At 43.4% G+C, this 72,089-nt stretch overlaps 11 non-coding genes across 11 annotated transcripts; 7 read left to right on the top strand and 4 right to left on the bottom strand.

Annotated features, from left to right (window-relative positions):
- Positions 1-2,350: 2,350 nt before the first annotated feature.
- Positions 2,351-2,440, top strand: trnap-ugg (transfer RNA proline (anticodon UGG)). Its single transcript is given in 2 exon segments — positions 2,351-2,386; positions 2,405-2,440. It is a non-coding gene; the product is annotated as a tRNA-Pro (tRNA).
- A 3,775-nt stretch (positions 2,441-6,215) lies between these two features.
- Positions 6,216-6,288, bottom strand: trnat-cgu (transfer RNA threonine (anticodon CGU)). The gene has a single exon. It is a non-coding gene; the product is annotated as a tRNA-Thr (tRNA).
- Positions 6,289-21,194: 14,906 nt separating this feature from the next.
- trnap-ugg (transfer RNA proline (anticodon UGG)) lies at positions 21,195-21,284 on the bottom strand. The gene is given in 2 exon segments: positions 21,195-21,230; positions 21,249-21,284. It is a non-coding gene; the product is annotated as a tRNA-Pro (tRNA).
- An 8,276-nt stretch (positions 21,285-29,560) lies between these two features.
- trnat-ugu (transfer RNA threonine (anticodon UGU)) lies at positions 29,561-29,633 on the top strand. The gene has a single exon. It is a non-coding gene; the product is annotated as a tRNA-Thr (tRNA).
- Positions 29,634-36,006: 6,373 nt separating this feature from the next.
- On the top strand, positions 36,007-36,080 carry trnan-guu (transfer RNA asparagine (anticodon GUU)). Its single transcript has one exon. It is a non-coding gene; the product is annotated as a tRNA-Asn (tRNA).
- A 6,857-nt stretch (positions 36,081-42,937) lies between these two features.
- Positions 42,938-43,009, bottom strand: trnac-gca (transfer RNA cysteine (anticodon GCA)). Its single transcript has one exon. It is a non-coding gene; the product is annotated as a tRNA-Cys (tRNA).
- A 2,756-nt stretch (positions 43,010-45,765) lies between these two features.
- Positions 45,766-45,838, bottom strand: trnak-cuu (transfer RNA lysine (anticodon CUU)). Its single transcript has one exon. It is a non-coding gene; the product is annotated as a tRNA-Lys (tRNA).
- Positions 45,839-49,761: 3,923 nt separating this feature from the next.
- On the top strand, positions 49,762-49,834 carry trnat-ugu (transfer RNA threonine (anticodon UGU)). The gene has a single exon. It is a non-coding gene; the product is annotated as a tRNA-Thr (tRNA).
- A 2,819-nt stretch (positions 49,835-52,653) lies between these two features.
- On the top strand, positions 52,654-52,727 carry trnan-guu (transfer RNA asparagine (anticodon GUU)). Its single transcript has one exon. It is a non-coding gene; the product is annotated as a tRNA-Asn (tRNA).
- A 16,357-nt stretch (positions 52,728-69,084) lies between these two features.
- Positions 69,085-69,157, top strand: trnav-aac (transfer RNA valine (anticodon AAC)). The gene has a single exon. It is a non-coding gene; the product is annotated as a tRNA-Val (tRNA).
- A 1,156-nt stretch (positions 69,158-70,313) lies between these two features.
- Positions 70,314-70,386, top strand: trnav-aac (transfer RNA valine (anticodon AAC)). The gene has a single exon. It is a non-coding gene; the product is annotated as a tRNA-Val (tRNA).
- Positions 70,387-72,089: the final 1,703 nt, after the last annotated feature.

The following is a 72,089-nucleotide window of genomic DNA, read 5'->3' as shown; positions in this document are numbered from 1 at the left end:
TTTTCAACAGAATTATAATTCTACAAAGCAAGGATTTAAATTGCAATCAGACTGCACTGTTTGATATTCTAGGCCGGTCACATTGGTCATGAGCAGAGCTTCTGGATTGAAGGAGTTAGCATGTTCATTTCATATACGAAAGGCTCCCCGATTTAAAATAAGGTCGAAACATAATTGAAATTAACATTTCTTTAAATTTTCCCCGATTCTAGATCGTTGTTGCATATGAATTGAATTGGAGCAAACAAAATGTTAGTTTGTACTTCATCATTGATTGCAAAAATGCCCTGAGGGGGTATAGCTCATTGATATTAAGGGAATATAGCTTAGGGGTTGGGCATTTGACTGCAAGTCAAGACGTTTCTGCATTCAAATCAGATGCCTCTTTCCGCGCTTAATAGATTTTGTTTTCAATCTAAACTGTCCTTCATTGGCTGGAAAGCAGGAAAATGGAAACCCAAGGTCAAACATGGGTTGAAGTTTCGAGTTCAGTTATTTAGTTTAATAATATTTGAAATATATAAATTGTTACAAATAATATTTGAGAGATAAATGTTCAATAAACTAACGTCGGCTAACAGTAGAGGCAGAAACACACGATAAGTTTTTCTTAGTGTTGCCCAAGGACTCAGTGACACTCAAAAACTGAGAGACAATTAAAGTAGATGGAGAGAAAAAAAAGTGGAAGCGCCGTCCCTGGATGGTCTCGAACCACCAACTTTTCAATTAACAGCCGAACGCGCTGGTCAATTGCGCCACAGAGACTGACACATCGGTAGCCCACGTGGCATCTTAAATCATAGTGTTAAAGTGTTGGCTGCAAATTCGATGCCAATTCAATTTTCACCAAACCTGACACAGAAAGACCAAATGATGGCATCGTTTACAAATCTAAACATGTATGTTTTACTATTTTACCCCACAGTGTTGTTGTGGTGTAATGGTTCATCCCTTCTAACATGGAAAACGGCCGTTTGATAGAGCAGGGAGGGACAGACTGTTCCCACTGACTGGGCTCAGTAACAGAGGACTGGGATTGAAGGTCATGAAATGTTTGCATTGATATAGAACCTCTCCCGACCAGTGGACGTCACAAAGCGCTTTCCAGCCAATGAAGGGCAGTTTAGATTGAAAACAAAATCTATTAAGCGCGGAAGGAGGCATCCGATTTGAATGCAGAAGCGTCTTGACTTGCAGTCAAATGCCCGACCCCTAAGCTATATTCCCTTAACGTCTAACCTCCGTTTTGTCGCTCCATAGTCCTCTGTCTCGCGTGGTCTATGGTTATGTTTGTTCCTCTGTGTCCGTCACTATGCTTACGTACCTCATGGGCGTGGACATTTTTTTTACCATCACAAACTCTATTCACTTACTTTATTAAACTTCATGGTAAATGTACGGAACATAGCAAGAAGTTTAAAGTTGTGAGATGAAATTGACCCTTTCTGTTATTTGTGAGTGGAGGGTGCTTATTGACTGAGTTACCGTACGTTCCATTGTGCAAGGTGATTAACATTTTTCTTTGATCAACATTTAAACAGACAGCGGATTCACTCGGTGTGATGGTGGGTTCCAGTTCTATATCTGCGATCACAGCATCAATTCATGCCACTTACTGTCAACCCAATATTTCCAGTAGTTTGGATGACCCAATATTTCTAATACGTTGGATGTTTCATCAAATTTACTTCGTTTTCTATTTCATTATTTTCATCTCAGATCTATCTCCACCAGAGGCAAGTCTCTCTTTCAAAATGTTCTGTTCAGGTAGAACACAAGTTAGTCCTTCATCCAATGGCAACAAGGATTACTTTTCGCGGCAGCATGAAAGCGGCAATGAGATGAAATAGTCAGACAAGCGACTCATGTGTTCTTCTCAATTTCCCAAATCCACCAACTCATCACTGCAGCTCCTGTGAAATCGCTGTACAGTACACCCACCGGCTCCCTATTATCCACAGCACACGTGGCTTTTTCAAAGATTTTGTGAATGGTCTCATTCTGCGGTGCAAACATTCTATGATACTCTGCTTTCGTCACGCTCAGACCATGGACTGTAAACAAGTTGTTCATTTATCTCTCTTGAATTGTACCCGGTCAGGGCCCTTTCCTGTTGTTATGTTTCCTCGCTCCTGGATTTCACTTGTTTAAAACTTCCTACATTTCCAAACTTTACAAGCTTAAAGGGTAAAATGAAAGGTTATGAAGGTGTAAGAAGAGAGTCCTTTCCCTGTGCGCACTTGCTGCCTGACTTCCTGAGTTTTTCCAGCGCTTCCAGCTTTCAGTGCAGCTGTCTGATCAGATTTGTGTGACAATATAATATCCGTATTTGAGCAACTCCCGCAACAGCGGCTCGTTGGTCTAGGGGTATGATTCTCGCTTTGGGTGTTATGATGTGCAAGGCTGCGAGAGGTCCCGGGTTCAAATCCCGGACGAGTCCCATTGCTGTTGTTTGCAATGGCAAAGTCTTGTGCATTTCTTTGCCGTGCACACGGGAGGATTAGTTTTCCCGCGGTTTGATTTGGGAAACTGACAACACAAGGAATCTAACAACACAACGCACTCACAGGCAATTCAAGATGGTTTCAAAAGTTGTCGATTCTTTTGGACATTCTCTTTACCCCTAGTCAACAATTCATAGGACACAATGCTTGTGGGTTCCGGCCGCTGGCTTTGTGTACATTGTTATTCATTCATACGATGTGGCTGACTCCCCCACGCACTGTCTATATCTGTCTCTCTTTGTTTCTGTGTAACGACCTCATTATTTTTCACTTTCTCAGTCTCTCACTGTGCCTCTATCCACTTTCCATCGTGTGTTCTTATTTCCCTCTATTCTCGCACTGTCTGTGTAACGAAGGTTCAATGGATTGATTGCTCTGATGAGACAGTTGCCCTTGGAGGAGAGATTCATTGTGGTTATCCCTTTCTCTCTAATAAAAAGTGATCCCATTGACAAGTCTGCAACGGCGAGACTGTTTGATAGTGTACATGCTGAGGGATTGTTTCCCCGCTCCCCCCAGTTCTCCTCCTCCCCACCCCCACCACCGCCCGCTGGGGTAAGCACAGTACGAAGTCTCACAACACCAGGTTAAAGTCCAACAGGTTTATTTGGTAGCACAAGCCACAAGCTTTCGGAGCACTGCCCCTTGATCAGGTGAGTGGGAGTTGTGTTCACAAACAAGGCATATATAGACACAAACTCAATTTACAAAACAATGGTTGGAATGCGAGTCTTTACAGGTAATCAGGTCTTAAAGGTACAGACAATTTGAGTGGAGAGAGGGTTAAGCACAGGTTAAAGAGATGTGTATTGTCTCCAGCCAGGACAGTTAGTGAGATTTTGCAAGCCCAGGCAAGTCGTTGACTATCTCTAATAAGTCATTCCGTCTCAAAATGCCTGTAGATCCTGTCTCTTAAAATACCTTCCAACAACTTACCCATCACAGATGTGAGGCTCACTGGCCTGTAGTTCCCAGGCTTTTCCCTGCAGCCCTTTTTAAACAAGCACAACATTTACCACCCTCCAATCTTCAGGCACCTCACCTGCGACTACCAATGATTCGAATATCTCTGCTAAGGGACCCTCAATTTCCTCCTTAGCCTCCCACAATGTCCTGGGATATACTTCATCAGGTCCCGGGATTTATCCGCCTCGATGCGCGTTAAGACTTCCAGCACCTCCTTATCTGTAATATGTACACTCCTCAAGACATCACAATTTATTTCCTGAAGTTCCCGAACATCCATGCTTTTCTCTACAGCAAATACTGATGAGAAATATTCATTTAGGATCCCACCCATCTCTTGTGGATCCGCACATAGATGATCTTGTTGATCCTTAAGAGGCCCTACTCTCTCCCTTCCTACTCTTTTGCCCTTTCTGTCTTTGTCGAAGCTCTTTGGATTCTCCTTTGCCTTATCTGCCAAAACAAGTATTTTGGCAGATAGGTTGCGCATCTGCCTCATTGATGTGGTTGGTGGGTTCTGAAGATTGAAAGTTACACTTAGGAACATAGGAATTAAGATCAGCAGTGGGCAAATTCAGCGCTTCGAGCCTGCTCCAGCATTCAATCAGTTCATGGCTGATCTTTCCCTGGTCTCAAATCCACTGCCCCTTATCTGTTAATTCATTTTGTGTTGGAAATATATCTGTCTCCTTCTTTAAACCTTTTTAATGATTCAGACTCCACCCTTCTATGGAGCAGCGAGTTCCACAACTCGACGACCATTAGCAATAAGTAGTTCCCCAACATCTCCGTTTTAAATCTACCGCCTCTCTACCTATCCATGTGACAGTAGGTTGGTTCTATTCCTTCCCCACAGATGCTGTCAGATCAGTTGAGATTTCCAAGCATTTTCTGTTTTTTGCACAGATTCCAGCATTCATCGTATTTTGTTTTTTTATGTAATTGTGACCTCTTGATCTCGACTGCCCAATAAGAAGAAACATTTTGTCTACGTATACTCTATCAATCCCTCTTAAAATTATATACAATTCGATCACTTCAGCATATTGTGGGACGATTTCGCCTCAGTGTCAATTTCATGCCCCAGCGAACTCCCAGCGACTGTATACCACTGTGCCGCCACCTAGCAGCGATGGCAGCGCAGTGGGATACAATCGGGAGTGAGTTGCCCTGGGAGTTCTTAACATCGACTCTCTAGTCTCATGGCCTCAGGTTAAACATGTGGAAGGAAACCTCTTACTGGATACCAGGTGCCGCCCTCCTTCGGCTCATGAATCAGTGATCCTCCATGTTGAAATACACTTGGAGGAAGCACTGAGGGTGGCAAGGGCGCAGAATGTACTCTGGATGGGGGATTTCAATGTCCACCACCGAGAATGGCTCATTCGCAGCAATACTGATCGAGCTGGTCGGGTCCTAAAAGATGTAACTGTTAGACTTGATCTGCAGCAGCTGGTGAAGGAACCAACAAGAGGAAATAACATACTTGACCTCATCCTTACCAATCTGCCGGCTGCAGATGCAACTGTTCACGACGGTATCCGCAAGAGTGATCACTGCATAATCCGTATGGAGACGAAGTCCCGCCTTTGCATTGAGAATAGCCTCCATTGTGTTATGTGGCACTATCACCGTGTTTAATGGGACAGACTTTGAACCGATCTAGCAACTCAAGACTAGTTATGCATGGGGCGTTGTGGGCCACCAACAGCAGGGGAACTGTACTCCAGCACAATCTGCAATCTCATGGCCCAGAATAGACCCCAAATAACCATTACCATCAAGTCAGGGAATCAACTCGGGTTCAATGGAGAGTGCAAGGGTGTGTGTGTGTGTGGGGGGGGGGGGTGGGGGGGGGGGCGGATGTGTGTGTGTGTGGGGGGAAGGGGGGTATGCCTGGTGCAGGAGTAGCACCAGGCATACCAAAATGTGAGGTGTCAACCTGGAGAAACTACCAAACAGGACTCTGGACATGCCAAATGGCAAAAACAACAAGTGATAGACAGAGGTAAGCGATCCCACAACCAACAGATCAGATCTAACCTCTTCAGTCCTTTCACATCCAGTCGTGAATGGTGGTGGACAATTAAACAACTCACTGGAGGAAGAAGATCCACAAATATACTCATCCTCACTGATGGTGCAGCCCAGCACCTCGATGCAAGAGATAAACCTGAAGAATTCGAAGCAATCTCCAGCCAGGAGTGTCGACTGGATGATCCATCTCGGCCTCCTCCAGTGGTCCCCAGCATCTCAAATGCTAGTCTCCAGCCAATTCGATTCACTCCATTTGATACCAAGAACCGGTTGGAGGCACTGGATACTGGAAAGGCAATGGAGCCTGATAACATTCCGGCAATAGTACTTGTGCTGTAGAACTTACCGCTCCCCCAGCCAAGTTCTTCTCGGACAATTACAACACTGGCATCTTCGCAACAATGTGGAAAATTGCCCAGGTATGTCCTGCACAAAAAAAGGCACTGCAAATCCAACCAGCCAATTACCGCCAAATTAGGCGACTCTCGATCATCTGTAAAGCGATGGCAGGGTCATCAACAGACCTCCTCAGCAAAGCCCAGTTTGAGTTTCGCCAGGATGACTCAGCTGCTGTCCTCATTTGAGCTTTTGTTCAAACATGGACAAAGGAGCTGAATTCCCGAGGTGAGCTGAGAGTGATAGGCCGCATTCGACTGAGTGTTTAAATTACCACGTGTAACTTGGAGCTATAAACTAAAGTTGAAAATAAGGCTCCAGCGAGGATTGAACTCGCGACCTCTGATTTACGAGACCAGTGCTCTAACCACTGAGCTATGGAGCCATTCGTTTGCAATAAACGTATAATAATCACTGGAACAGACTGCATTTTCAGATGGAAATAGATATGTTTGAGCGGGAGAGCAGGGAGTTTAAATATGTGGCGAGAAAGGGGCAGAATTTGACATATGCCAGTTACTTCAAACGATCAATGTTTGCCGTGTGCCTGCCGTTAAATTCTTCTTCGGAGCTTATACTTGTTGATACATCTCTGACCTTTCCACGTCTGAGACAATTCATCCAGTTTGAAGATTAACCCTTGTTTCTCCCTTCACAGACGATGTGAGGCCTAATTTGATTTAATGAAGAGTTAAACAAAAAAACGTTCGTCCCCTGAGTGGGAATCAATCCCGGGCACGGCGCCTAATCCTGACCACTAGAAAAGGTCATATGAGAGATTTGCAATTCGACCATAATCATCTATTTTCCCATTGCCTCATTTCATGTCATTGCCAGATAGTCACACAGTCAATCTATCATTTATAAGCAATTACAGCAAATACGAGGCCAATCCACCTAACATGCACACCTGGACACTGTGGGAGGAAACTGGAAGACCCGCAGGAAACTCAGGCACACACGGGGAGAACGTGCAAACGCCGCACAATTACCGAAGGCTGGACTTGAAGCCGGGTCCCTGGCGCTGCGAAGCCACCGCGGCGCCCACTGTTCGACAATCACTTCCACTGAAGCGTTGATTGGAAGACAAAGATGTGTGTGGATACATTGGAAACAACGAGAGCTCCCGGCACTGGCAATCTTCCAGCAATTTTACTAAAGCGTTGTGCTCCGAGCCAAGCAGTTTCAGTACAACTGCATTTCTGTCATCTACCTGGCAAACTGCAAATCAAATCAAGACAATTACCACCAGTCTGCTCTCGGTCATCAGGAATGTGATAGAAGGGGTCAACAAACATGGTGTGAAAAGTACTGACTTCGCAGTAACCAGCTAACAGTTAATCAGCGAAGTCTGAACTATGCAAAAAAGAGAAATCTTCTCCAGTCAGAAACACAATGAGATTCAGTGAAGGGCCTGTACGATTTAAACTGTCCTTCACCTCGTCTGGTTCCTAATCTCCCGCCAGAAATGACAAGAAAACTTCCTGTTGAATTTGGTCAGGGTCTTCACTTCAATAAGGGCAGGACATGAGGCGAGACCAGGATTCCTGCATTCTACAGGGAAATAACTGAAATGTGTTTCATGGTTTGGACACGAGCAATAAATCTTCATATCATGACCTGTAATCAAAACAGCAGTGAAAGTGTCAAACTCTATCCATCAGACCAGCAGGTTGCAGCATGTTTTAAAATTTGCTTTATCCATGCTCCTTTTGTTATTTTTAAGCTCGCTGAAAGCACACTTGAACCAAAGGGATTCTCCTGAAAAATGACACAATCTGCTTCAATACCAGTAATATGTTCAGCCATTGACAACATACAACAAACTCGCCACGTCAATTATTACATTCTTTTTGAGGGTTTGAAACCGGACAGCAATATTTCTGCATGCTTTTCAATACAGAGTCAGGGAAACGTTTCATAATTTGTGTTTTTGCTAAATGTCAACTGATATGCTGAGTATTTCCAGCATTTTCTGATTGCAAAGTCAGGAGTCACTCGGTAAAAACAACAAAAGTGAAGGTCTGTGGTAGAGAGCAAGGCAAGGTGGATTAACTGACACAAGGAATGATAGACAAGGCAACATTGAGCAGGTGATGCTGGAGAGCGGGTGGTCTCGTGGTTCAGATTCAAGGCTTTAACCGCCAAGGCTCAGGCTCAATGACAGGTGACAAATTGTGAAAATAGAATTTCGTTTGAAACAACTTGTCTCTTTCTTATTCCTGATCAACTAATCACAACTGTTGCTTCAAAGCAATATGCCAAGACTAATAAGCTGTTCCTCTACTGTAACTTTCTATAATTGTTTCATTTTCATCCCCACTGCTGCTACCTTCACAGTATTTCTTTCATCCTACAACCCATTACTGCAAAATCCATCGTCTTCACTTGTGTTCAGCTCCTGTGACCTCATGGGACTGAGTAGATTCAATACGAAGATTATCATTTAGTCCGAGATTTGGAGCGAGATCTAGGCGATATTTGTGTCAGCGTAAAAGGTAAAGTCTGACCCATTACCACCCAAATATACTTTGCAACACCATCTCTATCGTCAGTGCGTTGCAGCCTATCGCTCTCCTTTGCTTATTAAAACAAATTATTGCTTATGCTGGAAACTGAAACAAAAACAGAAAATGCTCGATAATGTCAACAGTTTTAACAGTATCAGTGGATAGAGAATAGAGACAACGTTTCGAGTCCTGATGACCCGCCGTCAGAGCTCTGAACCTCTGACAAGGTGATTTCGAAACGTTGGCTCCAATCCCATTGAGTCATAGAGTCACAGAGGTTTACAGTTTGGAAAAAGGCCCTTCTGCAAGACTTGTCCATGCCACCCTTTTTTAACGACCAAGCCAGTTCCAATTGACCGCGTTTGGCCCATATCCCTCGATAGCAATCTTGCTCATGTAACTTTCTAAACGCTTGATAAAAAACAAAATTTTACCCCCTCTACTACTATCTCTGGCAGATTGTTACAGACACTCACCACCCTCAGTGTGAAATAAAAACTCCTCTGGATCCTTTTGTATCTCTCCCCTCTCATCTTAAACCTATGCCTTCCAGTTTTAGACTCCCCTACCACTGGGAAATGATATTGACTATCTAGCTGATCTATGTCTCTCAGTATTTCATAGACCTCTATAAGATCGTCCTGAGCCTCCTACATTCCAGAGAAAAAAGTCCCAGGCTATCCAACCACTCCTTGTAACTCAATCCATCAAGTTCTCGGAGCATCCTAGTAAATCGTTTCTGCATTCTTTCTAGTTTAATAATATCCTTTCTATAATAGAATGACCAGAACAGTACACAGTATTCCAAGTGTGGCCTTACCAATGATTGCACAACTTCAACAAGACGTCCCAGTTTCTGTGTTCACTGTTCTGACCAATGAAACCAAGCATACCGAATGCCGTATTCACCACCCTATCCACCTGTGACTCCACTTTCAATGAGCTATGAACATGTGCCCCTAGATCTCTTTGCTCTATAACTCTCGCCACGCCCCACCATTAACTGAGCAAGTCCTGCCCTTGTTCGATCTACCAAAATGCATCACCTCGCATTTATCTAAATTAAACTCCATCTGCCATTCGTCAGCCCACTGGCTTAATTGATCAAGATCCCGTTGAAATCCGAGATAACGTTCTTCACTGTCCACTATGCCATCACTCTTGGTGTCATGTGCAAACGTACTAACCATGCCTCCTAAATTCTCATCCATATCATTAATATAAATTGCAAGTGACAGTGGACCCAACATCGATCACTATGGCACACCGCTGCTCACAGCTTTCCAGTTTGAAAAACAAGCCTCTACACCACCCTCTGTGTTCTGTCATCAAGTTAATTTTATATCCAGTTGGCTACCTCGCTGGATCCCGTGAGTTTTAAACTCATGCAACAACCTACCATGCGGTACCTTGTCAAAGGCCTTGCTAAAGTTCATATAGACAACAGCGACGGCACTGCCCTCATCTACCTTCTTGGTTACCCCTTCAAAAAAACTCAATCAAATTTGTGAGACATGATTTTTCACTTGCAAAGCGATGCTGACTGTGCCTAATCAGTCTTTGACTCTCCAAATGCCTGCCGATCCTATCTCTCAGAATTCTTTCGATAAACTTAGTTGGGCGGGGCGGCGGGGTGGGGGGGGGAGGGGTGGAGGGGCGAGGGAGGGGGGCTATAGCCTCGTGGTATTAACGCTAGACTATTCATCCAGAAACTCAACTAAGTTCTGCGGACCCGAGTTCGAACTCGGTCATGACAGCCGGTGGAATTTGAATTCAATAAAAAAATTCTGGAATTAAGAATCTACTGATGACCATGAAACCATTGTTGATTGTTGGAAAGACTTATCTGGTTTCACTAATGCTCTTTAGGGGAGGACATTTGCTGTCATTACACGGTCTGGCCTATATGTGACTCCAGAGCCACAGCAATGTGATTGCCTCTCAACTGCTTTCGGGCAACTGTGGATGGGCAATAAATGCTGACCAGCCAGGGACGCCCATGTCCCACGAACACATAAAAAAGCGACAGATGTGAGGCCCACCGGCCCGTAGTTCCCAGGCTTTTCGCTTTTAAACAAAGACACAACATTTGCCACCCTCCAATCTTCGGGCACCTCACCTATGGCTATCGATGTTTAAAATATCTCTGCGAGAGGATACACATTTTCCTCCCTAGCCTCCTACAACGTCCTAGGATACACTTCATCAGGTGCTGAGGATTTATCTACCGGGATGCGCTTTAAGACTCCAGCATATCCTTCTCTGTAAAACCTAAACTCCTCAAGATATTGCTATTTATTTTCCCAAGTTCCATCACATCCATGTCTTTCTGATGGTCTCTCTGCAAAAATGCCTTCAGACCTGATGAGATATTCTAGTCCACTTCTGGCCTCCCCGATCATTAGGAACATTCTCTCTGAATCTACCCTTTCTCACTCTGTTAGAATTTTGTCGGTTGCTATGACTCCTCCCTGAATCTTCTAAACTCGAGTGAATGTATTGCTAACCGACTTAGTCCCTCCTCATTTGACAGACCTGCCATCCCAGATATAAGCCTAGTAAACCTTCGCTGTACTCCCTGTAGGGCAATTAAATCCTTCCCCAGATAAGGACTCCAAAACTGCACACAATACTCACGGTGTGGTCTCACTAACACCCTATACAATCGCATTAATGACTGAAGAGGCTCGAAAGGCTGAGCGGCCTGCACTGGTCCCTATTCCTTATGGCATTTTTGGTCCTCATGTTTTGGAACTCTCTTTCTCAATAAGCGGTGGCAACAGAGCTTTCATTATTTTTAATGTAGATGTGGATAAGTTTTTGATGAGTCATACGTGATTGGTGATCAGGTGTAGGTGGACTGCAAATTTGATGTTAGAATTAAGTTATGAAATGGTGGAGCGGGCTCGAGGGGCTCAATGTCCTACGTATCTTTCTCTTTTGATTGTTCATACGACGATCTGAGAGACAACACATTCCTCATCGTTGTCTTTAATGAGCGACCCCTTATTTGAAACATTCCCACCGGGTGTTGGATTCTCTCCGAAATGGCAACATTCTGTGCACATCCACAATGTCAACATCCCTCAAGATCTTAAACTCTTCCATTAAGTCGCCTCTCACTATTCGAATTTTCAGTGTGTATATGTCTACTCTCTCCAACCATCTCCATGAGACAACCCGCTCATTACTGGAAATCGTTCAGTAAACCTTCTCAGGAGTGTCTCAAATACATTTTCATTTCCCTTTATATAGCGATAGCCAAAGGTATACACGTTATTTCTAATATGGGCTCACTATCTGAAGGGCTTGAACCTGCAAGGCCACGGAGCAGATGATAGAATGTGGGATTCGACGGAGCCACGAGTTCCATTTGTCTCTGTTGTATCCAGAGTATGCATGATGGGCTGAATGGCCCGTTTCGGCATCATTACCTTTCTATTCTTCTAGTTATCACCAGAGTTTTGTGCAACTGAATGGGTATGTATAAATAATATTGGGTGTAATTCATGTAAAATAATGTCCTTTTTTGTCAGGTTTATAATTAGGCTGGACTGACATTTGTTTTAAATTCGGGCAAAAAATAAGAGAAGGAATTAAATATTACTAAGTAGAGTGAATTGAAGGTGAAAGATATTTCGAGAAGATAAAACGTGCAGATCGATGGAATTGCATCCACACAGTCTGAAAGCAGCACGGCATGCAGAGGAAGATGTAAGGTTGGGTGAAGGGCACAGGACACATCCTCACTTATCATCAAAAGTACAGGAAATTTTACATGTGTTTCGGAACGCAGGTTGGACACCTGATTTACCTCTTGCACGGGTTAATCTCCATAAAATAATATCTGTGAACAATACAAGGGTAGATGGTTGTTTTATCAGATTAAGACCTGTTTCTTGCTGAATACCAGCAGTGTAATATTTCTAATCATCCTGCTTTTGACACCTCTCTTTTATTAGCAGAAGCATCAACATTATTCCCCGAATCTGCACCAATTTCACTATTACAGTTTCATTGAAATTCTGAAATTGTAGATTGACATTATGAGATAGAAATATTCTTTACTGCCTTCATTCACTTCAGTTCAGTGACATAGTCTTAATCAGTAATCCTATTTTCACCAAACTGCTTGGACCAATTTGTTTGTCTTCAGTCAGATCATTTTCTATGATTGCAAAGGACTTTCAATAAACATGTATTTTGCAAGAAACGCTGAATTCATCTTGTTTGTTCAGCGATTGTGAATAATCGTGTCGGCACAAAGTTCAATTGTTTCACCGGTGACTTTCCTCACTCCATAAATAGGCAATGCTTTCATTGTGCCCACCGGTGTTAAAAATAAGAGTGGTCTCCAGTACAACCAGAAATCATTGAATCTCAGCGTGGATAAACCATGTTCTGGATTATTCCACTTGAGCTTCGTACTATTTGGGTACGTCACGATGTCCAAAGGATTTACTACCCACTCCGTTGGTGTGACTGGTGAGTCTAATTTCACTATATTTATTACCTTCTCCATGAGATCCAGTTAATAATATTATTATATGCAAACGTCATGTTCCTTATGTGTTAATGCAGTGGGAAAAATTCTCTCTCTTCTCAGCAGCGATTCTCCCTACTGTCGCCTGGTGGTTGCTCTTTATTTCCCTCTCCCTCCCCTCCCCGCTACCACGCCCCACCCCCAACTCCTCGCTCCACCCACTCCGTCCCCACCTCCACCAGCCACTTTCACTGTTGCTGCCTTAGTATCTAAAGGGTCCTGACCTCAGTAAAAGTATATATATAATTTCCAATACTGTGGTTCACAGCCAATTCCAAATCAACTGATGCAATATCTACCAATGTACAGTCTACAGCAGAGTCACAGCAGAGTGACCCGGACCAGGGACATTTGGTCCAAACCCATTGGCATCATTGTGTTTCCCAAATACAAATATGGAGAAGGCCGGAAAATGAAGATCTTATCTGTTGGTGAATCTGCTTTCTTGCTACGTCAATGTCGTGCCTTCCAACTATGAACTCAGTCTCAGCGGAACCAGTGAATCCATATTATTCTGAGGCTGGATTATGTGAAAACAAATACTTCAGCTGTTCCCCAGAATCCTGACAGACCGCTGCTCCCGTTCTCAATCTGAAATATGAATTAATTGTGTCTCTCTTCGTAACAGTGAACTTATCGACGATTCTTATCCTGTCTCGCGGAAGGTATGGACTTTCCAGATATGTCACACGTTACCTAATTTCCATGGTAGCAGCGTGTGTACTGGTCGTCATCATCGACCTCATATTGAGGCAAATTCCTATCAGATTTAATGATGAATTTATCTTCATGCATCATACTCAAGTGTGCAACATCCATGCCGTCCTGCTGTACGCAGTCACCGATTGTTCTGTCTTGTTCACTGTCACTTTCACCTTTGATCGATTCGTGGCCATTACTTGTCAGAAACAGAAAATACAATACAACATTGAGAAAACGGCAGTTGTGGTTATTGGAACAGTGAGTGTGCTGCTCAGTGCAAAGAACACGTTCTGGTACTATATGTCTGAGGATATATGTGTGTGCTTTCCAATGATCTCTACTTCTGTTCTGTAGATTCTGATGAATTGTTTTCACCAGCGTGAGTAGAAGTTGAAAGTCTGCATTATATTTTAGCCAAAAGACCAGAAGACCTTAAGACATAGGAGCAGCATTAGACCACTTGGCCCATCGAGTCTGTTCCGCCATTCAATCATGTTTGATATTTTTTCTCATCTCCATTCTTCTGCCCTTTCCCCATAACCCCGATCCCCTTATCAATCAAGAACCTATATCCCTCTGTCTTAAAGACACTCAATGAACTGGCCTCCACAGCCTTCTCCTCCACACGTCATCTGTTCCTTTATTGCTGTTCAATATTTCAACCGTTAAACACATTTTATTGTCGAGCACGGTTCGCCGTAGACCTCGGACGCAAAAAAGTGGGGCAAGTTCAAATGGCCAAGAGATAGAGAAGTGAAGAAAATCTACCATCTTACTCTTTGCGATGTAGGGAAACTTTATTCTGTTATGATCAGGGTTCCTGTTGTTTTGCCTTCATCAGCGATTGTACAAGTTGCATTTATTTCTGTTATTTTGCCATTATTTGTTCAGGAACTGGGATTTATGCTTCAACTCTTGAGTTGCTGCACCAACACATGCATTCATGCCGTGACCCAGACGCAATTCAGAGCGGATCTGAAGAATGTGGTGAAATTTCCATTGACTGGAATTGTGAAATTTATTAAACAGTGATCAGATAGTTTACCATAACAGTGTGTTTTTCTGGTGTACTGTACAAAACCCCATCTCAGTCAGACACGAACAGTGAGACCGTTTTTGTTTTATTATTCCGATCAATCCATGAACAGCAAGCGCAGAAATAGAAAAAGAATCGAATTTACTTCCCAAGGGCTCTGGGTTTGGGTCATTTCAATGCTGACATTCAACATGGCCTGGGCAAAATGAGCTCCAGAGTAAAGTATCCACATGGCAAAGTGGGAGGGAGATTGGTGACTGTGACATATTGCATCTTCTCCAACACACCTCCAACAACAAAAGGAGATGCCAGCCCTACAGTCCCTTAAACCTCACCGCACCATAAAACTTTATTATTTAATAAGTCTGGATGAGAAAAGTACACATCACTTTAAATTAATAAAATAGGTCATAAAATAATTAGCTGTTAATGGACATATTTATTCGTGAGAAGATGAATGCCAATGTCAGTATTAAATTCACTATCCTTCGGCCAGATTTCCCTGTGAATATCACTGACACAGATACTAATGTCGTTGCTTTACTCGTTGGTTCCTTTCTGGGGAAACAAGGAAATAAATTTAACCGAAACATCGCCTCAAACCTGTTTTGCTATCTTGTCATTAAAGTGATACAACACCACCATCTGCTGGCTCCGCACAGCAACTGCAGATTTGTGAGTCTCAAAGTTCAGTCTGTGGATGGCTGCATCTGCGAACCGGTTGCGGAAGTGTGAGTATTGAACGATATTGTCCGAGATTTGAGTTTACAGAAGGAACTCGGCTGGCGCATTCGCCCTTTTATATAACTAGACACCGCACAGGAACTGTGTTCTTCATTACCCATTGGAGACATGGTCTGGATATTGAAGTTGGTGTTATTTCAGACTGCAATGCGTGCATTCGATGCAGTTATCAGATGTTAAATCACATTCAGAATGGGAGTGGGCAAACGTTTCTTCCCTCTGTAATTCACTGTCAGACATTTTCAAGGTTTAATCCTATAGGGGCACGCGCACACAGACATTTACAGCAGCGCGCACATACACACATAGAGATACAGGGGCGCGCACTCGTACACAGAAATACAGAGGCACAAACACACACAGACATTTACAGGGGCGCGCACACGCATAAACTCACACAAACACACAGATCCTTATAAAGAATGTTCACAGTAACTTCATTGCAATGTTAATGTAAGCCTAATTGTGACACTAATAAACGTCAATGTTTCCAATATAATCCACTAAATTTCACACAATGATTCTTTGAAGATTGAAAACGAAATCATTTTAAGGCGCAGATTTTATTTCTTTGATTGCATTTGATTTATTTTTGTCACGTATATTACATACAGAGAAAAGTACAGTGAAAAGACAAAGCATATCGTTCATAGAGAAGGAAACGAGACATTGAAGAATGTACTGTTACAGTCATAGCTTGGGTGGAGTGAAAGATCAGCGTAATGCAAAGTAAGTCCATTCAAAAGTCAGACGGCAGCAGGAAAGAAGCTGTTCTTGAGTCGGTTGGTACGTGTCCTCAGACTTTTGTATATTTTTCCCGCGGAAGAAGGTGGAAGATAGAATGCCCGGGGTGCGTGGGATCCTTAATTATGCTGGCTGGTTTGCCATGGCAGCGGCAGTCAATGGATGGGAGACTGGTTTGCGTGATGGATTGGGCTCTATTCATGACTTATCCCTTAAGCAGAGCAGGAGCCATACCAAGCTGTGATACAACCAGAAAGAATGATTTCTATGGTGCATCTGTAAAAGTTGGTGAGAGTCGTTGCTGACATGCCAAATTTCCTTCGTCTTGTGAGAAAGTAGAGGCGTTGGTGAGCTTTCATAACTTTCGTGTCGGCATGGGGGGACAAGGACAGGTTGTTGGTGATCTGGACACATAAAAACTTGAAGCTTTCGACCATTTCTACTTCGTCCCAGTTGATGTAGACAGGGGCATGTTCTCCTTTTCGCTTCCTGAAGTCGATGACAATCTCCTTCGTTTTATTGACATTGAAGCAGAGATTATTGTTCACCATATTCTTCATGTCATTCCTGTACTCTGTCTCGTCATTGTTTGAGATCCAACCCACTACAGTGATGTCGTCGGCAAACTTGAAATTATTTTGTACCTTCACAGCCTTTATTCACACGGTATCCGTGCTCGATAAATAAGCTTGTCCCATTTTGAAGCTCTTGGCCTACATTATAAAAGTTACCGTGATGCAGAAAAAAACCCATCTGTGTTGGAATGGAACGTTCAACCTCAATTCTTGTTCCGATTTGGCCTGCCAGTTATATACCTCAACAAGTATCGTACATATTCATCAGGGAAGGTTTCGGTGTTGGCTCTTGTGAAACTGGTGGGCCATTCCCTAACACACAATAAACACAGAGGCTAAATGTTGCTTCAATTGTTTCTGGAACTGATAGCCTCCAGAATGGAGAGTTTGGTTAATGTCATTTTCTTTCAAATTTGAAGTATGTTTCTGTTTTACAATGTCTCAATGTCGCACTGACACTCACTCAACACAAACATGTACTCACACACGCACAGTTACGCATTCAGAAACTTTCTCATAAACACATGCTGCCATATACACACTCTCTCACCCAAACAAACACACAGGCTTATATATAGACACAAACTTAAAAAACATACTCAAAAGCACACGCTCACACACAGGGGAACAGACAGAGAGAAACTGAAAACCTCACAGACACAGAGGCTCACACACACAGTTACAGGGACACACAGATACTGGGGCACACACAGTTGCATGGGCACATTCAGATACCTGCGCATATTTAGATACATGGGCACACAGACACAGATACAGGGGCACACACACAGATAGAGGGACACACATACAAGTAGAGGGACACAGAAAGACAGATACATGGACACACACACACACACACAAACAGACACACCGACACACACACACACACACGCGTGCCCGCACATACACGCATACACACACGGAGAGACACAAAGACACTGCGGCAAACACGCATATACAGTGACACACATGAAGGTAGATACAGGGACGCACACTCACACAGATACCAGGGTTCACACAGATACAGGGAGACGCACAGATTGAGGGGCACTCAGAGATAGAGGGGCACACACACACACATAAACAGAGATACCGGAGCACACAAACAGAGACACTGGGGCATACAGAGAGCCAGGGGCACACGCAGACTCTGCGGCACACACACACACACACACACACACACACAGAATGGTGCACACACAGATACAGGGACAGACACAGAGAGGTAATGGGGCGTACACAAATTCAGGGGCACACACAGACTCAGCGGCACACACAGAGATATTGGGCATACACAGACCCGGGGCACAGGCATAGAGATTGGGCATACACAGATTTGGGGGCACACACACAGAGATAGCGGTGTATACACAGATACAGGGGAATGCACAGAATAAGGGGCGCACACGCAGATATAGATGCACACACACAGCGATGCAAGGACTTAAACAGAGATACAGGAGCACAAACCTACTGAGAACTTACAACTTCTCCTGTTTTTATTATCAATACAGGTTTTATTATAAGTTAAAACACAGCAAGTCGGCAAAGGTCAATAGAATGAGCTGCATCTCCTCGTAACAACGGGATGTGACGCTCGACTCATTGATCGACAGTTCCGCCGCGCCTCAGCGAAAAACCGCACTGACCTCCTCAGAAGGCAAACACAGGACATGACTGACAGGGTGACCTTCGTCGTCCAGTACTTCCCCGGAGCGGGGAAATTACGACATCTTCTTCGGAGCCTTCAACATGTCATCGATGAAGATGAGCATCTCGCCGAGGCCATCCCCAGACCCCCACCACTTGCCTTCAAAAACCGCGCAAACTGAAACAGACCATTGGTAGCAGCAAACTACCCACCCTTCAGGAGAACAGCGACCACGACACCAAACAACTCTGCCACGGCAATCTCTGCAAGACGTGCCGGACCATCGTCATGGATGCCATAATCACACATGAGAATTCTCTCCACCAGGTACACGGTACATACTCATGCAACTCGGCCAACGTTGTCTACCTCATACATAGAAAACGATGTCCAGAGGCGTCGTACATCGGCGAATCCATGCAGATGCTGCAACAGCTGAACTGACACTGCGCAACTGTCACCAGTTCCCTTCCTTGGGGGGAGCATTTAAGCAGTCAAGGGCATTCAGCCTCGGACGTCCGGCTAAGCGCTCTCCAAGGTGGCCTTCAAGATATATGACAACGCAGAATCGCCGAGCAGAAACTGATAGCCAAGTTCCGCATGCATGAGCACGGCCTCAACCGGGATCTTGGATTCATGCCACACTACATGTAACCAATTGGCGTGGAAGTGCAAAATCCTACTAACTGTCCTGGTTTGAGACAATTCACACCTCCTTAACTTGTGATTGTCCCTCTCGCCACTTGCATTGTCTGTACCTGTAAAGACTTGATTGCCGGAAAAGACTCTCATTCCAAACATTATCTTACAATTGTGTCTTTGTGTATATATGCCGTGTTTGTGAAACCTGCCTCTACACTTACCTGATGAAGGAGTAGCTCTCCGAATGCTCATGATTCCAAATAAGCCTGTTGGACTTTAACCTGCTGTTGTGAGACTTCTTACTGTGGAACGAGGGAAAGGTAAACTTTCACCTGGATGGTATTTTTAGTACGGCAAAATTCTGCGATGGAAAGAATGGAGTTCAAACTAATTGCGTGTCAGTTCCTTATTACAAGGCTGCTATGTTTGCGTTGTTTGTTTCATTGGAGCCATAATGATGAGGTTGGTGGACTTTGGAAACTGAAAGACACACAAGAGCAACCTGTGGGACTATTTCACCTCACTGTCGATTTCATGTTCCAGGTTACAGCAAACAGTGATGTCACTGGCTGAAGGAGTTACTCATGTTCCATCTAAACATGGCATTTTGCCCATCGCAGGTATAAAACAAAAACTGAAATGAAAATAAAGCCCAAATTTAATATAACTGGGTGAGGTTAAAGTGCAGTCAGACACCTTTCCTGCTGGCCTAGTGGTTCGGACTCGGAGGATTCGGAGCTTTCAGTACCGCGGCCTGGGTTTAATTCCAGGTCAGTGAATGCAACTCTATTGCTGTCGTGCAGCACATGAATGAAGAGGAGTTGAAATTACTTCCTACTTGAAAACAGGAGTGGTACTTGTGCCACTTCGAAAAATAAGGATTAAATTTCCATCCCATTCCACAATCCTGCCAATTGTCCCGAACAACTTACATCGTCTCTGCTGGCTCCTTTTGCCCAAGTGAATAAGATGCTTTCTGCTGCATTAAATCTGAGCCATGGCATGATCGACCAAAAGTATTTCATGAAATTTAAAATAAATCAATTGAAATATTAAAAACAGTGGAATACGATCCCACGCCTCCACAAAACATCAGTTCAGTGCCTTGGACCAAAGATCAAATTTACCAGTAGAAAAGGAATGCTGTCACGGTTGCTGTTGCCATGGACAGAATCGATGGAGAAGGAGTGGGTCATATTTCCCTTCGACTCTCCTCCACCATGGAATAAGATCACGGTGGATCCAATGTTCAACACCAATTTGCCAACAAATCCCGAATCTCTTAATTCCTTTCGAGTTCAAAAAAATTCTCCTTCTCAGTATTCAATATCCTCACTGGTTGAGGATCCGCAGACCGTTGGGCTACAGAATTCCAAGCATTCACAAGCCTCTGATTGAAGAATTCTCTCCTCACCTCGGTCCTAAATGGTTGCCGTACTATCCGGATATTGTGAGCCCAGTTTAAAACATTCCAGACTCCAGCAAGAGGCGGGGGAGGAGGAGGGGTGTAGGGGGGAGGGGCGGGGTGCGGTGGAGGGGTGTAGGGAGGCGAGGGGGTGAGGCGGGGGGGGGGGGGTGGAAACAATCTCTCAGCATGTACACTGTCAAACAGTCTCGCCGTTCCAGACTTTTCACTGGGATCACTTTTCATTATTCCAAACTCTAGAGAGAACAGGGTAATCACAATGAATCTCTCCTCCAAGGGCAATTGTCTCATCACAGCAATCAATCCAGTGAATCTTGGTTACACAGACAGCGCGAGAAGAGAGGGAAATAAGAGCATAATATGGAAAGTTGATAGAGGTACAGAGAGAGTCTGAGAGAGTGAAAAAGACAGATCGATACACAGAAACAAAGAGAGACAGTGCGTGGGGGAGTCAACCACATCGTATGAATGAATAACAGTGCACACAAAGCCAGCGGCCGGAACCCACAAGCATTGGGTCCTCTGAATCGTTGACGAGGGATAAAGAGAATGTCCAAAAGAAGCGTCAACTTTTGAAAACATCTTGAATTACTTGTGAGCGCGTTGTGTAATTAGATCCCCTGTATTGTCAGTTTCTCAAACGAAACCGCAGGTAAACTCATCCAGCAGAGCACACGGTAAAGAAATGAACAAGACTTTGCCATCGCAAACAACAACGGGGCTCGTCCGGGATTTGAACCCGGGACCTCTCGCAGTTTTGCGAATCACAACACCCAAAGCGAGAATCATACCCCTAGACCAACGAGCCGCTGTTGACAGAGGTGCTCAAATACGGATATTATATTGTCACACAAATCTGATCAGACAGCTGCAGTGAAAGTTGGAAGCGCTGGAAACACTCAGGAAGTCAGGCAGCAAGTGCGCACAGGGAAAGGACTCTCTTCTTACACCTCCACAACCTTTCATTTAAGCTGGTAAAGTTTGGAAATGTAGGAAGTTTTAAACAAGTGAAACCCAGGAGCTAGGAAACACAACAACAGGAAACGGCCCTGATCGGGTACAATTCAAGAGAGATAAATGAGCAAGTACTTTGTGGTCCATGGCCTGAGCGTCAGGAAAGCAGAGTATTAGAGAATGTTTGCACCGCAGAATGAGATCATGCACAAGACCTTTGAAGCAGTCACGTGTGCTGCGGATAATAGGTAACCGGTGAGTGGACTGCACAACGATTACAGAGGAACTGCAGTGATGAAGTTGGTGGATTTTGGGAATTGAGAGGAACACATGAGCAGCTTGTGTGACTATTTCACGTCATTGCCGCTTTCATACTGCAGCGAAAAGTCATCGTTGTTGCCACTGAATAAAGAACTAACTTATGTTCTACCTGAACAGACCATTTTGAAAGAGAGACTTGCCTCTGGTGGAAATAGATCTGAGGTGAAATAATGAAATATAAAATGAAGTAAATTAGATTAAACATCCAACGTATTAAAAATATTGGAGCATCCAACCTATTAGAAATATTGGTTCACAGCAAGTGACAAGAATTGATGCTGTATTCAGAGATATAGAATTGGAACCCACCGTCACACCGAGTGAATCCGCTGTCTGGTTAAATGTTGATCAAAGAAAATGTTTGACCATCTTTCACAATGGAACGTACAGGAACTCAGTCAATAAGCTGTCTCCACTTACAAATAACGGAAAGGGTAAATTTCATCTCGCAACTTTAAGCCTTTGCCATCTTATGTACATTCATTATGAAGATTTATAAAGTAAGTGAATAGAATGTGTGATGGTAAAAAAAACGTGTTCACGCCCTTGGCGTAAGCACAGTCACGCACACAGAGGAGCAAACATAAGCATACACCACGCGAGACAGAGCACTAAGGAGCGACAAAACGGAGGGTTTGTATTAAGGCAATGTAGCTTCGGGGGAGAGCATTTGACTACAGGTCAAGACGTTTCTGCATTCAAATCGAATGCCTCCTTCCACGCTTAATTGATTTTCTTTTCAATTAAAACTGCCCGTAATTGACTGGAAAGCGCTTTGTTACGTGCGGTTGTCGGGAGAGGTTCTATATAAATGCAAACATTTCATGATCTTCAATCCCAGTCCTCTGTTACTGTCAGTGGAAACAGTCTGTCCCTCCCTGCTCTATTAAAACGGCCCTTTTCCCATGTTAGGAGAAGGGATTCACCATGACACACAGCAACACTGTGGGGTAAAATAGGAAAATATGCATGTTTAGATTTGTAAACGATGCCATCATTTGGTCCTTCTGCGTCAGGTTTGGTGAAAATTGAATTGGCGTCGAATTTGCAGCCAACATGCTGACACCCTGATTTAGGATGCCATGTGGGCTGCAGCTGTCTCAGTTTCCGTGGCGCAATTGCTAGCGCGTTCTGTTATTAACCGGAAGGTTAGTGGTTCGAAAGCACCCAGGGACTGCGCTTTCGCTTCTTTTTCTCTCCATCTGCTTTCATTGTCTCTCGGTTTTTGAGTGTCACTGAGTCCTTGGGCAACATTGAAAAAAACTTATCGTGCGTTTCTCCCTCTACTGTTAGCCGACGTCAGTTTATTGAACATTTATCTCTAACATATTATTTGTAACAACTTATGTATTTCAGATATTATTAAACTCAATAACTGAACTCGAAACTTTAACCCATGTTTGATCTTGGGTTGCCATTTTCCTGCCCATTCCTCTTCTTTCTCAGGTAGATCAGGAATCTGTCTGTCCCAACCTGAAATGTGTTCAATGAGGGAAATACACAGCAAGACGGCAAAGATCAGTGGAATGAGGACTGAGTTAAACTTTCACCAGAATGCTGCTTTTATAATTGCAAAGTCCTGAGATTGAGAGCAGATAATTCACATTTGAGGCGTTTCAGTTCTTTGAGAGATGAATGCCTGCCGTGTTTTACAAGGTAAGTTTCCACAGGATCAGCAATGATGAAATTGGTGGGTTTTGGAAATAGAAAGTTACAGGCGAACAGCTTGTAGGACTATTTCATTTATCATTGCCGTCTTGCGGTGCGTTTTATGTTCTGATAAAACCTGTATTTATAATACAAGCATTAGATGGTGGAAATTCTCAGCAGGTTTGGCAGAATCTGTAGACACGCATCAAATTCGAAATACTTCCATTAGTCACCTGTGTTCCTGAAGTATACTGATTCTTGTGTTCAAAAAAACTGACAAAACCTTTTCAAAGCAGCTGTCCCAACTCTAAGTGTTATTAAATATTAATGAATCACATTATCTCACAGCCATGTGGCATTTACAATTTCCCAAAGCTTGAATAATATTCTGCAAGTGCAGTCACGGAGAAAGAGATCAAATTCGTGACAAATGTTATTTTCTGAATCTTATGTGAGATCGATGACTCTGCCACATGGCTACAACAGAATTGTAATTGCAGGAAACAAGGATTTAAATTGCCATCAGACTGCACGGTTTGATATTCTGGGCCGGGCACAATAGTAATGAGCAGAGTTTCTGGACTGTAGGAGTTAACATGTTCATTTCATATACGATGAGCTCCCCGATTCAAAATCAGGTCGAAACATCATCGAAATTAATATTTTGTTTTAATTTTCCCGGATTCTAGATCGTTGTTGCATCTGAACTGGATTGGAGCAGACAAAATGTTACTTTGTTCTTCGCCATTTATTGACAAAATGCCCTCAGCAAAGTCGCCACTGGGATATTGTTACTTTTCTGCTTCCACTGTCACACTCACGGTGCAGCTGATGTAGGCTGGATGGATTAGCCATGGCAAATGAGTGATGTTACGGTTATACGGTGGCAAGAAGTGCCTCAGTAAGGTACTCTGGGCTCACATTTTCTGGATAATGTTTCAGCCATTTATGACTGAGATATGGAGATATTTCTTCACACAAAGGCTTGTGAATCTTTGGAATTCTTTGACTTATTATTGTCACATGTATTAGCATACAGTGGAAAGTATTGTTTCTTGCGCGCTGTACAGACAAAGCATTCCGTTCATAGAGAAGGAGACGACAGAGTGCCCAATGTAGTGTTACAGTCATAGCTGAGTGTAAGAAATTGAATTAAAGCATTGTTGGAGAGTTTAAAAGAGGTAGAATGAAGTTTTAGAAGCAAAGAACAAGAGGAAAAGATAGAGTTAGAAGGTATGCTGCGAATAGCTTGCAAGAGGTCGCCTCGCTCGGTCGCCATCTTGCATCAATTCTGTAGCCGCACAGAGGTCTGTGGATCTTCAGTTGATGAAGACATTGAAGGTTGAGGTGGAGAGTTGTTGGAATCTAAGTAGATGAAGGGCTGTCGGGATAAGCTGGGAAATTGGGGTTGAGGCTGTGGATCTGCCTTGATTAAGTCGTGGAGGAGGCTCAATGGGTCATGTGACCCAATTGTATTCCATTGATGAGTTCAGGGCAGTAATGATGTGGAGTTGCCGGCGTTGGACTGGGGTAAGCACAGTAAGTAGTCTCACAACACCAGGTTAAAGTCCAAGCACATCCCCTTCATCACGTGACTCACCTGATGACGGGGCAGTGCTCCGAAAGCTCGTGCTCCCAAATAAACCTGGTGCTGTGAGACTACGTACAGGGCAGTAATATTAGTTGAAGCGTGTGGTCGAATCTCATCACCGCTAGATCTCCAGTTAATTATCTTTATGAACTACCTTTGTTGTCACAGAATACCATGCAACTCAAATGTAAATTATTGTTGGCAATTGACGGGTTTTGGAACCGGTTTCCTTGAATCATTGCATCGCAATGTTTCTGTGGCGTTGTGATTGTCACATTTGCCTTACACGCGAAAGGTCCCCAGTTTAATCCCGGCAGAAATACTTTCATCATAAAGAGAAAAGGTTGGAAGATCTAAACAGACCTGACAGCATCAGTGGAGAGAGAACAGAGCCAACGTCTCAAGTCTGGATGACCCTTCGTCATAGCTCCGGACTCGAAGCGTTGGCACTATTCTCTCTCTACAGATGCTGTCAGACCTGCTGAAATTTTCCAGCATTTTTCGCTTTTTGTTTCAGGTCCCAGCATCCGCAGTATTTTGCCTTCACAGAAAAAAATCTAAATGTTTTTAATTTCAGAGGGATTCGATTAGTGGAATTATTTGCGCGTTTGTCACTAAACATGAAGTGACCTGCTGATTATTCCCAGTATTTTCTGATTGTAAAGTCAGGAATCGCTCAGCGAAAGGAACAAAAGGAATTTCTGTGATAGAGCACACGGTAGGATGGATTACATGACACCAGGAATGGTGGACAAGGCAACATTGAGCCAGTGATAGTGGAGCCGGGGTGGTCTAGTGGTTCAGAGTCAATGTTTCCACTGCAAAAGCCCGGAATTGATTATGAACTGTTAACTAAACGGCACGTTGCTCTGCACGTACTTAGTTTCTGGAGTCGAAATTCTTTGAACATGAAGGAAGAAGACATAATTTGTTTCAGTTGGTTATAAGATGTCGGAATGACTGTGTGACAATGTCAGTAGCGAAAGTGACCTGAAATGAAGCAGTGGAGACAGAGATGGTTATCAACGAATTTCAGATCTCTCACATCAGCTTTCCTGGCGTCCCGTGGTCAGGTTTCGGCGCCATGTTCCGCGTTGGAGTCCCAGGCAAGTACTAAAAAACTTCTTATTTAACTCTTCATTAAACGAAAACACGCCTCACAGTGTCTGTTGAGGAAGAAACAAGTTTAATCGTCAGCTGGATGAATTGTATCAGAGCTGGAAAAATCAGAGATGTAACAACAGCAGTAAACTCTGAAGAAGAATGACACGGCAGACATTTATCACAAAAGCGAGTGACACACATGTCAAATCCTTCCTCTTTCAAGTTGCATCGATTAACTCTTTGTTCTCAACCTCGGATATTTCCACATCCATCAAATATCACCCACCTGAAAATTCAACCTTTTCTTTGCTCCACTGATGATGATACACTTACTCCGCGCTGGGCTCGGGAATTGGCTCCATAACTCAGTGGTTGGAGCACATCGGGTATAAGGTTGGACAATTTAAAGTTTTTTTTTAGTGCTACAATTAAGCTTTCATTAATACTGTAATGAAGCTTCTGTGACAATTCCCTCGTCGGCAGAACCGGCACCTTCTCGGTTAAATTGACAGCGAATTTAGCATGGCCAATGCACCGAGCAACACATCTTTCACACTGTGGGAATAAGAAGGAGCACCCGCAGGAAACCCACGCAACACGGGAAAAACATGCCGACTCTGCACAGACAGTAACCAATGCCGGGAATTGAAACGGGGGCCCTGGCGCTGTGAGGCAGCAATGCCACCATGTTACCCAAAAAGATATTCTCTTGTTCATAAACGGACAAAGAGCAGACAATGTTTGAAAAGGTGACCTAGTTATGTTTTAACTCATTAGAAATGGGCGTCGCTGGCTGGCCAGCATTTATTGTCCATCCTGGTTGCCCTGGGACAGTTGAGAGTCAACCACTTTGCTGCAGCTCTGGATAAGGGACGGCAGATTTCCTTCCCGAAAGCACATTACCGAACTCCATGTTTTTTTTCCGACAATCGACAATGGTTTCATGGTCGTCAGTAGATTCTTAATTCCAGATAGTTTTTATTGAACACAAATTCTACAACGTGCCGTGGCAGGATTCAAAACCGTGACCCCATAAAATTGGGTGCGTTTCTGGATTAATAGTCTGGCGATAATACCACTAGGCCATCGTCTTTCCTAAGATAAGCGTTCATCTTGAAAGAGATTTGGGTTTGTTTGTACAAGGAACGCATGAAGTTAGCATGGTGGTGCAGCAAACAGTAGGAAGGGAAATGGCATTTTGTTCTTTACTGCCAGCAGATTGCTGTATAAGAACAAAAACACCAACTTACATTATACAGGATTTTGTTGGGAGCAAGTGTGAAATAGTCGGTGCAGTTCTGATATCCACAATGCTTTTTAAAAAAAAAAAGTCTACCCTTCCATTGGAGACGGTCTACTTGGTAGGTTCCTGCGGTGAGAGAGTTCTCCTGGGATGAGAGGCTGTGTAAATTGTGCTGAAATTCCCTGGAGTTTAGAAGAATGAGAGGCAATCTTATTGAACCTACAGAATACTGAGAGATTGTTTCCCAGACTTAGATGAGGACTCATCGGAGAACTGACACACAAACACATCCAGTGATTTACTATCTGATCGAAAGTAGATCTACTAATATGAGCCGAGTGAGTTTTGCAAGTCTACATCACACCTGGAAACGTCGCATGCGCAACAGGTCAAGAACAAACACAGTAGCAGAAAGACAGTGATAGGCTGCAAAGCGCTGACAATTGAGATGGTGATGTAAGGTAACATTCGGATGGTAAAAAGGTCAGATTTTGGCGTTCACACTGAATTATTCAACTTTTCCCTCACTCTGCAACGAAAATATTTGGAAAAGATTCTCTCTCGTTTCAAACAGTCGGAAGTGGAATTAATAACTGTCAGTGGATTGTCTGTTGTATGTTGTCACTGATTGAATGTATCACTGGGATGGAAACAGAAGGTGCCGTATTGCAACAGAGACTTGCTTGTGGTGAATGTAGTCTGGCCTGGCGCGAAAATAAAGCAACACATGCAGTGTGTGTAAAGCAAGTTGTAAAACAGGCTACAAGCAGCTAGTCTGGTGGTTAGAGTTTGACACTTTCACTGCTGTTTCGATTGGTGGTCAGGCAATGGAGATTTGTTGCTCTCATCCAAACCGTAAAAACAAATGTCAGTTATTGCCTGGTGGAACATATAAAACACAATCTCGCCTCGTGTCCTGAAGTGAAGACTGAGCAAATTCAACAGAAGGTTTCTTTTGCCATTTCTGGCAGGATATTGGGAACCAGACAAGGTTAAGGGCAGTTTAAATGGTGCTGGTCCTTCACTGCAGCTCATTCTGTTTCTGACTGGATGTGATTCCTGCTTGTTACACAGTTCAGGATCAATTGATTCAGTGATGGAGCAGGCTCAAGCCAACTGATGGACGGTCGCCGCTCCTTTGCTGATAATTTCAATAACAATAACAGTAAATGACACAGCTGCATACGTGGTAACGTAGCTGAGTAATCTAAGCCAGTGGCTGAAGGTCCAGTCTTTACGGAGTTGTTGTGTTCGACTGCAGCCACTGCCAGAATAGGTTTGAGTTTTGGTCCCTGCAGCTGAAATCCAGCATTCAGATTGAATGCAAGAGTTTGTGCCGTGTCATTTTTGGCATGAAGAAAGAGGAGCGACAGAGCAATGTAAACAGTTGTTGAGGTAAAGGAACGAGTGCGGAAGGAGTGGAGCAAATTATCATGGATTCTGGAATCGGAAACAAAAAGAGAAAATGCTGGAAAATCTCACCAGGTCTGGCAGCATCTGTAAGGAGTGAAGAAAGCTGACATTTCGAGTCCAGATGACCCTTTGTCAAAGCTGGGAGGAGTGGAGCTGCTCCGATAGAGAATACAAACGGGAACACCGGTTGAATGGCTGTCTATCGAAATAAACAGCAGGATTGCAAACATTGAGACGACAGTCCCGGCCCAGGGGATGTATTGGGATTTTCTAACTGAGGTTCAAATCCTGTCATGTACACTTCCCGTCATTCCTCATTGTGACTTTTTTCACTGAAATTTATTGGAAATGAAGCAATGGGTGCAGAGATGATCAACTCATTGCAAATTTGTCACATCAGTGTCACTGAGGGTCTCGTGATCAGCGTCGGAGCTGTGACGCGGTTTCGATTCCCAGTCACGGAGTGAATAAATTTTTGTTCATTTCTTCATTTAATAAAAACAGCGTCCGTGAAGGGAACAACAAGCTAAATCTTCCAGCTGGATGAACTTGTATCAGATCTGGAAAAATTAGAGATGTAACATTAACGATAAACTCTGAAGAAGAACCACATGGCACACACAGCATACATGTCACGTACATACACAATACACATGTCAAATCATGTCACTTTCAACTTCTGTCTTTTAAATTCCTGCTCTCCACCTCAGACATTTCCACATTCATCAAAAATCTCCGTCCTCAAACCCCATCCTGGTCCTCAATCCACGGATAATGCTGCACTTACTGGAAGCTCCTTATAGCATTTGGCTCCATAGCTCAGTGGTTAAAGCACTGGTTTTGTAAACCAGGAGTCGCGAGTTCAATTCTTGCTGGAGCCGATGGGTAAGGTTCACCTGATAGAAGCTGTAGGAAAGGGGAAGAGAGTCTGAAAGACGAGAGAGCTTTGATAAGTGTCGTTTCAGAAAGCGAATAGATAAGTCCTTCTTCGTAAATAAAAAAGAGCAGTACATATTTGAAGAGCTAAAAAAGGTTCGTGTCGGTATTGAGAATAGAATAGATGCGTTTGTACAAGGGAGGCATAAAGTTGGCATGTAGGTGCAGGCAATGATTGGAAGGAAAATTGCACTTTGATCTTTATTGACGGCAGACTGGAGTCCAAGTATAACGAGGTGTTGCTGGAGTTGCACAGAGTTTTGTTGAGACCAGATGTTGAATATTCTGTGCAGATATGATATTCACATTTAATAAAGGATTTATTTGCATTGGAAACGGTGCAGATCAGGTTCAGCAGATGATGCCTGGGATGAGGGAGTTGTCGTATGATGAGAGGCTGAGTAAATTGGGATGAAAGTCTGTGGAGTTTGGAAGAATGAGAGGCGATTTCATTAAACCTACACAAGTCTGATTGGGTTTGACAGGGTGGAGGCTGAGAGATTTCTTCTGCTTGTCGGGAAATCTAACCCACGGCAGTACAGTCTCAGGAAAATGGGCTGATCATTTCGGCCTTAAATAAGGCGAAATTACTTCACCGAAATGTTTGTGAATCTATGAAATTCTCAATGCCAGACAGTTATGGAAGCTCCATCATCGAATACATTTAAGGTTGGGACAGACAGGTTTCTGGCCTCTCGGGGAATTCAGGGATATGGGGAGCTGGTGAAAAACTGAGTTGTACCCCAAGATCAGCCATAACGGTATTGAATTTCGGGAACACGCTCGATGGACCGGGTGGTCTACTCCTGCTCCTATTTATTGTGATCATGTGTATGATCAAGCTAGTAATTCATGTTAAAATAAAAACGGAAAGTGCTGGAAGTTCTCAGCAGGTCTTGCAGCAAATGTGAAGCGGACAGAGAGTCAAGGTCCTGAGTCTAATATGGCTCGTTTTAAACTAGTAACTGAGTGTGAGTTACAACAATTAGCACAATATCGAGACAGGGAATTGAATTGACTCCAGGCAGTGAAAGCCCTGAATTTAAACTCCTGTATTATTTCGGCAGTAAGCTTGATCTGGAAACTTACCTGCCAATTGAAAGTGTGGAGGTTTGAGAGCACCCCGAGCCAAATGGACTCCCGCTATTCCTGTTTCTGCTTATATTTCCGACATATATTTACTTTGTGCCCTTCTGCAACAGTGAAACATTGTCCAAACTTTGCCAGTCTTGCTGTTATTCAGTAAATTACCATACTGTTATGACACAGAGGCTCATCCCCTTTATCTCACATCGTAATCTGGAAAAACTATTTGTGAAACTGCTAACTGTTTTTTATTAACGTTCAGAGGCTTATTAATGATAAAAATGCCTGTCATTCACTTTGAGTGAATAATTAACAAGATATTTTATTCAAATAACCAAGAACTTTAAGTAAACAAGTAAAACATGTTAATTAAGGTACGGTTCGACTGAAATGCTGTACAAATAATACTAGGAACATTCATTACCAAAACTGTAATCACAGAATTTCAGTCACTCTCAAAGAAATAATACAAGCAGCCTCGATGGGATTCAGAAGATTTTGGAGTTCTTCAGTAGTTCAGTAGTGTCTGTAAGGTCTTTCTAACTCCGTATCCTTCAGTTAAATAGTTTTCTCAAGCGAATTTTAATCTGTCAGGGGTGGAGAGCTGCTGTCGAAGCACATGTTTTTTTGACTGGCTGCCCTGGCCTCTGGAGATGGTCACCTAAGATATTATCGAGCGATGGCTGTTCCTCTGGCCTTTTTTGACCTGATGTGGAGATGCCGGCGTTGGACTGCGGTAAACACATTAAGAGTTTTAACAACACCAGGTTAAAGTCCAACACGTTTATTTGGTAGCAAATGCCATTAACTTTCAGAGCGCTGCAGCTTCGTCAGATAGAGTGGATATCTACTCGCAAACAAGGCACACAGAGACAGAAAATCAAGTTACAGAATACTGATTAGAATGCCAATCCTTACAACCAACCTAGTCTCAAAGATACAGACAATGTGAGTGGAGGGAGCATTAGGCACAGGTTAATGAAATGTGTATTGTCTCCAGACAGGAGAGCCAGTGAGATTCTGCAAGGCCAGGAGGCAAGCTGTGAGGGTTATCGAAAGTGTGACATGAATCCAATATCCCTGTTGAGGCCGTCCTCATGTGTGCGGAACTTGGCTATCCATTTCTGCTCAGCAACTCTGCGCTGTCGTGTGTCGTGTTGGCCGCCTTGGAGAACGCTTACCCGGAGATCAGAGGCTGAATGCCCGTGACTGCTGAAGTGCTCCCCCACAGGAAGAGAACAGTCTTGCCTGGTGATTGTCGAGCGGTGTTCATTCATCCGTTGTCGCAGTATCTGCATGGTTTCCCCAATGTTCCATGCCTCGGGACAGCCTTTCCTGCAGCGTATCAGGTAGACGACGTTGGCCGAGTTGCAAGAGTAGGTACCGTGTACCTGGTGGATGGTGTTCTCACGTGAGATGATGGCATCCGTGTCGATGATCCGGCACGTCTTGCAGAGGTTGCTGTGGCAGGGTTGTGTGGTGTCATGGTCCCTGTTCTCCAGAAGGCTGGGTAGTTTGCTGCGGACAATAGTCTGTTTTAGTTTGTGTGGTTGTTTGAAGGCAAGAAGTGGGGGTGTGGGGATGGCCTTGGCGAGATGTTCGTCTTCATCAATGACATGTTGAAGGCTCCGGAGGAGATGCCGTAGCTTCTCCGCTCTGGGGAAGTACTGGGCGACGAAGGGTACTCTGTCCACCGTGTCCCGTGTTTGTCTTCTGAGGAGGTCGGTGCGGTTTTTCGCTGTGGCGCGTCGGAACTGTCGGTCGATGAGTCGAGCGCCATATCCTGTTCTTATGAGGGCATCTTTCAGCGTCTGGAGGTGTCTGCTGCGATCCTCCTCATCAGAGCAGATCCTGTGTGTATGGAGGACTTGTCCGTATGGGATGGTTTCCTTAACGTGTTTAGCGTGGAAGCTGGAGAAGTGGAGCATTGTGAGGTTATCCGTGGGCTGGCGGTATCGTGAGGTGCTGAGGCGAGCGTCCTTAATGGAGATGCGTGTGTCCAAGAATGCAACCAATTCCGGAGAGTAGTCCATGGTGAGTCTGATGGTGGGATGGAACTTGTTGATGTCATCATATAGTTGTTTCAGTGATTGTTCACCACGAGTCCAAAGGAAGAAAATGTCATCGATGTATCTAGTGTATAGCATCGATTGAAGGCCCTGTGCGGTGAAGTCGTCTTGGTCGAACCTGTGCATGAAGAGGTTGGCATTTTGAGGTACGAATTTGGTCCCCATCGCTGTTCCGTGTGTCTGGATGAAGAACTGGTTGTTGAAGGTGAAGAAATTGTGGTCCAGGATGAAGCGGATGAGTTGTAAAATTGCATCTGGAAACTGGCAGTTGTCGGTGTTGAGTACTGAGGCCGTTGCAGCAATGCCATCATCGTGGGAGATGCTGGTGGTAGAGCGCCGAGACATCCATTGTGACGAGGAGTGCTCCTGGTTCAACTGCTCCATGTGTGTTGAGTTTCTGTAGGAAGTCCGTAGTGTCGCGACAAAAGCTGGGGGTTCTTTGTACAATGGGTTTCAGGGTGTCCTCGACATAGCCGGAGAGGTTCTCGCACAGGGTCCCATTGCCCGATACGATGGGACGGCCGGGTGTGTTTGCCTTGTGTATCTTTGGGAGGCAGTAGTGATCTCCAACGCGGGGAGTACGTGGGATGAGAGCACGGAGCGTGCTCTGAAGGTCCGGATTAAGGGTTTTGATCGGAGTGCTGAGTTGACGGGTGTGTTCTTTGGTCTGATCTGTGGGTAACTGTCTGTAGTGTTCCTCGTTGTTCAGTTGTCCGTACACTTCTTTGCAGTAATCCGTTCTGTTCAGTATGACAATGGCCTCTGAGTGCGGAATTGTCTCCTCAACTCAGTCCTAAATGGTTGACACACCATCCGGATAATATGAGCCCAGTTAAAAGCACTCCAGACTCCAGCAAGAGGCGGGGGAGGAGTGGGGGTGGGGGTTGGACGGGGTGTTGCGGGGGCCGAGGGGGGGAGGGGCGGTGGCGGGGAGAGGGTCGGTGGAAACAAGCTCTCAGCATGTACACTGTCAAACAGTCTCGCCGTTCCAGACTTTTCAATGGGATCACATTTCATTATTCCAAACCCCAGGGAGAACAAGGCAACAACAATGAATCTCTCCTCCAAGGGCAACTGCCTCATCACAACAATCAATCCAGTGAATCTTGGTTACAGAAACAGTGCGAGAATAGAGGGAAATAAGAGCAAAGTATGGAAAGTTGACAGAGGCACAAAGAGAGACTGAGACAGTGAAAGAGACTGATGTCGATACACAGAAACAAAGAGACAGATATAGACAGTGAGTGGGGGAGTCAGTCACATCCAATGAATGAATAACAATGTAGACAAAGCCAGCGGCCGGAGTCCAGAAGCATTGGGTCGTTGAATCGTTGACGAGGGACAAAGAGAATGTTCAAAAGCATAGTCAACTTTTGAAACCATCTCGAATTACTCGAGAGGCAGTTTCCCAAATCAAACCGTGAGTAAACTCATCCTGCCCTGTCCACGGCAAAGAAATGAGCAAGACTTCGCCATTGTAAAGAACAACGGGGCTTGTCTGGGATTTGAACCCAGGGCCTCTCGCAAACTTGCAAATCATAACACACAAAGCGAGAATCATGCCCCTAGACCAACGAGCCACTGCTGCAAGGTGGGCTCAAATACAGATATTATATTTCCATATCAATCTGATCTGACAACTGCAGTGCAAGTGGGAAGCGCTGGAAAAACTCAGGAAGCCAGGCAGCATGTGCACACAGGGAAAGGAATCTCCTGTTACACCTTCATAACTTTTCTTTTCAACGGGTAAAGGTTGGAAATGTAGGAAGTTTTAAACAAGTGAAATCCAGGAGGTAGAAAGCATAACAACAGGAAAGGGCTCTGGTAAGGAACAATTCAGGAGAGATAAATGAACAAGTACTGTGTTGTCCATGGCCTGAGAGTGAGGAAAGCAGAGTATCACAGAATGTCTGCACCGCAGCATGAGACCATTCACAAGATCTTTGAAGCAGTCACGTGTCCTGTGGATAATAGGGAGCCGGTGGGTGTACTGTACAGTGATTACACAGGAGCTGCAGTGATGAGGTTGGTGGATTTTGGTGATTGAGAGGAAGACATGAGCAGCTTGTGTGACTATTTCACCTCGTTGCCGCTTTTATACGGCAGCGAAAAGTAATCGTTGTTGCCACTGGATGAAGGACGAACTTATGTTCAACCTGAACAGAACATTTTGAAAGAGAGACTTGCCTCTGGTGGAAATAGATCTGAGATGAAAATAATGAAATATAAAATGAAGTAAATTAGATTAAACATCCAACGTACTAGAAATATTGGGACGTCCAACCTATTAGAAATGTTGGGTTTACAGTAAGTGACATGAACTGATGCTGTGATCGCAGATATAGAACTGGGACCACCATCACACCGAGTGAATCCGCTGTCTGTTTAAATGTTGATCAAAGAAAACTTTTAATCATCTTGCACAATGGAACATACGGGAACTCAGTCAATAAGCACCCTTCACTCACAAATAAGAGAAAAGGTCAATTTGATCTCGCAACTTTCAGCCTTTTGCCATCTTCTGTAAATGCACCATGAACAATTATAAAGTAAGTGAATAGAGTTTGTGATGGTAAAAGAAAAACGCGTTCACACCCTTGGTGTACGTAAGCACAGTGACGCACACAGAGGAGCAAACATAAGTATAGACCACGCGAGACAGAGGACTAACGAGCGACAAAACGGAAGCTTGGCATTAAGGGAGTATAGCTTAGGGGTAGAGCATTTGACTGCAGGTCACGATGTTTCTGCATTCAAATTGAATGCCTGCTTCCGCGCTTAATTGATTTGTTTTCAATTAAAACTGCCCTTCATTGACTGGAAAGTGCTTTGTGACGTCCGCAGGTCGGGATAGGTTCTATATAAATGCAATTATTTCATGATCTTCATTCCAAGTCCTCTGTTACTGAGCCCAGTCAGTGGGAACAGTCTGTCCCTCCCTGCTCTTTCAAACGGCCCTTTTCCATGTTAGGAGAAGGGATTAACCATTACACCACAACAACACTGTGGGGTAAAATAACAAAATATACATGTTTAGATTTGTAAACGATGCCATCATTTGGTCTTTCTGTGTCAGGTTTGGTGAAAATTGAATTGGCGTCTAACTTGCAGCCAACACGCTGTCACCCTGATTTAGGATGCCTTGTAGGTTCCAGCTGTGTCAGTCTCTGTGGCGCAATTGGTTAGCGCGTTCGGCTGTTAACCGAAAGGTTGATGGTTCGAGACCATCCAGGGACGGGGCTTTCAGTATTTTTTCCACTCCATCTGCTTTTATTGTCTCTCGGTTTTTGAGTGTCACTGAGTCCTTGGGCAACATTTAAAAAAAAACTTATCGTGTGTTTCTGCCTCTACTGTTAGCCGACGTTAGTTTATTGAACATTTATCTCTGACATATTATTTAGATTTATTGGATAGAAATGGTTCGATCAATCAGACGCAGCATGGATTCATGAGGGGAAAGTCGTGCTTGACGAACATGTTGGATTTTTATGAAGATGTGACGAGGGCGGTTGATGGAGGAGAACCGGTGGATGCGGTGTTTTTGGATTTCCAAAAGGCGTTTGATAAGGTGCCCCATAAAAGGCTGCTGAAGAAGATTAGGGCACACGGAGTTGGGGGTAGTGTGTTAAAGTGGATTGGGGACTGGCTATCCGACAGGAAGCAAAGAGTCGGAATAAATGGGTGTTTTTCCGGTTGGAGGAAGGTAACTAGTGGCGTGCCGCAGGGATCGGTACTCGGGCCGCAACTGTTTACCATTTATATAGATGATCTGGAGGAGGGGACGGAGTGTAGGGTAACGAAGTTTGCAGACGACACAAAGATAAGTGGAAAAGTGAATCGTGTGGAGGACGGAGAAGATCTGCAGAGAGATTTGGACAGGCTGAGTGAGTGGGCGAGGATATGGCAAATGGAGTATAACGTTGATAAATGCGAGGTTATACACTTTGGAGGAAATAATAACAAATGGGATTACTATCTCAATGGAAACAAATTAAAACATGCTACCGTGCAAAGGGACCTGGGGGTCCTTGTGCATGAGACGCAAAAGCCCAGTCTGCAGGTACAACAGGTGATCAAGAAGGCAAATGGGATGTTGGCCTATATTGCGAAGGGGATAGAATATAAAAGCAGGGATGTCTTGATGCACCTGTACAGGGCATTGGTGAGGCCGCAGCTGGAATACTGTGTGCAGTATTGGTCCCCTTATATGAGGAAGGATATATTGGCATTGGAGGGAGTGCAGAGAATGTTCACCAGGTTGATACCGGAGATGAGGGGTTTGGATTATGAGGAGAGGCTGAGGAGATTGGGTTTGTACTCGTTGGAGTTTAGAAGGATGAGGGGGGATCTTATGGAGACTTATAAGATAATGCGGGGGCTGGATAGGGTGGAGGCGGAGAGATTCTTTCCACTTAGTAAGGAAGGGTGGAGGCGGAGAGATTCTTTCCACTTAGTAAGGAAGTTAAAACTAGAGGACACAGCCTCAAAATAAAGGGGGGTCGGTTTAAGACAGAGTTGAGGAGGAACTTCTTCTCCCAGAGGGTGGTGAATCTCTGGAATTCTCTGCCCACTGAGGTGGTGGAGGCTACCTCGCTGAATATGTTTAAAGCGCGGATGGATGGATTCCTGATCGGTAAGGGAATTAAGGGTTATGGGGATCAGGCGGGTAAGTGGTACTGATCCACGTCAGATCAGCCATGATCTTATTGAATGGCGGGGCAGGCTCGAGGGGCTAGATGGCCGACTCCTGCTCCTATTTCTTATGTTCTTATTTGTAACAATTTATATATTTCAAAAATTATTAAACTCAATAACTTAACTCGAAACTTTAACCCATGTTTGATCTTGGGTTTCCATTTTCCTGCCCATTCCTCTTCTTTCTCAGATAGTTCAGGAATCTGTCTGTCCCAACCTGAAATGTGTTCAATGAGGGAAATACACAGCAAGTCGGCAAAGATCAGTGGAATGAGGACTGAGTTAAACTTTCACCAGAATGCTGCTTTTATAATTGAAAAGTCCTGAGATTGAGAGCAGAGAGTTCACATTTGAGGCGTTTCAGTTCTTTGAGAGATGAATGCCTGCCGTGTTTTACAAGGTAAGTTTTCACAGGATCAGTAATGATGAGGTTGGTGGGTTTTGGAAATTGAAAGTTACATGTGAACAGCTTGTGGGACTATTTCATTTATCATTGCCGTCTTGCCGTTTTATGTTCTGATAAAACCTGTATTTATAATACAAGCATGAGATGGTGGAAATTCTCAGCAGGTTTGGCAGAATCTGTGCACACGCATCAAATTCTAAACACTTCCATGTGTCACCTGTGTTCCTGAGGTATACTGATCCTTGTGTTCAAAAAAAGTTGATAAAAACTTTTCAAAGCAGCTGCCCATCTCTTAGTGTTATTAAATATCAAGGAATCACATTATCTCACAGCCATGTGGCATTTACACTCCCCCAATGCTTGAATAATATTCTGCAACTGCATTCATGGAGAAAGAGATAAAATTCGGGACAAATGTTATTTTCTGAATCTTATGTGAGATCAATGACTCTGCCACATGGCTAAGGTTTGCAACCGAATTATATTTCAACAAAACAAGGATTTAACTTGCAATCAGACTGCACGGTTTGATATTCTCGGCCGGTCACATTGGTCATCAGCAGAGTTTCTGGATTGTAGGAGTTAACATGTTCATTTCATATACGATGAGTTCCCCGATTCAAAATAAGGTCGAAACATTATCGAAATTAATATTTTTTTGAATTATCCCCGATTCTTGGTCGCTGTTGCATATGAACTGGATTGGTGCAGACAAAATGTAAATTTGTTCTTCACCATTTATTGAAAAAGAATACCCTCAGCAAAGTCGCCGCTGGCATCCTGTTGCTTTTCTGCTTCCACTGTCACACTCACGATGCAGCTGATGCAGGTTCGATGGATTAGCCATGGCAAATGAGTGATGTTCCGGTTCGACAGTGGCAAAAGTGCCTCAGCAAGGTACTCTGGGCTTACATTTTCTGGTTAATGTTTCAGCCATTCATGACTGAGATATGGAGATATTTCTTCACTCCAAGGCTTGTGAATCTTTGGAATTATTTGACTTATTATTGTCACATGTATTAGCATACAATAAAAAGTATTGTTTCTTGCGCGCTGTACAGACAAAGCATACCGTTCATAGAGAAGGAAACGAGAGAGTGCAGAGTGTAGTGTTACAGTCATAGCCGGGATGCTCGAAATTGAATTGAAACATTGTGAGAGAGTTTAAAAGAGTTAGAAGCATAGAACGAGAGTAAAAGATAGAGTTAGAAGGTATGCTGGGCACAGCTTCCAAGAGTTCGCCTCGCTCGGACGCCATCTTGCATCAATTCTGTAGCGGCACAGAGGTCTGTGAATCTTCAGTTGATGAAGACTTTGAAGGTTGAGGTGGAGAGTTGTTGGAATCTAAGTGAATGAAGGGCTGTTGGTATAAGCTGGGAAATTGGGATTGAGGCTGTGGATCTGCCTTGATTCAGTCATGGAGGAGGCTCAATGGTTCATGTGACCCAATTCTACTCCATTGATGCTGTTCATTGGCAATACCAGATACGGCATGAATAGGTTCTGCTGGTACCATTGATGAGCTCAGGGCAGTAATGATGTGGCGTTTCCGGCGCTGGACTGGGGTAGGCACAGTAAATAATCTCACAGCACCAGGTTAAAGTCCAACAGGTTTATTTGGTAGCACAAGCTTTCGGTGCATGCCCCTTCATCACGTGAGTCACCTGATTCGGACAGTGCTCCGAAAGTTCGTGGTACCAAATAAACCTGTTGGACTTTAACCTGGTGCTGTGAGAGAACTGACTGGGCAGTGATAGTAGTTGAAGCGTGTGATCGAATCTGATCACCGCTACATGTCCAGTTCCTTAACTTTATGAAATACCTTTGTTATCACACAAATTCCAATGGAATGCAAATGTAAATTATTGTTTGCAATTGATGGGTTTGTGGAACCAGTTTCCTTGAATCATTGCATCGCAATGTTTCTGTGGTGTAGTGGTTGTCACATTCGCCTTACACACGAAAGATCCCTGGTTTGATCGTGGCAGAAATAGTTTCATCATAAACAGAAAAGTTTGGAAGGTCTAAAGAGACATGACAGCATCTGTGGAGAGAGGAAAGAGGCAAACTTTCAAGTCTGGATGACCCTTCGTCAGAGCTCCGGACTCGAAACGATGGCTCTATTCTCTCTCGACAGCTGCTGTCAGACCTGCTAAGATTTTCCAGCATTTTTCTATTTTTGTTTCAGGTTCCAGCATCCGCAGTATTTTGCCTTCACAAAAAATAACAAAAGCTTTTAATTTCAGAGGGATTCGACTACTGGAATTATTTGCGCGTTTGTCACTAAACATGAACTGACCGACTGAGTATTCCCAGTATTTTCTGATTGTAAAGTGAGGAATCACTCAGCGAAAGGGAAAAAAAAAGGATTTTTGTGATAGGGCACAAAGCAGGATGGATTACATGACACCATGAATGGTGGAAAAGACAACATCGAGGAAGTGATGGTGGAGCCTGGGTGGTCTAGTGGTTCAGAGTCAATGTTTCTATAGCTATGGCCCGGAAGTGATGATAAACTGTTACCTAAACAGAGCACTTTGCTCAGTACGGACTGAATTTCTAGAGATGAAAGTATCTGAACATAAAGGAAGAAGGCATAATTTGCTTCAGTTGGTCATAAGATGTTAGAATGACTGTGTGACAATGTCAGTAGCGAAAGTAACTTGAAATGAAGCGGTGGAGACAGAGATGGTTATCAAAGAATTTCAAATCTCTAATATAAGCTTTCCTGGCATGCCGTGGTCAGGTTTAATCGCCATGTTCCACGTTGGAGTACCAGGCAAGTAGCGAATAACTTCTTATTTAACTCTTCATTAAACGAAAGCACGCCTCACAGTGTCTGTTAAGGGAGAAACAAGATCAATCTTCAGCTGTATGAATTGTATTAGAGCCGGAAAAATCAGAGATGTAACAGTAACAAACTCTGAAGAAGAATGACACGGCAGACATTTATCACAAAAACAACTGACACACATGTCAAATTCTTCCTCTTTCAAGTCTCATCGATTAACTCCTTGTTCTCCACCTCGGATATTTCCACATCCATCAAATATCACCCACCTGAAAATTCAATCTCTTCTTCGCTCCACTGATGATGATACACCAACTCCACGCTGGGCGCAGGAATTGGCTCCATAGCTCAGTGGTTGCATCAGTTGGACAGTTTAAAGTTTATTTATTAGTGCCACAATTAAGCTTACTTTAACACCGCAATGAAGTTTCTGTGACAATTACGTCATCGGCAGAACCGGCACCTTCTCGGGTAAATTGACAGCTAATTTAGCATGGCCAATGTACCTAACCAGCACATCTTTCACTCTGTGGGAATAAGAAGGGGCACCCGCAGGAAACCCACGCAACACGGGGAAAGCATGCAGACTCTGCACAGACAGTAACCAATGCCGGGAAATGAAACCGGGCCCCTGGCGCTGTGAGGCATCAGTGCCACCATGTTGCCCAGAAAGATCTTATCTTGTTCATAAACGGAGAAAGAGCAGACAATGTTTGTGAAGGTGACCTAGTTCTTTTTTAATTGATTAGAAATGGGTGTCGCTGCCGGCCAGCATTTATTGCCCATCCTGGTTGCCCTGGGACAGTTAGGATCAAACACTTTGCTGCAGCTCTGGAGTCAGTGTAGGCCAGGCCGGATAAGGGACGGCAGGTTTCCTTCCGTAAAGCACATTACCGAACTCAATGTTTGTTTTTCCGACAATCGACAATGGTTTCATGGTCATCAGTAGATTCTTAATTCCAGATAGTTTTTATTGAAAAACAATTCTACAACGTGCCGTGGCAGGATTCAAAAGCGGGGCCCCATAAAATTGGATGAGTTTCTGGATAAATAATCTCGTGATAATATCACCAGGCCATCGTCTTTCCTAATATAAGCGTTTGTCTTGAGAGATTTGGGTGTGTTTGTACAAGGAACGCAGGAAGATAGCATGGTGGTGCAGCAAACAATAGGAGGGGAATAGCATTTTGGTTTTTATTGCCAACAGATTGCTGTAGAAGAATAAAAACACCAATTTACATTTATCCAGGGTTTTGTTGAGAGCAAGTGTGAAATATTGGGTGCAGTTCTGATATCCACAATGCTTTTTATTTTAGAAAAAGGCTATCCTTCCAATGGAGACGGTCCACTGGGTAGGTTCCTGTGATGAGAGAGTTCTCCTGGGATGAGAGGCTGTGTAAATTGGGCTGAAATTCCCTGGAGTTTAGAAGACTGAGAGACAATTTTATTGAACCTACAGAATACTGAGAGATTGTTTCCCAGTCTCAGATGAGGACTCATCGGAGAACTGACACACAAACACATCCAGCCAAGACTCTAGTTCTTAACTTTAATTGCATATTTGAAATGAATATATATTATACCATGTGATATGGATGATATGAATATTCATTAAATAAATAATGTTGACAACACCTGACAACAGTCGAGCGGCAACACTTGAGGAATATTTTTATTGTTGCCTCTGTTCACAAGCCGGAACTGCGCGACAATGAATGCTTATGGGGAAAATAAAAGTACAACCACCGCCTCTGGATGGTACTGAGCCACCAACCATTTGCTTAAAGTCGAACGCAATAACGAATTCCGCAATTAAGACGAAGACACACTATATTAGGGTGTCAGCGAGTGCTGTTATATATCCAACCCCAATTCTCTTTTTTAAAAACATAGTCGAGAACTACAACATGAACACATCGTTTACAATACAATGCAAACCCCTTTGACTACTTTACCCCCCACAGTGTTGCAGCGATTTAGGGGTTTCCCGCTTCTCCCAACATGGGAAAGGGCCGTTTGATAGAGCAGAAAGGGACAAACTGTTTCTATTGACGATTGTCAGTAACCAAAAATTGGGACTGAAGGTAATTTATGAAAGACCGAATTGTATTTCTGTGACGCCTTTCCCGGTTGGTGGACGTCACAATGCGCTTTGCAGCCAAAGAAAGACAATCACAATTGAAACTAAGACAAAGACAAGGAAGGGGGCACTCGGATTTGAACCGAGGGCCGTTTGATCTGCAGTCAAATGCTCTACCACTGAGCTACACCCCCTCAGCTGTGAACTGATGCTCGGGATCCAGCATAGTCTTATTAAGTGGTGGAGGGGGTTCCAGTGGTCAGACTGCATCACGCTTTGTCTCAGAGTTCCTGGTTTCTGAGTGAAGTCGGAGAGCTCAGCGTTTAAGTTAGCGAGATGTTTTCTTGTGATTTGGCTGAGATTTGGATCCAGGACGAGGAGATGTTTGTGTCAATCTAACCGATAAAATCAACCCCATTTGTCATGCAGATTTGAACTTGTATCCCCATCTCTATTGGCAGCGCTTTGCAGCCTATCACTGTCCTTCACGATCTGTGTTTGTTCTTGAAGTGTTGCCCATGTGACATTTCCAATTCGGACACAAATATAGATCTCACTCCACTGCTTCGGACAGAGCTGTTTTCGATCAGGAAACAACTCAGGTCTCTTACATGGATTATCAAAAACTTTAAATCTTAGCATATTGAAGCCGATCAATGACCCTGAAAGCGCCAAATCCGAAGCACTGGACCACGAGGATTTCATTCTCCTGGTTCTCCCATAGACTGAATACAGGAATTCCACAGTGCCAATTATTCACAGTCGCATTCTCCTTCCAGTCTTGTACACGTTGTTCAGCTTTGAAAGTATTCATCTTTTCACATTAGCTTCCAGTGTGATGAAAGCAGATCAGTGATGAGCTGAAGTTTTTCAACAGATTTACCACAATAAGGTTTATAACAAACATTACTCTTTGAATGTGGTGAGATACAGTGAAATTTAATGCAGTAGAAGGTAACTCACTCATTCTGATAGTTGATACCAGCAATTGCAATGTAAATATGATGTCGAGATACCGGCGTTGGACTGGGGTGGGCACAATAAGAAGTCTCACAGCATCATGTTAAAGTCCAACACGTTCATTTGCTTCGATAATAAAATCAATTTGCTTTATTTGATCAGCGCCCCGAAAGCTCCTGAATCCAAATAGACCTGGTGTTGTAAGACTTCCTAATGTAAATATGAATTGTTGTGGGTAATTGACAGGATTGTGGAATGGGGCAGATTTTTCCTTCTTCCTGTTCAACCTGCCACAAGTATCTCTCCCGTTTTCGACCAGGAAGCAACATCCACTCTCCTTAATTCATGTGTTGCACGAGAGCAATGAATCATCATTCCCTATCCGCGAATCGAACCCAAACCGTGGCAGTGAAAGCAGCGAATTCTATCGACGAAACCAACACGGAAATTGAAGTGACCTGAGCATTATTGAGCAATTGTGGGCGTGTGTGTGCGTGTGTGATTTGGGAGAAAGGTCACGTGCTCTCAGGTAATCCCTGATGAATGAAGCCTCCGACCTCGTTATCGCTGAGCTTTTTGTGTTCTTGAGAAATCGTCCTCTGGAGCTGATGCAATGAGGCGAGGAGAGTAACTCACTGCACCGTCTGCAACGTGATTGCGGTGCGATTTGCTGAAAGCTGTTAATTTTATAAAAATAATCTTTTTGCGAATTGCAAATGAAATGCCCTTCAGTACCTGGTAAGAATTCGCACAACACCAAGTTAAAGTGCAAGAGGTTTGTTTGAAATCACGAGCTTTCGGAGCACAGCTCCTTCATCACTCATGCTGAGGATTCACCACATTTTTCTGTCTTTAAATGAAAGCAATAGATATCGCGTCAATTCCCCGGTATCCTGAGTGTACGACACTGATTTCCACAGTACACTGCTTTAAATGTTTGTTTTCAATGTGAAATTAAGTAGTTTGATTCCATGTGAAGCATTTAAACTTACACTCTTCCGGGAAGATGGTGACATAGTGGTAAAATCAGTGGAGTATGAATCCTGTGACCCAGGCTCACAGGTCACGATCCCAAAGCAGTCTAGAACTGAAACGGAATTGAAAGCTCGTCTCCGTAATGAAGCTTTGTTTCCTGATTGTCATGAAAACACATCTTGCAGAAGGAAATCTGCCATCATTCTCCTTTCTGGCCTCCATGGGACTCCAGAGGAAAGGCAATGTGATTGACTCTTAACTGCCCTCTGAAATGGCCCAAAATACCCAGTTCAGAGGGAAATAGGGATGGAAAACAAATGCTGGCATTGACAACAAAATATATATTGCATTAGCAGCATTTTATGAAATGATTAATTCTCATTTTGTTTCATTTCATGTGAAACAGGGTGATATATTCCAGTGTCTTATTATTTAAAACCTCAACCTTTCAACAGTTCAAACAGGTAAGATTCAGTCAGAGAAAAGTGAACCACTGTGATCCAAACCTAGGTTTTGTAGTTGCTCCGTATCCCACCTCAAAACAGAAAATGTTGGAAGGACTCATCGGCTTCAAGAGCTTCTGTGGAGAGGGAAAGAGAGTGAATGATTCAGGTTGCTGACCTTTGACCCTAACTGGAAAAAAGTAGTGATTTAATGATTTTCAAACAAGTACAGAGTCAAGGAAAATAGAGAGGGAGAGGAGGAAAGAACAAACGGTATTTTGATCGGATGGAAGGCTGGAGTGATTGAATTACAATGGAGATGATTATTGTTCCCACTGACAATCTCGCAGATCTGGGTTTGAATCTCATAATAAATGAGAACAAAACCTCGCTCGGAGTTCAGCGCTAAACTCCCCGCCTTCCAGTGAACCGGAGGCAGTTTTCAGTCACAAACCCACAACTGTGAGATAAACAACGCAGAAAGGAGAAAGACTCAGTTTGAGCGGTGACACTTCAGGAGGAACGGAGATCGTGAATTCGCCCAGGAATGAGGCAGATTTTGAAACCAATGTCGCCCAACGTGGGGCTCGAACCCACGACCCTGAGATTAAGAGTCTCATGCTCTACCGACTGAGCGAGCCGGGCACATGCATTCAAATCATTTCCATAACCTAAAATGCATGGAGACAACTATGGATTTTTCATCTGGTGTGTCAGCTTGTTCTGATTTCAAAGTTTACAATGAATCCACCGACAGAATCCCCAAAGTTCCTATCCATTCCTCTGAATCATTAATTACATTATTCACATCTTCCAATTCTTAGCTTCACCTCTCCCAAATATTCCAAACTCCTCTTACATCATTCACCTTATTATTCTTTGTTCTTAATAATTTAGCCAGGGGTGGGGGGAACTCAACATTTACACTGTTAAACTGTTTCCCAGTTTCCGACTTTTCAGTAAGATCAACTCTGATAATTCTAAACTCCAGAGCGAACAGACTCATCCCACTGATTCTCTCCTCCCAGGAGAAACGGAGAAATCAATCCAGTGAACCTCGGTTACACACAGACAGCGACATAATGGACAGAGCAAGGAGCAAAAGATGTCAACGTAATAAAAACATAGACAGAGAGTCTGAGGGAGATATATAGAGACAATGAAAACCAGAAATAGCGAGTGCGGTACACATCCACAACCCACGAATGAATAACAATAGACACACAGCCAGCTGTCTCAACCAACAAACATGGGGTCCTCTAAACTGGTGACCAGAGATAAAGTGAATGGCCACAAGCATATTAACCTTTTAATGTCTTGATTTTCTTGTGTGAGTGTTGTGTTGATAGATTGCCTGCACTGTGTGATCAGGTTCTCAAACCAAATCCCACCTAAACCAATCCCAACGTTTGCACTGCAAATACATTTATAAAACCTATGACTTGTGCAATACGAAACAACAGCTGATTGAGGGATCTAGCCCGACTTGTGAACCCGAGATCGCTCACACGTTTGTGGTTGTTTACTCCCCAGGCCCGAGTAATACCACTCGTCCAACGAGCCGCTGCTGAGGATGTTGTTCAATAAAAATATTTCCATTGACATCCAAAGCTGCTCAGACCTCTGCAGTGAAAGGTGAAAATGCTGGAAAAACTCAGAAAGCCAGACAGCTTGTGTGCACAGGAAAACACATCTTATATTTTAGCACCATAACCTTTCATTGGGAAGAACTGGGAATTTCTAGAAATGTAAGCAGTTTTAAACAAGTGTTATCCAGCAGCATAACAAGAAGGTTTGTGGCCTCTTGCGGGTGTAAATCAGGAGAGATTAAATGAGGGAAACAAAGAAATTTAAAGTAATTAAACCACAGAATGGGGCCATTCCTCAGTCCCTTACAGGACGCAGTTGTGGTGAGGATGAAGGGGAACCTGTGGATGTAATGTACGTAGATTACATTGGAGCCACAGTGATGAGTTGGTGGGTTTTGAAAATTGAAAGTTACACTTAGGAACATAGAATTAGGAGCAGAAGTGGGCAAATTCACCCCTTCGAGCCTGAACCGCCATGCAATCAGTTCATGATTGATCTCTCCCTGTTCTCAAATCCACCTCCCTACCTGTTCCAATATCCCCTCATCCCTTGACTTATCAGGAATAAATCTGTCTCTTTCTTGAAATCATTTAATGATTCAGACTCAACCGTGCTATGGGGCAATGCATTCCACAAATTCATGACCCTCAGTGAGAAGCAGTTCCTCCTCATCTCAGTTTTAAATCTACCACCTCTCAACCTATACATTTGACATGGTGTTCCCGATTGCGCATAAGAAAAAAGATTTTACATTCTTCAATCCTATTTAGAATTTTATATACCACGATCACTTCAGCATATTGTGGGACTATTTCACCTCACTGTCGATTTCATGTCCCAGCAAGCACAATTGGTGTTGTCATTAGATGAAGCAGTCCCTTATGTTCCACCCAAACTGGGCACATTAAGGGATATATGGTAAGTCATTTTGAAAAACACAGTTCACCCGTGACCCTGGGAGTCCAGTACTCCCCAGTGTTGTTTGTTTTCAATTCCCGCTCAGGAAACGATCATTTATAGGTCTCAGCAAACTATTAAAAAATAACCTGATTGACTATCTGATCGAAAGCAGATCTACTAATATCAGCCGAGTGAGTTTTGCAAGTCTACATCACAGCTGGAAATGTCACATGTGCAACAGTCAAGAACAAACACAGTAGCAGAAAGATAGTGGTAGGCTGCAAAGCGCTGACAATTGAGATGGTGATGGAAGGTAACATTTGGATGGTAAAAAGGTCAGATTTTGGCGTTCACACTGAATTATTCACCTTTCCCCTCACTCTGCGACGAAAATATTTGGAAAAGGTTCTCTCTCGTTTCAAACAGTCGAAAGTGGAATTAATAACTGTAAGTGGAATGTCTGTTGTATGTTGTCACTGATTGAATGTTTCACTGGGATGGAAACAGAAGGTGCCATATTGCAACAGAGACTTGCTTGTGGTGAATGTAGTCTGGCCTGGCGCGAAAAATAAAGCAATACATGCAGTGTGTGTAAAGCAAGTTGTAAAACAGGCGAAAAGCAGCTGGTCTGGTAGTCAGAGTTTGACACTTTCACTGCTGTTTGGATTGGTGGTCAGGTAATGGACATTTGTTGCTCTCATCCAAACCGTAAAAACAAATGTCAGTTATTGCCTTGTGGAACATATAAAACACAATCTCGCCTCATGTCCTGAAGTGAAGACTGAGCAAATTCAACAGGAGGTTTTTTCTTGTCATTTCTGGCAGGATAGTGGGAACCAGACAAGGTTAAGGGCAGTTTAAATGATGCTGGTCCTTCACTGCAGCTCATTCTGTTTCTGACTGGATGTGATTCCTGCTTGTTACAGAGTTCAGGATCAATTGATTCAGTAAAGGAGCAGGCTCAAGCCGACTGATGGACTGTCGCAGCTCCATTGCTGCTAATTTCAATAACGATACAAGTTACGGACACAGCTGCTTACGTGGTAACGTAGCTGAGTAATCTAAGCCAGTGGCTGAAGGTCCAGTCTCTACGGAGTTGTTGTGTTCGACTGCAGCCACTGCCAGAATGGGTTTGAGTTTTGGTCCCTGCAGTTGAAGTCCAGCATTTCAGATTGAATGCAAGAGTTTGTGCCGTGTCGTTTTTGGCATGAAGAAAGAGGAGCGACAGAGCAATGTAAACAGGTGTTGAGGTAAAGGAACGAGTGTGGAAGGACTGGAGCAAATTATCGTGGATTCTGGAATCGGAAACAAAAAGAGAAAATGCTGGAAAATCTCACCAGGTCTGGCAGCATCTGTAAGGAGTGAAGAAAGCTGACATTTCGAGACCAGATGACCCTTTGTCAAAGCTGGGAGGAGTGGAGCTGCTCCGATGGAGAATACAAACGGGAACACCGGTTGAATGGCCGTCTGTCGAAATAAACAGCAGGATTGCAAACATTGAGACTGCAGTCCCGGCCCAGGGGATGGATTGGGATTTTCTAACTGAGGTTCAAATCCTATCATGTGCGCTTCCCGTCATTCCTCATTGTGACTTTTTTTAAATTGAAAGTTATTGGAAATGAAGCAATGGGTGCAGAGATGATCAACTCACTCCATATTTGTCACATCAGCGTCACTGAGGGTCCAGTGATCAGCGTCGGCGCCGTGACGCGGTTTCGATTCCCAGTCTCGGAGTGAATAAATTTTTGTTCATTTCTTCATTCAATAAAAACAGCGTCCGTGAAGGGAACAACAAGCTAAATCTTCCAGCTGGATGAACTTGTATCAGAGCTGGAAAAATCAGAGATGTAACATTAACGATAAACTCTGAAGAAGAACCACATGTCACACACAACATACATGTCAAGTACATACACAATACACATGTCAAATCATGTCACTTTCAACTTCTGTCTTTTAACTTCCGGCTCTCCACCTCAGACATTTCCACATTCATCAAAAATCTCCGTCCTCAAACCCCATCCTGGTCCTCAATCCACGGATAATGCTGCACTTAGTGGCAGCTCCTTGCAGCGTTTGGCTCCATAGCTCAGTGGTTAGAGCACTGGTCTTGTCAACCAGGGGTCGCGAGTTCAATTCTCGCTGGAGCCTACGGGCAAAGTTTAGCTGATAGAAGCTGTAGGAAAAGGGAAGAGAGTCTAAAAGTCAAACAAGAGATAAGTCGAGGTTCAGATCGGGTGTGATTTTGGAAAGCGAAAAGATATGTCCTTCTTCGTAAAAAAATCGAAAGAGCAGGACATATTTGAAGAGCTAAAATAGGTTCGTGTCGATTTTGAGAATAGAATAGATGCATTTGTACAAGGAATGCATAAAGCTGGCATGGAGGTGCAGGCAATGATTGGAAGGAAACTTGCATTTTAGTCTTTATTGACGGCAGACTGGAGTCCAAGTATAACGAGGTGTTGCTGCAGTTGCACAGAGTTTTGTTGAGACCACATGTTGAATATTCTGTGCAGATATGATATTCACATTTAATAAAGGGTTTATTTGCATTGGAAACGGTGCAGATAGGGTTCAGCAGATGATAAGACCATAAGACATAGGAGCGGAAGTAAGGCCATTCGGCCCATCGAGTCCACTCCACCATTCAATCATGGTTGATTTCAACTCCATTTACCCGCTCTCTCCCCATAGCCCTTAATTCCTCGAGAAATCAAGAATTTATCAATTTCTGTCTTGAAGACGCTCAACGTCTCGGCCTCCACAGCCCTCTGTGGCAATGAATTCCACAGACCCACCACTCTCTGGCTGAAGAAATTTCTCCTCATCTCTGTTCTAAAGTGACTCCATTTTATTCTAAGGCTGTGCCCCCGCGTCCTAGTCTCCCCTGTTAATGGAAACAACTTCCCTACGTCCATCCTATCTAAGCCGTTCATTATCTTGTAAGTTTCTATCAGATCTCCCCTCAACCTCCTAAACTCCAATGAATATAATCCCATGATCCTCAGACGTTCATCGTATGTCAGGCCTACCATTCCTGGGATCATCCGTGTGAATCTCCGCTGGACCCGCTCCAGTGCCAGTATGTCCTTCCTGAGGTGTGGGGCCCAAAATTGCTCACAGTACTCCAAATGGGGCCTAACCAGTGCTTTATAAAGCCTCAGAAGTACATCCCTGCTTTTGTATTCCAAGCCTCTTGAGATAAATGACATTACATTTGCTTTCTTAATTACGGACTCAACCTGCAAGTTTACCTTTAGAGAATCCTGGACTAGGACTCCCAAGTCCCTTTGCACTTTAGCATTATGAATTTTGTCACCGTTTAGAAAATAGTCCATGCCTCTATTCTTTTTTCCAAAGTGTACGACCTCGCACTTGCCCACGTTGAATTTCATCAGCCACTTCTTGGACCACTCTCCTAAACTGTCTAAATCTTTCTGCAGCCTCCCCACCTCCTCAATACTACCTGCCCCTCCACCTATCTTTGTATCATCGGCAAACTTGGCCAGAATGCTCCCAGTCCCGTCATCTAGATCGTTAATATATAAAGAGAACAGCTGTGGCCCCAACACTGAACCCTGCGGGACACCACTTGTCACCGGTTGCCATTCTGAGAAAGAACCTTTTATCCCAACTCTCTGCCTTCTGTCTGACAGCCAATCGTCAATCCATGTTAGTACCTTGCCTCGAATACCATGGGCCCTTATTTTACTCAGCAGTCTCCCGTGAGGCACCTTGTCAAAGGCCTTTTGGAAGTCAAGATAGATAACATCCATTGGCTCTCCTTGGTCTAACCTATTTGTTATCTCTTCAAAGAACTCTAACAGGTTTGTCAGGCACGACCTCCCCTTACTAAATCCATGCTGACTTGTCTTAATCCGACCCTGCACTTCCAAGAATTTAGAAATCTCATCCTTAACGATGGATTCTAGAATTTTGCCAACAACTGAGGTTAGGCTAATTGGCCTATAATTTTCCATCTTTTTTCTTGTTCCCTTCTTGAACAGTGGGGTTACAACAGCGATTTTCCAATCCTCTGGGACTTTCCCTGACTCCAGTGACTTTTGAAAGATCATAACTAACGCCTCCACTATTTCTTCAGCTATCTCCTTTAGAACTCTAGGATGTAGCCCATCTGGGCCCGGAGATTTATCCCTGGGATGAGGGAGTTGTCGTATGATGAGAGGCTGAGTGAATTGGGCTGAAAGTCTCTGGAGTTTGGAGGAATGAGAGGCGATTTCATTAAACCTACACAAGTCTGATTGGGTTTGACAGGGTGGAGGCTGAGAGATTTCTTCTGCTTGTCGGGAAATCTAACCCACGGCAGTACAGTCTCAGGAAAATGGGCTGATCATTTCGGCCTAAGATAAGGCGAAATTACTTCACTGAAATGGTTGTGAATCTTTGAAATTCCCTATGCCAGACAGTTATGGAAGCTCCATCATCGAATACATTTAAGGTTGGGATAGACAGGTTTCTGGCCTCTCGGGGAATTCAGGGATATGGGGAGCTGGTGAAAAACTGAGTTGTACCCCAAGATCAGCCATAAGAAGCTATTTTATTCAAATAACCAAGAACTTTAAGGAAACAAGTAAAACATGTTAATTAAGGTACTGCCCTTCATTGACTGGAAAGTGCTTTGTGACGTCCGCTGGTCGGGATAGGTTCTATATAAATGCAAATATTTCATGATCTTCAATCCTCGTCCTCTGTTACTGAGCCCAGTCAGTGGGAACAGTCTGTCCCTCCCTGCTCTATCAAATGGCTGTTTTCCATGTTAGAAGGGATGAACCATTACACCACAACAACACTGTGGGGTAAAATAATAAAATATACATGTTTAGATTTGTAAACGATGCCATCATTTGGTCTTTCTGTGTCAGGTTTGGTGAAAATTGAATTGGCGTCTAACTTGCAGCCAACACGCTGTCACCCTGATTTAGGATGCCATGTAAGCTTCATTTTCGTCAGTGTCTGTGGCGCAATTGGTTAGCGCGTTCGGCTGTTAACCGAAAAGTTGATGGTTCGAGACCATCTAGGGACGGGGCTTTCACTTTTTTTTCTCTCCATCTGCTTTCATTGTCTCTCGGTTTTTGAGTGTCACTGAGTCCTTGGGCAACACTAAAAAAAAACTTATCGTGTGTTTCTGCCTCTACTGTTAGCCGACGTTAGTTTATTGAACATTTATCTCCAACATCTTATTTGTAACAATTTATATATTTCAAATATTATTAAACTCAATAACTGAACTCGAAACTTTAACCCATGTTTTATCTTGGGTTTCCATTTTCCTGAACACTCCCCTTCTTTCTCAGATTTCTCAGGAATCCGTCTGTCGCAACCTGAAATGTGTTCAATAAGGAAAATACACAGCAAGTCGGCAAAGATCAGTGGAATGAGGACTGAGTTAAACTTTCACCAGAATGCTGTTTTTATAATTGCAAAGTCCTGAGATTTAGAGCAGATAGTGCACATGGAAAAGGGCTGTTTGATAGAGCAGATAGGGACACACTGTTTCCACTGACGAGGGTCAGTAACCAAAGGATTGGGATTAAAGATAATTAATGAAAGACCGACTTGTATTTATGTCGCGCCTTTCCCGGTTGCTGGACGTCACAACGCGCTGTGCAGCCAATGGAAGACAGTTCCAATTGAAAAAAAAAGGATCAGCTTGACAAGGAAGAGTGCATTCGGATTTGAACAGAGGACCTCTTGATCTACAGTCAAATGCGCTACCGCTGAGCTACACCCCCTCAGTCGCAAGCTGGTTCACGGGATCCAGCATATTCTTATTAAGTGTGGAGGGGGATCGAGTGGTCAGACTGCATCCCGCTTTGTCTCAGAGTTACTGGTTTCTGAGTGAAGTCGGAGAGCTTCGTGTTTAAGTTAGCGAGATGTTTTCTTGTGATTTGGCTGAGATTTGGATCCAGGTCGAGGAGATATTTGTGTCAACCTAATCGATAAAATCTACCCCATTGTCATACAGATTTGTATCCCCATCTCTATTGGCAGCGCTTTGCAGCCTATCACGGCCGTTCACTATCTGTGTTTATTCTTAAACTGTTGCCCGTGTGACATTTCCAATTCAGACACAGAATTATAGATCTAACTGCACTGCTTCTGACAGAGCTGTTTTCGATCAGGAAGCAATTCAGGTTTGTTGAACGGATTATGAAAAACTTTAAATCTTAGCATATCGAAGCCGATCTATGACTCTGAAAACGTTTTTTTTTTTAACTGGTCGGTGCAACATCGTGGGCCGAAGGGCCTGTTCTGCGCTGTAATGTTCTATGTTCTATGTTCTATGAATCCTAACCACTGGACCACCAGAATTTCATCTTCCTGATTCTCCCAGAAACTGAATACAGGAATATGCACAGTGCCAATTACTCACGGTTGCACTCACCTTCCAATCTTGTGCACGTTGTTCAGCTTTGAAGTTGTTCATATTTTCACATTTGCTTCCAGTGTGATGAAAGCGGAGCTGTGATAAGCTGAATCGTTTCAACAGATTTACTACAATAAGGTTTATAACAAACATTACTCTTTGAATGTGGTGAGCTACAGTGAAATTTAATGCAGCAGAAGGTAGCTCACTCATTTTGACAGGGGGTGCCAGCAATTGCAATGTAAATATGATGTCGAGATACGGACGTTGGACTGGGATGGGCACAATAAGAAGACTCACAGCATCATGTTATAGTCCAACTCGTTCAATTGTTCCGATAAAATAAATTTGCTTCATTTTATTAGCGCCCCAAAAGCTCTTGATTCCAAATCGATCCGGTGTTGTGAGACTTCTTAATGTAAATATTAATTGTTGTGGGTAATTGACAGGATTGTGGATTGGGGCAGGTTTTTCCTCCCTGCTGTTCAACCTGCCACAAGTATCGCTCCCGTTTTGGATCAGGAAGTAATACCCACTCTCCTTAATTCATGTGGTGCACGAGAGCAATGAATCATCATTCCCTGACCGGGAATTGAACCCAGACGATGGCACTGAAGGCGGCGAATTCTAACGACTAGACCAACAAGGAAAATGAGGTGGCCGGAGCATTATTGAGCAAGTGTGCGTGCGTGGGTGTGTGCGTGCATGCATGTGTGCGTGTGGTTTAGGAGAAAGGTATCGTGCTCTCGGTCAATCGCTGATGAATGAAGCCGTCGACCTCTTTATCGCTGAGCTTTTTGTGTTCTTGAGCAATCGTCCTCTGGAGCTGATGCAATGAGGCCAGGAGAGTAACTCACTGCACCGTCTGCAATGTGATTGCGGTGCGATTTGCTGAAAGCTGTTAATTTTATAAAAATCATCTTTTTGCGAATTGTAAATCAAATGCCCTTCAGTGCCCGGTAAGAATTCTCACCAGCTAAAAGTGCAACAGATTTATTTGGAATCTCTAGCTTTCGGCGCGCAGCTCCTTCATCACTCACACTGAGCATTCACCACATTTTTCTGTCTTTGAATGAACGCAATCGATATCTCATCAATTCCCCGGTATCCTGAGTCGCTGACACTGATTTCCACAGTACACTGCTTTAAATCTTATTTTTTCAATGTGAAATTAAGCGGTTTGTTCCATGTGAAGGATTTACACTTATACCCTTCGGGGATGATGGTGACGTAGTGGTAAAATCAGTGGAGTATGGGTCCTGTGACCCAGGCTCACAGGTCCCGATCCCACCACAATCTAGAACTGAAACGGAAGTGAAAGCTCGTCTCATTAATGAAGCTTGTTTTCTGATTGTCATGAAAACTCATCTGGACCTTTTGCAGAAGGGAATCTGCCATCCTTCACCTTTCTGGTATCCATTGGACTCCAAACCCAAGGCAATGTGATTGACTCTTAACTGCCCTCTGAAATGGCCCAGCAAAATACTCAGTTCAGTGGGAAATAGGGGTGAATAACAAATGCTGGCATTGACAATGAAATATATATTGCATTCGCAGCATTTTATGAAATGATTAATTCTCATTTTGTTTCATTTCATGTCAAATAGGGTGACATATTCTGGTGTCTCATTATTTAAAACCGCAGCCCTTTAACTGTTCAAACAGGTAAGATTCAGTCAGAGAAAAGTGATCCACTGTGATCCCAAATAAGGTATTGTAGTTGCTGCAAATCCCACCTCAAAACAGAAAATCTTAGAAGCACGCATCAGCTTCAACAGCTTCTGTGGAGAGGGAAAGAGAGTGAATGATTCAGGTTGCTGATCTTTGACCCTAACTGGAAGAAATTGGTGATTTAATGGTTTACAAACAATTACAGAGTCAAGGAAAATAGAGAGGGAGAGGAGGGAAGAACAAACAGTATTTTGATAGGATGGAAGGCTGGAGTGATTGAATTACAATGGAGATGATTATTGTTCCCACTGACACAATCGCTCCGATCTGGTTTTGAATCTCACAATAAATGAGAACAAAACCTCTCGCTGAGTTCAGCGCTAAACTCCCCGCCTTCCAGTGAACAGGAGGCAGTTTTCAGTCACAAACCCACAACTGTGAGATAAACAACGTCGAAAGGAGAAAGACTCAGTTTGAGCGGTGACACTTCTGGAGGAACGAAGATCGGGAATTCACCCAAGAATGGGGAAAATGACGCCCAACGTGAGGCTCGAACCCACAGTCCTGTCATTAAGAGTCATATGCTCTACCGACTGAGCTCGCCAAGCACATGGATCAGGTTGGTTTCCATAACCTAAAATGTATGGAGACAAAAATTGTTTTTCCAACTGGTGTCGATGCTTGCTCTGACTTCAAAGTTTACAATGAATCGACCTACAGAATCCTCAAGGTTCCTATCCCTTCCTCTCAATCATCAATTACATCATTCACATCTTGCAATGCTCAGCTTCGCCTCTCCCAAACATTCCAAAATCCTCTTAAACAATTCACCTTTTTTTTTGTTCATCATAAACTAGCCAGGGTTGGGGGGAACAGCCTCTCAGCATGTACACTGTCAAACTGTTTCCCAGTTTCAGACTTTTCAATAAGATCACCTCTGATTATTCTAAACTCCAGAGCGAACAGACTCATCCCACTGAATCTCTGCTACCAGGAGAAACGCAGAAATCAATTCAGTGAAGCTCGGATGCACAGAGACAGCGAATGAATGAAGACAGCAAGGATCAAAATCGGTCAACGTAATAAAAACACAGTCAGAGACACTGACAGATTCTGAGGGAGATATATAGAGACAATGAAAAACAGGAATAGCGAGTGGGGTACACATCCACAACTCATGAATGAATAACAATATACACACAGCCAGCTGCCTGAACCAACAAACATGGGGTCCTTTAAACTGGTGACCAGAGATCAAGTGAGTGGCCACAAGTATATTCACCTTTTAATGTCTTGATTTAATTGTGTGAGTGTTGTGTTGATAGATTGCCTGCACTGTGTGCTCAGGTTCTCAAACCATATCCCACGTAAACCAATCCCACCGCTTGCACTGCAAATACATTTACAAAACCTTTGAATTGTCCAATACGAAATGACAGCTGAATGAGAGCTCTCGCTCGGCCTTTGAACCCGGGATATCTCGCAAGTTGATGATGTTAACATCCTCAGCCCGAATCATACCCTTCGGCTGGGGAAGTTGTGCAATGAAAATATTTCCATTGCCATTCAAAGCTGCACAGATTTCTGCAGTGAAAGGTGAAAATGCTGGAAAAACTCAGGAAGTCAGACAGCTTGTGTACATAGGAAAACAAATCTCATATTTTAGCTCCATAATCTTTGTTTACTACGGGGCATGGTAAGAAATGTAGGAAGTTTTAAACAAGTGTTATCCAGCAGCATAACAAGAGGGAGAACTCTGGCCGGGTGTAAATCAGGAGAGCTTAACTGAGGGAAACAAAGAATTTTAAAGTAATTACACCACAGAATGGGGCCATTCCCAAGTCCTTTACAGGACGCAGTTGTGTTGTGGATGAAGGGGAACCTGTGGATGTAATGTACGTAGATTACATTGGAGCCACAGTGATGAGTTGGTGGGTTTTGAAAATTGAAAGTTACACTTAGGAAATAGAATTAGGAACAGAAGTGGGCAAATTCAGTGCTTCGAGCCTGAACCATCATGCAATCAGTTCATGACTGGTCTCAAATCCACCTCCCTATCTGTTCCAATATCCCCTCATCCCTTTTATTATTAGGAATATATCTGTCCCCTCCTTGAAAACACTTAAAGATTCAGACTCCACCGCGCTATGGGGAAATGCATTCCACAAATTCACGACCCTCTGCGAGAAGTCGTTCCTCCTCATCTCAGTTTTAAATCGACCGCCTCTCAACCTATATATTTGACCTGTTGTTCTCCATTGCCCCATGAGAAGAAACATTTCGTCAACGTTCAATCTATCAATTCTTTTTAGAATTTTATATACCCCGATCACTTCAGCATGTTGTGGGACTATTTTACCTCACTTTCGGTTTCATGTCCCAGCGAACTCATTCGATGTTATCATTAGCTGAAGCAGTCCATGTTCCATCCAAACTGGACATATTAAAAGGTGTATGGTAAGTCAATTTGAAAAACACATTTCACCCGTGACCCTGGATGTCCAGTGGGTTGTGTTCAGCACGACCCCAGTGTTGTTTGGTTTCAATTCCCGCTCAGGAAACGATTATATTTTGCTCTCGGCAAACTATTAAAAATAAAAGCAGATCTCCTAATATCAACCGAGTGAGGTTTGCATGTCTACATCACAGCTGGAAAGGTCACATTTGCAACAGGTCAAGAACAAATATAGTAGCAGAAAGACAGTGATAGGCTGCAAAGCGCTGACGATAGAGATGGTGATGTCAGCTAACATATGGATGGTAAATCGGTCAGATTTTAGCGTTCACACTGAATTATTAAACCTTTCCCTCACTCTGCAACGACAATATTTGAAAAGGTTTCTGTCCAGTTTTGAACCGTCGGAAGCGAAAGTAATAACTGTGCGTGGAATGTCTGTTGTCTGTTGTAATGGACACAATACATCACTGTGGTGCATACAGAAGGTGCCATTTTGCGGTAGAGACTTGCTTGTGGTGAATGTGATCTGGCGCGAAAATTAAAATAACAAAAGCAGCGTGGATAAGGAAAAACTGTAAAATAGGCTAGTCAGACTCGTCAAGAATAACGAGGTGTTTCTGCTGTTGCACGGGGTTAGTTGAGACCACATGTTGAATATTCTCTGCAGATGTGACAGTCAATTTTAAAAAGGGACGTGCTTGCATTGGAAACGGTAAAGAGAAGATTCACCAGATTGCTCCCTGGGGTGAGGGAGTTGTCCTGTGATGAAATTCTCTGGAGTTTAGAAGAATAAGAGGCGATCTCAGTAAACCTACACAGCTCTGATTAGGTTTGATGGGATGGAGGCTGGGAGATAGTTTTTTTTTCTGTTGGTCGGGGAATCTAACCCACTGTGGCACAGATAAGGGGCTGATCATTTCGGGCTAAGACAAGGAGAAATTACTTTACTCAAAGGGCTGAGAATCCTTGGCGTTCTCTGTACCTGACAGTTATGTATGCCCCATCATCGAGTACATTTAAGGTTGGGATAAACAGGTTTCTGGTCTCTTGGGGAATTCAGGGATATGGGGAGATGGGGGGAAAACTGAGTTGTAGCCCAAGATCAATCAAGATGGTATTGAATAGCGGAACAGTCCCGATGGACTGAGTGGTCTGCTTCTTCTCCTATTATTCATGATATAATAAAAGCAGAAAGTGCTGAAAGTTCTCAACAGGACTTGCAACAAATGTGGAGCAAGATATAGAATTAAGTTTCCGAGTCCAATATGACTCTTTGCAAACCAGTAACTGATTGGGAGTTAGAGCAATTAGCACAGCATCGAGAATGGGCATTGAATTGGATCCAGGCAGTGAAAGCCCTGAATTTAAACTGCCGCAGGACTTCTGTTGGAAAATTGTTCAGGAAAGTTGCTGCAACTGAAAGGGAGGAGGTTTGAGAGCATTCTGCGCCAAATCGACCTCCTCTATTACTGTTTCAACTTATGTTCCCAATATTGATATACTTTGTGTCCTTCTGCATCAGGGAAATACTGTCCAAACTTTGCCAGTCTTGCTGATATTCACTAAGTTGTCATACAAATCGATCGATGAATATTCATTTCAATTAAAGCGAGGTATATTAGATCATGCTGCTGTATATTTCCAACCTATTAGAAATCTGGGACTCACAGTAACTGAGAGAAATTGATGCTGTCGTTGTAGATATAGAACTGGAACGCACCATCACACCGAGTGAATCCACTGTCTGTTTAAATGTTGATCAGTGAAAATTTCAATCATCCACTGCTGTGTAACACACGGCCACTGAGTCAAATAGCAATAGCCAGTCAAAAAAAGCCTGTATCAGTCAATCTTTCTCGCAACTTTCAGACATGCTGTTATTCTCTGTACCATTTGCCGTTGAGGTATATGAATAAGTGAACACAATTCGTGATGGTACAAAATGTGTTCACCCCTTCTGGGAACTGAATCACATTGATCCACAGAGGAACACACACAGACACCGAGAGTCACAGAGGGCTGACGAGACACAAACATCCATAGATCAAGGATGTCACCAACTGGGTTCAGTTTTCTTCCATTTCTGGCTGGGGTTCTGATGAATTCTAGCTGATGACCGGAAATGAAGGAATGCGAAGTGAAGCAGGAAAAACAGATGGGAATATTTGAAAGACTTTGATTCCATTGAAAGAATAATTAATTCTGCAGTCATCGAAAGGAATGAATGCTGAGCAGCGCACTGGGTGAGATTCAAATCTCTGTGAGAAAACAATAATTTCAAATGCCGCTTGGCCATCGCTGCAACCGGTATCAATGTGTCCATTGAATCATTGAATAGTGACAGCAACAAAAGTGAACATTCTGTTCCAGAAGGTCACGCTGCACCTTTCATCCCTGCGTTTTCTTCCTTACAAAATGCCAGTTGCTGAAAAGACAAACGAGCTGCACTTTTTGGCAGTAGTGGGATTTGATCCCACAGAAATTCAGATATTGAAACTTAAATTTAGTAATTAAGACCAAGCGGCTCCACTAACAGTCGAAGGTAACTATTGCTCAGAGTAATACCGGCAACGGGTTAGAATATAATTGAGATTTTGGATGGAACATTTCGCCCCTCAAGCCCCTCACAATATTTTGGAATCATAGCCAAGCAGTTGTTTTCCATCTGTTACATTTCCGAGTTTTCCAGCTTTGATGAAAGATCCAGCTGGAAGATTAAATTTGTTTCTCACTCCACAGACGCTGCCAGATCTGGTTTCATTCAATGCGGAATTCTTTTTCATGGTGTGAGTTCACACAGTAATACAAGCGAATTACTCTCTGGCTGGGGATTGAATCCAGTCCATAGTGATGAACGTGCCGAATCCAAACCACTAGACCAGCAGGGAAGCTGACAGTGACTTTCCCAATCAGCGGATCATCGTCATTTTAGCCATTCTCTTCCTCCTCTTCCGTCACATAATCGACAGGTTTCTCATTTTAAAAAAATACACAACTTATTTCCACATTTGTCACCTGCCATCGAGACCATGGCCGTGAAGACGATGACTTTGCACCATTGGAATACCCGAGTTCCGCCATCACCAACTCAATGTTGCCTTGTCTATCATTCCTTGTGTCAAATAATACATCCTCCCTCGTTTTCTGTGCCGAACCTTACCTTCTGCCCTTTTCAAGGAGTGACCCCTGACTTCACAACTAGAAAATGCAGGGGAACCCCATCAGACTAATTAAAATTTGCAAATACATGAATAATAGAACTGTTCCCTCAGTCTGCAATGAAAATGATTTGGAAAAAAATTCTACCAGTTTCATGCCGTGGGAGGCGGACGCGATAACTGTCGTGGAATTATTCCTGTAATTGGCTGAACACTTCTCTGGTGTTGAAACAGAAGGTGCCATTTTGCAGGCGAAGTTCGTGGTGCAAGTGGTCTGGCATGGAAATTAAAATAACAAAAGGATCGTGGACAAAGCAAATTGTGAAACACGCTGCAATCTGTTGGTCTGCTGGTTAGAGTTTGAAACTTTCACTGCTGTTTTGATTACAGGTCAGGAAATGAAGATTTATTGCTCTCCTCCAATGCGTGAGAACAAATATCAGTTATTTCCAGGCAGAACGCACAAATCTCAGTCTCGCCTTGTGTCCTGTCCTTTCTCAAGTGAAGACCCTGGGCAAATTCAACAGGAAGCCATATTGTCCTTTCTGGGAGCGAAACGAGGTTAATGACAGTTTAAATGGAGCCGGCCCTTCACTGCAGCTCATTGCGTTTCTGACTGGAGATGATTTTTGTTTGCTGCACATTTCAGGATCATCTGATTCGGTCACGATGTCGTCATGGCCCATCCCAACTCCACGGATATTGATATATTTCAGTATTAATACAATGAAAGGACATGATTATCAAGACTTCCCGCGTGGTAGCCTGGCGAGCGGTCTAAGGCTCCAGTCTCTCTCGAGGCGTGGGTTCGAATCCCACCGCTGCCAGAGTTGATACAAGTTTTTGTCCTTGGAGCTGAAGTCCAAAACCTCGGGTTGAACGCAGGAGTCTGAGTGGTGTCGTTTTTGACAGACGCCCTTGTAAGAACTTGACTCATCAATCGACAGTTCCGACACGCCACAGCAAAAAAGCGCACCGACCTCCTCAGAAGACAAGTACGGGACACGGACGTCAGAGTGCCCTTCCTCCTCCAGTACGTCCCCAGAGTGCAGAAGCCAAGACATCTTCATAGAAATCATAGAAACCCTACAGTGCAGAAGGAGGCCATTCGGCCCATCGTGTCTGCACCGACCACAATCCCACCCAGGCCCTACGCCCATATCCCTACATATTTAACTGCTAATCCCTCTAACCTACACATCTCAGGACACTAAGGGGCAATTTTAGCATGGCCAATCAACCTAACACGCACATCTTTGGACTGTGGGAGGAAACCGGAGCAGCCGGAGGAAACCCACGCAGACACGAGGAGAATGTGCAAACTCCACACAGACAGTGACCCAAGCAGGGAATCGAACCCAGGTCCCTGGAGCTGTGAAGCAGCAGTGCTAACCACTGTCTACTTCTTCGGAGTGGAGAAGTTATGACATTTTCTTTGGAGCCTTCAGCGTATAATCGATGAAGACGAATATCACGCGAAGGCCATCTCCACGCCCCCACTACTTGCCTTCAAAAAAGAGCAACCTCAAACAGACAATTGTTCGCAGAAAACTACCCAGCCTTCAAGAGAACAGTGACCAAGACACCACACAGCCCTGCCACGGCAACCTCTGCAAGATGTGTTGGATCATCGACACGGGTGCCACCATCACACGTGAGAACAGCATCCACCAGGTAGACGATACATACACATGCAACTCGGCCAACGTTGTCTACCTCATACGCTGCAGGAAAGGATGTCCCGAAGCATGGTACATCGCCGAGACCATGCAGACGCTACGACAACAGATGAATGGACACCGCTCGACAATCACCCGGTAAGAGTATTCCCTTCCTGTCGGGGAACCCTTAAGCAGTCAAGGGCATTCAACCACCGATCTTCGGGTAAACGTTCTCCAAGGCGGCCTTCAAGACGCACGACAACGCAGAATCGCTGAGCAGAAACTGATAGCCAAATTCCATACACGACAATGGCCTCAACCGGGACTTTGGGTTCATGTCAAACGACTTGTAACCCCCACCATTTGGCCTGGGCTTGCGAAATCCTACTAACTGGCTTGGCTTGAGCCAATTCACACTGCTTTAACCTGTCATTGTCCCCCTCTCCACTCGCATTGTCTGTACCTGTAAAGACTCGATTCGCTGTTAAGACACGCATTCCAACCATTATCTTGCAATTGAGTCTGTGTCTTTCTCTGCCCTGTTTCTAAACCCAACTCTCCACTCACCTGATGAAGGAGCAGTGCTCCGAAAGCTCGTGCGACCAAGTAAACTGATTGGACTTTAACCTGGTGTTGCGAGAATTCTTACTGTGAGGGAGATCAACAATGATTTTACTGAATGGCGGAACAGGCCCTAATGAAGGAACAAGTGGTTCATTGCATCACCTCTTCCCTATTCTCTATTGTTCTTCTGTGCAGCTCGTTATTCTGAGAACAGATTCAAATTGGTCCTGCTCCTCTCTCTGACGTCATGAATTGGGGAATGAAGACACTCGGAGCTGATTGGATGAAATGGAGGAAAAATGAGCTGTGAGCTGATTGGGTGTTTCGTGCTGGAAAGGAATGAACCTATCACCATTGGGGCCGGATATTACTCAACATTTTCTGAACTCTGAACTGAAACAATTGCGCTTCAACTCATTGAGTTCCCTCAGACATTTGGTGGAGGAACGCTTTTTAATTTGGAATTACAAGATAAGTTGATGCAACAGGTTGAAAGTAACGAGTATGTTCTTGTATTCAGTGGCATGGGTTCTCAATCTAACCATGCGAACCTGCAGCAACACAGTGGAGTTGAGCATTGTACTCAGGCCGATTGGGGGCGATATGCTGTCATTTGCTTCTGTAGTGTAGTGTTTGTGAAGGACCCGGGTCCGAAACCGGGCAGAAGAATACATTAAGATTTTTCATGTCGGGTGAGAGAAATCTGAATGATTTCAGTTTGTTGCTGAACATTATCCGAATCTCGATTCATGTTATCTTTGCTTGACGTCGGCTTCAAATGCTTCCTGTAAAATAAATACTGAATATTTTGGCGCATTGACAGGAAAGAAATGTTTCTGTTTTGACAACATGCGCACATTAGCATTTCGTTCAGTCCACAACAGAATTTAATGGGTTAATAGGTGCAGACTAACATAGTTAACCACCATCTGAAACATGTCTAATGGTAGTGTGTGCTCAAAAAGACAGACACAAGTGAAACTGCACGTGGGCATCGTCAGCTGAAGTGTAGTTATTCTCGCATTCGCCTTACACGCGAAAAGTCCCCGGTTCGAAACCAGGCAGAAACACTGTTGGATCGTTGTCATTAAGCATGAGCGAAGTCTGCATGATGTAAGTTCATAGCTCAACCTCATGCGAATCCGATGTCACGGTCATGTTATATTTCCTTTGATCTCGGCCTCAAAAGCATTTCGGAAAGTCAGAAATGCTGTCTTTGAGGACGCAGGGAAGAAAGAATTCCATTGTGTATACACATATTCGCAACTCGTGCAGTCCACAAATTAATTTAATGGGTTTAGAGGTGCAGACTGACGTAGTTAATCACCATCTGAAATATATCGAATAGTATTATGTGCTCATAAAGACAGACACAATTGAAAGCCAAACTGAACTGGTGGAAATAGGCGCATTTCACAGAAGCACCTTTTTAAAAATTGCTCTTCACAGTAAAGAAATAGTTAAAACCACTCAGACAAATGTGGAAATCGAGATTCAGTGCGGACCTCCTGGACTTCCGATAGATGGACGAGATTTAGGTGCCAGAATACTTCACGCACAGAACAAAGAGGATTCAAGTACATTTTATTTTCTTTAAAGGATGAATGTGGTCAATCTCAAATAAACATCATGGCATGGGCATTACCCAGTGACTCTATTTCTTTTGTTGGTCAGACATGTTTGCAAGACAATGTTGTATATTTCAGAGATATTCAATTCAGAATGAGGACATCTGTGTTAAATAAACGTATTGAAATTAAATGTTGAATAACTACAAATATTTGATATAACTCTGAAATTATTTGACGGAAGATGAGAATGATGTATTAATGATTGAACAGAAATCATTGCCGCCTGAGACATTTGCCAGACGAACGCTTTTTAATTTTGAAGTTCAAGACAAGTTGAGATATCAGGTTGAAAGTAACGGATTTGTTCTTGTATTAATTGACATGGACCCTCAATTTGAACATGAGAACCTGCAGCAACACAATGTAGTTCAACATTGTAGTCAGGCCAATTGGCGGCGTGGCGCATTCTCTTGTTTCTGTAGTGTCGTGGTTATCACATTGGCCCAACACGTGAAAGATCACCGCTTCAGAACCGGGCAGAACATTCATCACCCATGTAGGGTGAGGGAAATCTGTATGATTTCAGATCGTTGCTGAACATCAACCAAATCTCGATGTTACAGCCATCTTATCTTTGCTCTGAACTCTGCCTCAAATGATTTCTGTAAAATAAGAAATGCTGATTCCTTTGACGCACTGACAGGAAATTTTCGATTTTGACAGTGTGCACACATTAGCATCTCTTTCAGCCTACAACAGAATTTAATGTGTTTAAAGGTGCAGACGAACATAGTTAATCACCATCTGTGCGCTCAAACAGACACAAGTGAGGAAAAGGCGCACATTTCCTACAACATTTTTTTTTTTGGAAATCGTTCTTCATAACAAGGAAATAGGAAACAGCACTCAGCCAGATGAGGAAATCGAGACTCAGTGCGGATCTATTGGACTTTCCTAAAGATGGCCAACATTTATGCGCATGAATGTTTTACGCCCACAATTAAAAGGCTTAAGTGCAACTAACAGATGTCTTTTCAATCTCTTCCATTTAAATGGAGTTGATTGTGTTTCACAGCAGACTATGATCAATGTCAAAATTGTGATCTCCATTACCCAGTGACTCGCTTCCAACTGTTGGGCAGTTATTTTTGCAATTCAGTGAAATTCAATCTCAGAGATATTCAATTCATAATGAGGACATATGTATTAAATAATACATTGATACTAAATATTAAAACAAATATTGAGTAAAATTGTAAAATGAGTTTCACGAATGCTATCTGAAACCGAAACGTCAGCCCTTTTCACTCCTTACAGATGCTGCCAGACATTTTGAGATTTTCCAGCACTTTCTCTGTTGGTTTCAGATTCCAGAATCCACGGTAAATTGTTTTTATTACTGAGTACAATTGGTTGAGATTATTCAAAGGAAGATGAGAGCGATGCATTAATGAATGATCAGAAATCATTGCTCCCTCAGATATTTGTCGGACGAACGCTTCTAAGTTTTGAAGTTCAAGATAAATTGAGCAATCAGATTGAAAGCAGCGGTTATCTTCCTGAAACAAGACACATTGTTGGGGGGTGGGTGGGGGAGGGACGTTGCGAGGGTGAATGCGTCGGGGGGGGCGGGGCGGGGGAGGGGACGGGGCTCTCAGTCTAACCATTTGAACGTGCAGCACAACAGCGCAGTTCAACATTGCAGACAGGCAGATTTGCTCAACCGCGTTTCAAGCGGTTTCTGTAGCGTAGTGATGATCACGTTGACCTAACACGAAGGTCCCCGATTCGAAGCCAAGCGGAAACATGCATTACGCTTTCTCGTGTCAGGAAAGTTGCTTGATTTCGGTTTGTTGCGCAACATTATCCGGACCTCCATGTTAAAGGCATGTTATCATTGCTCTGACAGCACCCTCAAATGCTTTCTGTGAAATAAGAAACGGTTTTTCTTTGACGCACTGACAGGAAAGTTCGGTTTTGACACCGAGCACATATTCGCATCTCGTTCAGTCGACACCCGAATTTAATGGTTTGTAGGTGCAGACTAATATGGTTGATCACCGTCTGAAATATCAGATAGTCGTGTGTGCTCAAAGAGACAGATACAAGTGATACTGTAAGTGAACGAGAGGAAATGCGCACATTTCACAGAATAATCTTTTTTTACAAATCGTTTTTCATCACTACGAAACAGGAAAAACCACTCAGACAGGTGAGGGAATCGAGACTCAGTGCGAATTTAAAGGACTTTCTTGTAAAGGGCCGGAATTTATGCGCATGAATGTTTCATACCCATAATTAAAAAGGCTCAAGTGTCACGAACAGATAATTCTTGATTCTTCTCCATTTAAATGAAGTTGACTTTGTTCAAAAGCTGACGATTGTCAATCTCAAAATTGCGATCTGTATTACCCGGTGATTCGATTCGTTCTGTTGTTCAGTTATCTTTGCAATTCAGTCTTGTTCGATTTCAGAGATATTCAATTCATAATGAAGACATATGTGTTATATAATGCCTTGATACTAAATTTTGAAACAAATACTGAGTACAATTGTACAATGAGCTTTGATGAAGTGTCATCTGGACTCGAAACGCACGCCCTTTTCGCTCCTTACAGGTGCTGCCAGACATTGGAGCAACACAGCGTAGTTGAACATTGCAGACAGGCAGATTTGCTCTATCATGCTTCAAGCTGGTTCTGTATTGTAGTGGTTGTCGCGTTCCCCTAACACGCGGAAAGTTTCCCGATTCGAGACCGGACAAAAACATTCATTAAGCTTTCTCATGTCGGGTAAGGGAAGACTGCTTGATTTCAGTTTGATGCTGAACGTTATCCGAACCTCGAAGTGAAATGCATGTTATCATTGCTCTGGCATCACCCTCAAATGCTTTCTGTGAAATAAGAAACGATTTTTTTTGACGCACTGACAGGAATGTTCGATTTTGACACCGAGCACTTATTCGCATCTCGTTCAGTCTACAACAGAATTTAATGGGTTTAGAGGTGCAGACTAATATGGTTAATCACCATCTGAAATATCTGATCGTAGTGTGTGCTCAAAAAGACAGATACAAGTGAGACTGTAAGTGAACGAGAGGAAATGGCGCACATTTCACAGAAGAATCTTTTTAAAAATCGTTTTTCATCACTAAAACACGAGAAGCCACTCAGACCGATGAGGGAATCGAGACTCAGTGCGGATCTACTAGACTTTCCTGTAAAGGGCCGGAATTTATGCGCATGAATGTTTCACGCCCATAATAAAAAAGGCGCAAGGGTTACTGGCAGATAACTCTTAAATCTCTTCCATTTCGATCTAGTTGACTTCTTAAAAAAAACTGACTATGTTCAATCTTAAAATTGCAATCTGTACTACCCGGTGACTGGATTCATTTTGTTGGTCAGTTATGTTTGCAATTCAGTGATGTTCAATTTCAGAGATATTCAATTCATAATGAAGGCATATGTGTTAAATAATGCATTGATACCAAATATTGAAACAAATATTGAGTACAATTGCACAATGAGCTTTTACAAAATGTCATCTCAACACAAAACGCCAGGTCGTTTCACACCTTATAGATGCTGCCAGTCTTTGTGAGACTTGCCAGAATTTTCCCTTTTCGTTTCCGATTCCAGCATCCGCAGTAATTTGCTTTTATTACTGAGTACAATTGATTGAGATCATTGGAAGGAAGATGAGAATGATGAAATGATGAATGGGTAGAAATCATTGCTCCCTTAAATATTTGCCAGACGAACGCTTTTAAGTTTTGATGTTCGGGATACGTCATGCAATCAGATTGAAAGGAAAGGTTATCTTCCGAAATTTAGTGCCCTGGGTTCTCAGTCCAACCATCCGAACCTGCAGCAACACAGCGTAGTTGGACATTGCAGACAGACAGGTTTTCTCCAAGCGCATCAAGCTGTTTCTGTAGTGTAGTGGTTATCACGTTCGCCTAACACGCGAAAAGTCCCCGGTTCGAAACCGGGCGGAAACATTCATTAAGCTTTGCCATGTCGGATAAGGTAAAATTGCTTGATTTCAGTTTGTTGCTTATCATTTGCCGAGCCTCGATATGAAAGGCATGTTATCATTGCTCTGACATCACCCTCAAATGCGTTTTGTTAATTATGAAACGCTTTTCCTTGACGCACTGACAGGAAAGTTCGATTTCGACACCGAGCACTTATTCGCATCTCGTTCAGTCTGCAACATAATTTAATGGGTTTAACGGTGCAGACTAATATGGTTAATCACCATCTGAAATATCTGACAGTAGTGTGTGCTCAAAAAGAAAGATACAAGTGATACTGTAAGTGAACGAGAGGAAATAGCGCACATTTCACAGAAGAATCTTTTTTTAAAATCGTTTTTCATCACTGAGAAACGGGAAAAGCCACTCAGACAGATGAGGGAATGGAGTATCTGTGCGGATCGACTGGACGTTGCTTAATGGGCCGGGATTTATGCGCCTGAATGTTTCACGGCCCTAAAAGAAAAGGCTCAAATGTCACGAACAGATAATTCTCGATTTTTCTCCATTTAATTGTAGTTGACTTTGTTTAAAAGCTGACGATAGTCAATCTCAACATTGCGATCGGTATTACCCGGTGATTCGCTTCGTTCTGTTGGACAGTTTTGTTTGCAATTCAGTGATATTCAATTTCAGAGATATTCAATTAATGATGAATAATGATGAATAAGTGTGAAATAATTCATTGATACTAAATAGTGCAACAAATACTGAGTACAATTGTACAATGAGCTTGGATAAAGTGTCATCTGGACTCGAAACGTCCGCCCTTTTCACTCCTTACAGCTGCTGTCAGACATTGGGAGATTTTGCAGCATTTTCTCTTTTCTTATCCGCAGTAATTTGCTTTTATTACTGAGTACAATTGATTGAGATTATTCGAAGAATGATGAAAATTATGCATTAATGAATGGGCAGAAATCATTGCTCCCTTAGATATTTGCGAGACGAACGCTTTTAACTTTTGATGTTCAGGATAAGTCGCACAATCAGATTGAAAATAACGGTTATCTTCCTGAATTAAGTGACATGGGCTCTCAGTCTCACCGTCGGAACCTGCAGCATCGCAGCGTAGTTGAACATTGCAGACAGGCAGATTTGCTAAAATGCACGTCAAGCTGTTCCTGTAGTGTAGTGGTTATCACGTTCGCTTAACACGCGAAAGGTCCCCGGTTCGAAACCGGGCAGAAACATCCATCAAGCTTTCCCATGTCGTGGAAGGGAAAATTGCTTGATTTTCGTTCATTGCTCATCGTTATCCGAGTCTCGATGTTAAAGGCATGTTTTGCTTGCGCTGACTTCACCCTCAAATACTTTCTGTGAATTAAGAAATGTCTTTTTTGACGCACTGACAGGAAAGTTCGATTTTGACACCGAGCACTTATTCCCATCCCGTTCAGTCTACAACAGAACTTTATGGATTTATAGTGCAGACTAATATGGTTAATCACCATCTGAAATATCTGACAGTAATGTGTGCTCAAAAAGAAAGTTACAACTGATACTGTAAGTATCATAATGGGAGTTATGTACAGGCCTCCTGACAGTGGTCAGGACCAGGGGCACAAAATGCACCACGAAATAGAAAGGGCATGTCAGAAAGGCAAGGTCACAGTGATCATGGGGGATTTCAATATGCAGGTGGACTGGGTAAATAATGTTGCCAGTGGACCCAAAGAAAGGGAATTCATTGAATGTTTACAGGACGGCTTTTTGGAACAGCTTGTGATGGAGCCCACGAGGCAACAGGCTATTCTGGACTTAGTGTTATGTAATGAGCCAGACGTGATAAAAGATCTTAAAGTAAGGGAACACTTAGGAAGCAGTGATCATAATATGGTAGAATTCAGTCTGCAATTTGAAAGAAGGAAGGCAGAATCAGATGTGAAGGTTCTACAGTTAAATAAAGGTAATTACAGGCGCATGAGGGAGGAACTGACAAAAATCGACTGGAAGCAGAGCCTAGTGGGAAAGACAGTAGAACAGCAATGGCAGGAGTTTCTGGGAGTAATTGAGGACACAGTGCAGAGGTTCATCCCAAACAAAAGAAAGGTTATCAGAGGGGGGATTAGGCAGCCATGGCTGACAAAGGAAGTCAGGGAATGCATCAAGGCAAAAGAGAGAGCCTATAATGTGGCAAAGAGTAGTGGGAAGTCAGAAGATTGGGAAGGCTATAAAAACAAACAGAGGATAACAAAGAGAGAAATAAGGAAGGAGAGGATCAAATATGAAGGTAGGCTAGCCAGTAACATTAGGAATGATAGTAAAAGTTTCTTTAAATACATTAAAAACAAACGGGAGGCAAAAGTAGACATTGGGCCGCTCCAAAATGACGCTGGTAATCTAGTGATGGGAGACGAGGAAATAGCTGAGGAACTTAATAAGTACTTTGCGTCAGTCTTCACAGTAGAAGACATGAGTAATATCCCAACAATTCAGGAAAGTCAGGGGGCAGAGTTGAATATGGTTGCCATCACAAAGGAGAAAGTGCTAGAGAAACTAAAAGGTCTGAAAATTGATAAATCTCCGGGCCCAGATGGGCTACATCCTAGAGTTCTAAAGGAGATAGCTGAAGAAATAGTGGAGGCGTTAGTTATGATCTTTCAAAAGTCACTGGAGTCAGGGAAAGTCCCAGAGGATTGGAAAATCGCTGTTGTAACCCCACTGTTCAAGAAGGGAACAAGAAAAAAGATGGAAAATTATAGGCCAATTAGCCTAACCTCAGTTGTTGGCAAAATTCTAGAATCCATCGTTAAGGATGAGATTTCTAAATTCTTGGAAGTGCAGGGTCGGATTAAGACAAGTCAGCATGGATTTAGTAAGGGGAGGTCGTGCCTGACAAACCTGTTAGAGTTCTTTGAAGAGATAACAAATAGGTTAGACCAAGGAGAGCCAA

The sequence above is a fragment of the Mustelus asterias genome, unplaced genomic scaffold (assembly GCF_964213995.1).
Source record: "Mustelus asterias unplaced genomic scaffold, sMusAst1.hap1.1 HAP1_SCAFFOLD_50, whole genome shotgun sequence".
NCBI classification, from domain to species: domain Eukaryota; kingdom Metazoa; phylum Chordata; class Chondrichthyes; order Carcharhiniformes; family Triakidae; genus Mustelus; species Mustelus asterias.
This window is presented reverse-complemented; position numbering and strand designations above follow the sequence as displayed.